Source organism: Miniopterus schreibersii (genome assembly GCF_964146895.1).
Source record: "Miniopterus schreibersii genome assembly, chromosome: 1".
Lineage (NCBI taxonomy): Eukaryota > Metazoa > Chordata > Mammalia > Chiroptera > Miniopteridae > Miniopterus > Miniopterus schreibersii.
In genome coordinates this window covers 192,975,835-193,032,354 of record NC_138101.1, presented here as the reverse complement: position 1 = coordinate 193,032,354, position 56,520 = coordinate 192,975,835, and the positions used below count along the sequence as shown (strand labels likewise).

Here is a 56,520-nt window from a genome sequence, read left to right as displayed (position 1 = left end):
ATGTCCCAGGCAGTCCTGACCCAGCCCTAGGCTCCAGGAGTGTGGCTGCCCCCTGAGCAGGGAGGGCAAAGTTTCCGGCTCCAGGCTGGGGGTGGGGGGAGCAGATGAGGACCTGGAAGAGGTGTCAGGCTCCAAGGTGGGGGTTCAGGAGGTGTGGGGGTGAAAAGAAGTGAGGGGCGGGGGGAGGTGATGGTGACAAATGTAAGGTTGAGGGATCTTTTGCCTAAGTAAACAAAATGCTGTTTGAAAAAGCATTTAAAAAGTATATATGTTTTGTTGGTTGTGGTGGTGAGTAAACCTTTAGTAAAGTCCCAGAGTTTCAGAAATATACACATCACATTTGTGCATTTTACTATTTCATAATTACCAGGGAGGTTGTTAGGGCCCTGGGGATGACTCCTTCTTCATCTGCCTGGTACTGGATTGGTCACTGGTGTCGCAGGAAGTGACTGGTCAGGAGGCTCTCAGAGCAGACCACGTGTGCGGCCTGAAGAAGCTGGGGTGAAGGAGGGTTGAAATCAATGCCTCTGGCACCTCACAAATGAAAGCAAACACTGGGAAGCCCAGAGGAAGGGTTCTGTGGTCCCCCTGCACTAACCCCGCCCGGGAGGTGGCATGCAGTGTCCCAGCCCAGCTCCCCCAGGCTCGTGCTTATTTGCGAGGCTGTTCTAGAAAGAAGCTGGGCCCTCGGGGACTCCTCCCCAGATCCAGACGTGGCCTCTAGTACATACTCCACACGCATGTGACTTGTGTGGTCACATGCGCACCGTGGTGACGTCCAGCAGCTTCTGGATCATCTCGGCGTGGGTGCCGTGGAAGGGCAGCCCGTCCACCTCCATGCCCACGTTGCCTGAGACGCCACTCCGGACTCTGCGCTGCACCAGGATGCTCAACATTTTTTCTTCCTGGAACAAAATGAAGCAGAGACAGAAGTAGCGAAGGGGGAGGGAAAAAGAAATACATATACACACATAAGTGGAGAAGAGCATTGGACTTGACATGGCCTCTTTTTCACAATGACATTTTGGTTAAAAATACTAACGCCACTGGAAGACTCACAGTGAAAAACAGTCGTGTTCGAACCCACTCCCCAGAAGCAGCCAGTGACCAGTTTGGGCTGTTTCTTCTGCTAGTTACCTTCATGTAACCAAATAATGTGCTTTTCATGGAAACCTACTTTCTCTTAGCAAACACTAAAGATTCACTCCTTCTGCAGGTGCAACATAGGCTGCTTCCTGCCAACCTCACCCCACCCAGCTCTGGATCACCTGCCATTGGTCTTTGTGCCAGGAAGGCCCCCATTCCTCCTGAGACCCCACTGTTAGCCTCCTGTGGGCACGTGCCAAGTCCTGCTGCTGTCACCTTCTAGATATTCCTTGCTGTGCATGTGGAAGCTTCTGGAAGAAGCTGGGCCCAGTAGGCAGAATGGTTGGGGATCAGACAGATCTGACTCGGGTCTTTCCTGGTAGGTGTTTTAACCTCTCTGTGCCTCAGTGTCCTCATCTGTATAATGGGGAGGTTGATGATGATGATAATAATGCCACCTTTAGAGGGTTGTTATGAGGATTAAGTGAGATATGCAAATAAAGCACCTAGTATGGTCCTTGGCACATAGTAGGTGCTCACGAAATGAGGCGGATTATTATTGGCAGGGCTGGGTCCCTAGCCTTTAGCCCAGAGCTGTCTTAAGTGATGTGATTCCCCTCCTTCTCTTTCCCTCCACTTGTCTAAGCCATGAATATGTCTGTCCCAGCTGAATAGCTCTGGCCTGGGGAAGGTGGCTCTTAGGTCAAGATGAGAGGAGGGAGGATTGTGCCTGCAGGGAGAAGTCAAACACATCCTCCTCTCCTCTTTACGAAATGAGGAGGGGACCAAGGACTTGGGAACAGGAAGACTGACTGATCTGAGAAGGGCTCCCACCTTCCCACTCAGGCATTGCTAATTCATTCTGTCACTCACTGAATTTTTATTGAGCACCTGCTATGTACCAGGCCCTGAATCGGTCATATAGTGGTGAATGACATGGTCCCTGCCCCCGGGGGGTCACAGTCTAGATGGGTGCCCAGGCAAGGCACAGTCCATGGGGATCACAGCACGGAGCAGGGCACCCAGCCCCGTTTACTGGAGCGACTCAAGGAAGACTTTCAGGAGGAGGGGCAGATAGAACCACAGGTGACAAAAGAGCAGAAATGAGCCAGACAAGGGGCTATGAGGAGCACTAGCTGAAAACGTTTCAAAACAATGGAGAAAGCGTTGGCAAATTTCACCGGGAACTGTCTCTGTTCTCAGCTGGCCTGACAGCCTGAACTTCCGCTCTGCCTGGGCCTGTAGAAGGGAGACTTGAGAGTATTTGTCCAACAGCCCCTCCCAGGGGCCACTCAACCCAGGGTGGCACTTCCCGCCCTTTGTTTGGGCTTTATTTTCCCATTTATCTTCTCCATTGGGTCATATCCTCTCTTTATGGGGGAATGCTTCTGGAACCATCTGGCCATTTCCTCTCAGCACACTGCCTGCTCCCACCATTCGTATCCTTGAATCCCAGGGAGGACCTTGTGGTCCTCAGGGTGCATGTGATCAGTCAACAGGAACTGGCTGGCACGTAGCCTGTAAGAGCCCCCCGGGATCAGCTGGACCAACAGTGGCTGCGTGCAAATTTCCCAGGAACCACGTCTTCCAGGAGGCCTCTCCGAGGAGAGGGTGGCGGGGAAGAGAAGCGACCAGGAGGGGCGCAGGCAGAGCCCTGGAGGCCGCTGCGCCGGTCCAGGCTGAGGCAGGGAGCAGGAGCGGAGGGACAGCACAGAAGTGAGGCAGAGTGGGCAGGGCGAGGCCTTGCTCATTGCGGATGGGGACAGAGGCCCAGGATGACTTCTGGGCCTAGAGGCTGAGTGAATGGCCGGTCACCATTGAGTCACAGTGGGAGCATGGTGGGCTGATAGTCTGGTTGGGTGATGTTGCCGTGCGAAGTGGGGTGGGAGAAAGGGGCCTCCTGGGAAGTTGGAACCTTTCTATATGTGATCTTAGTGATGGCTACACTGGCATATATCTATATATCTATATATCTATATATCTATATATCTATATATCTATATATCTATATATCTATATATCTATATATCTATATATCTATATATCTATATCTATATCTATCTATATCTATATAAAAATTCATTCACTGTACACTTAAGGTTTCAGCGGTTTATGTCATACCTCATAAAAAGTTATAAAAAAAGTGGAGTGAGATGAAAGTGCTGGAAGAGAATGGGAGCCCAGGATAAGGCCAGAGGCCATGTTCCCGTCTTTCAGTATTATTCACCCATCCATTATCCACTCATCCATCAGTCTATTCATGCACCCATCCATCCAGCTAGCCAGCCAGCCAGCAGTCCATTCATCCATTCATCCATCCGTCCGTTTGTCCATCCATCCATCCATCCATCCATCCATCCATCCATCCATCCATCCATCCTTCCTTCCTTCCATCCATCCATCCATCCTTCCATCCATCCATCTGTCCATCCGTCCATCTTTCCGCCCATCCATCTATCCATCCATCTATCCATCCATCCATCCACCCACCCATCCATCCACCCATCCTTAGTCCCTCCTGTAAGGTGCTCTCAGTTGGCTCTCGGAACCTGAGAAGGTCTGGGGGATGCTCTCCAGCCCTTTGTTCTGCCCTCAAGTAAAACCCCAGGGTGTGACCAAAGGCCAGAGTGAGCAGGGTGTGGCTCCTGGGCTCCTCAGCATGGTGCCCGCTCCTGCTACCATTCTGATCAGACTGCTAAGAACTGTCCCTAAATATGGGAGGCGCTACTTACAAGCAACTCACAGAGCAGAGATGAGGGATGTCCCTCTGCCCCTAACCAATCAAGCCTCACCACCATCTCAGCCACAGCTCTGCCAGTGTCTCCTAATGACTCAGGGACTCCACACAGTGACCCACTGAGCTCTAGTATGGCCATTCTAGTTATTCTCCTGAACACCACACCACCTCATGTCCCTGCACCTTCCTGCCGCCTGGAAGGCCCTTCCCTCCTTCCTTGCCTGGCTACATATATCCTGCTCACCCCCTAAGACTCAGCTGAGTGCCACATCCTCCAGGGAACCTTCCTTGAGCTCTCTGAATGAGCTAAGTGCCCATTCTCTGTGTCCCCACAGCAGCTTGCCATGCCCACTTCCATCCTGGTTCCTTTCATGTGCAAGATTTCTTCCCTGTGGATCCTGAGTTCCCTACCCAGGGGCCAGGTTAGACCCCTCACTGTCTCCCAGAGCAAGCTTGGGCCTGACCCAGAGGAAGGGTTCAACAAACATATGTTTGCACTTTTGCTTTAAAAATGTTCTTTTTTATTTATTTTATAAGGGTGGCGCATCATTAATATTTTGTGAAGGACTGGGTGGAAACCCAAAAGGATTTTCCATGCCTGGGTTGTGCTTGAGCTGTGTGTGTGTTTGGCTGGGTTCATTCTCTTATGTCTGTGTGAATCAGGAATCATGTGTAAGGCAGCTCCCTGAGTGGTTTTTTTTTTTCCAATTCAGATCCAGGAAGTGCAAAGACCACTTCCCCAGAAAATGTCACTTCAGCTGTGAGCCCTCCTCCATGGCAGCCTGGCATTGCCAGGAACTGGGAGACTTCTGAGTCATGTGGGGAGACGCCCAGAGTATAGAGTTGGAGACCCAGACTCAGATCTCAGCTCTGCCTCTTAGCTGGGTGGTGCCAGGCAAGTCGCCTCCCCTCTTGGGGCCTCAGCTCCCTCATTTGTAAAATAGAGACACCACCAATCCAAGGAGGTGTTGTAGAGAGACGGGGGTGGGGGATTTGTGCATAAGGGAGAAATAGAGGGAGAGACAGGCAGAAGGAAAAAGGGGTTAGAATGGGTACAAGGCAATGTGAACAAAAAAATAATAAGACAGAAAAGGGGCAGGAGGGGCTCTGGATCCTGCCCCATCTCAGCTGCTGCCTCTAGGCTGGGCGCTCAGGAACCTTCCTGCCTCCTGGATTGCCTTCCCCAGACCAACCCTCATCCAAGATGCTGGAAACCAACCCTCTTCTATTACAGGGTTTCAAAGTGTGGTCCCTGCAGCAGCTGCAGCAACGTTACCAGTAAACTTGTTAGAGACACAGATGCTCCAGCCCACCTCAGACCTGCTGAATCAGGAACCTTGGGCAGGGCCCCATACTCTGTGGTTTAAAATGCCAGTGAGGTGATTCTGATGCCTCTAAAGTTTGAGAACCGCTGCTCTAATAAAGCACCACTTTCATTCATTTACTTATCCATCCATCCATCCATCCATCCATCCATCCACCCATCCACCCATCCATCCACCCATCCATCCACCCATCCATCCACCCACCCATCCATCCACCCATCCATCCACCCACCCATCCACCCATCCATCCACCCACCCATCCATCCACCCACCCACCCAGACACCCAGCCACCCAGCCAGCGACCCAGCCACCCATTTATCTATCCAACAAGGATTTACCCAGTGCTGAGATTCTGTCTGCTGATTGTTGGGAAAGCAGACACAAGAGACCTGGTTCCTGACTTCCAGAAGGTTTGGTTTTTTTAACATGTAGTAATCTATGCCTTTTGGGGGACAAGACTGGGACTGATCCAACTAACATGATCTCCCTCTGCCCAGGGGCTCTTAATGACCCCACACTACTGGGAGAATCCGATGAAAGCACAGATCCTTGCTCAGAAAAACCCACGTATGGAACAATTTTGCAAAGTGTTTCAAAGAACTCATGAACCCTGCTTTGTGGACCCTGGGATGAGGAGCCCTCTTCTACCCCAGCGTGACCCCTGCCGACCACCTGCCGCCTCGAGAGCAGCCTCCCCACACCAGCGCTGAGCTGGTCATCTCCCAGCTTTCTGTTCCCACCACGCCTCCTTTCCAGAATGCCTGCCCTTCTACTGGGTTTATTCCTCCCAACCTCCAGCCCCCAGGATCCTCCTCCCACCCCAGTTCCCCTACCTTAGCACTCTGTGGGATGTCCCATCCCCCCTGAGGTCTCAGTGCTCTACCTGGATTGTAAACTCCTTGGAAAGGGCCAATGAAGAAACCGCAGCTGCAGGCCACCCATTTTATTGTGCTTTCCGTTATTGCACCTCACAAATACCGTGTCTTAAAAAATCTGAAGGCAAGACTCTCCACCAACTAAAAGATTACGACTCACTGTGTGCGACACTCGTGTTACTGTGGTGGTCTGGAACCGAACCCACAATAACTCCAAGGTCTGCCTGTACATTCAGTTCTTCCAACCATGCTGCTGGCCCCCATTTTACAGACAAAGGAAATGAGGCTCAGAGAGGTTAAACAACTTGCCTAAAGTCAAACTAGAAGGGAAATGGTCATTGATACCAGGTCTTCCATAATAATTTAGGATCATGAGAAGGTCAAAGGTCACCCAATCCAGTCCAGCTGGGACACCTGGCTGGCTCTGCCTCTCGCACTGAGGGACAGCAGTGGTGCTGGCCTGTGGCTTATGGCTCAGAGTACCAGGCCCACCCCTCACCCAGGGAAAACGTAGCTTCCATGGAGTGGCCCGTGGGGGCCTGTTACCTTGCTGATGGATGGGAGTGCCTCAGTCCAGTTCTGTTCCCCAGGTGCTCTGGAGGGCCCAGTTGCCTTCCTCAGGTAACGTCCATGGACCTCGCACGAGTTCAGGATGTACAGAGCACAGGCCAAGGCATAGCCTCCCCAGTTAGAGACACCTAGAACAAAAAAAGATTTCAACACAGAATTGGGAAGGTCACGTGGCCCATCACCCTGCCTCTCAGCTCAGAACTCGTCTCAAGAATGGTCCTAAGACCAGAGACACCAGTAGTACCTGGGACTTGTTGGAAACACAAATTCTTGGGCTTGTAGCCCAGTTCTGCTTAATCAGAAACTCAGCCTGGGAGTGGGGGGCACGCCAAGTTTCAATAAGCCCTCTGGGTGACTCTGATTCACCTTCAAGTTTGAGGAGCATTGCTCAGTCTAAACCATCCGGGTTACATACTGTTAAGGACCATCAGAGCAAAAGATGCAGCTACAGCCCAAGGCAGCCATTCCAGAGCCCTGGCCCTGGCACCTCAGGCTGCTGGGAAGCCTGTCCTCAGAGGGGAGGCCCCAACCCCCTCGGGCTGTGTCCATCAGCTCTTCCTGCGCCTGAGGACGGCTCCCCATCAGCCTCACCTCCTCCCGCTCTGGGGCGACCTCGCTGGCTCTCCCCTGACACCTGCTTGGGTTAGCTCTCCGCGCGGCCGAAGAAGGGGTGATGGGGGACCTGCGAGGCTCTAGGTGCTAGACGGTCAAAGCAGAAAGGAGAGCCCCCGCCCGGGAGAGCGAGGGGCTGTGCGCACAGCCCGGCATGGGGTGGCGCGAATAATGAAAGAGACGTTCACAAAGGGCTGTGGGAGCATCGAGGATTCCGGCCGCCCGGCCCAGGGCTTCACAGAGGTGTCCGCCAACCCTCACGGAGAGCCCCCAATACGGGTGGGGACAGCAAGACTTGGAAGGAAGAGCTGCCATCGGCCTGGCTGATTCCAGAGCCCTTCATCTTTCTCGGCTACACTGAGCTGGAGGGACAGACACAGTTCTCTGTCTTCAGGTCCTGGTGGCCCCCAACTCTAACTGGAGGGGCCCTGTTCATCTCCCTCAGCCCCAAACCCCCAGGTTTTCATTCCAAATAATATGCCCTCTTCCCCACTGTCATGTGGGGTCCCCTTCTCTCTTTAGGGGACCCAGCCTGCTGCTGAAGTCACCGCATCAGGCCAAGCCCATGGGGTTTGACCAGTTATACAAAGAACCTACATTCTGGGTAGCAGATAAACTTGAGGAAATCTGAAGACTTCCAAAGAAATTCTCCCGAGGCTCCCTTCCCTTCAGATCCAAGACCCCAAGATAAAGGAGACGGGCAGATAATCTTCCCCCTCTTCCTGGTGTCCCAGCTGCAAAGCAAATCCGGAGTGGAGACCAGAGACATAGGGCGTGGGCATCTTTTCAGATGCCTACCTGCTATCTCTGTATCTTCTTCGTGAGGTGTCTGTTTCAGGACTTTTGTTAATTTTTAAATTGGGCTGTTTGTTTTCTTATTGTGGAGTTTTAAGAGTTCTTTGTATTTTTTGGATAACAAGCTTCTGGCTGGACAGCCAGGCCCCACTGGCTGGCCCTCTAATCACTCACCGGCGATGACAGCAAAGTCAGCCTCCACGTCACAGGCGATGACATCCCCGTTTCGTATGTGGCTCTTCACGGCCTCCTTGACCTTGCCCATCCCAAGCTCATTGCCTCCATCACCGATACCTGGAGGGAAGACAAGCAGAGTCAGTATACAGACCAAATGGGGGGCTTGTGGGGTGGGGCAGGGCCACCCTTCCACACGTGCTCGCTGCCTCTGGGAAGGGAAAAGGGTTGGCTCTGGATATATTTTCAGACAACCAGGAGATGTTGTACTTCTCCTTTGCGTATTCTAGAAACTTCTCTAGTTAAAAATGAGTCAAAGTTTGGAACTGACCCGAGTGTGGCTATGTCCCCTACTGGGTCATGTTCTCTAGTCACGAATGGAGCACCCCCTTTGTTGAACAGGTATGGTGAGGGACTTCCTCTCTCTTCTTCAGGGGCTCTTGCTCAGGGAGGGGCCACAAGTCCCTGAGCCTCATCAGTGTGACCAGATGGCATTCCATTGGCAGAAGTGAACTAGTATAGATTTCTGAAGTTAATTCTGTGATTTGCTTTCAAGGCTTCTGTATAAAGAATGTGAAATGTATGTGTGTCAGTTCACTTTAATCTACACCAACCAGAGGGGCGCCTGGTTAACACCTGGAGCCACCTAAACAGGAATACAAGCCCAGGCGTGGTTGGCCAGCATTTGAAAGAGACCGCGGTCTAAAGGCCAATCTGTGCATTAGCACCTGAGGATTTGTTGATTAGCATAATAAGTGTTAGAATACATATGTTTGAATAGAGAGATGTTAGAAATTATGTAATCCATTGGTGGAAGTAATAGTGTTGAAAATAGGTGAATTGGCCAGAAAAGAATTAGCAGGCCCCTCCAGCCTTGCAGGAACAAGATGGAAACACCTAACCAGCCCTCAGCCTGTGTCCTTTGAGGTGCTGCTCTAGCAACACTGTGTGGTCTCCTGTGTCAGGTATTCCTGGGGGACTCTGTAGACTGGCGGTCAGCTGAGTCTGCCTGCAGAAGACGGCTGTGGTTGCCTCAAGATAACTGTTTGCCCAAGTGCTTGTCCAGGTGCCTCCGGAGCAGAGCTGGGCCTCCCGAGCCTACAGGCCGGATGTATAATCATGCGTCACTTAACAAGGACACATTCGGAGAAATGCGAACATCAGAGCGCAGCTGCCCAAACCCAGATGGGACACCTACCACACCCCTCGGCTGCGCGGTCCAGCCTGTTGCTGCTGGGCTACAAACCCGGGTAGCGTGCTGATGTCCTGAACAGCAGGCAACTGTAACACAGTGGTGTTTGTGTATGTAAACATAGAAAAGGTGCAGTAAAAATATAAAAGAGAAAAAATGGTGCGGCTGTGTGGGGCCTGACCATGAATGGAGCCTGCAGGAGTGGGGAGTGAGCGGCGAGTGGAGGCCTAGGCTATTACTGCAGGTTACTGTAGACCCTATAAACCCCGGACACTTAGGCTACACTAAGTTTATAAAAAAATAGTTTTCTCTGTTCAATAATAAATTTACCTTAGCTTATTGTAACTTTTTTTCATTACAAACTTTAAAAATTGTTTAACTTTTTGACTCTTCCGTAATAATACTTAGCTTAAAACACAAACACATTGTACAGCTATACAAAAATATCTTTTCTTTATATCCTTATTGTATAAGCTTTTTTCTAGTTTTAGTTTTTTAATTATTATTATTTTTTACTTTTTAAACTTTGTTAAAAACCAAGACACAAACACACACATCAGCCTCGGCCTACGCAGGTCAGGGCCTCGGTATCACCGTCTCCCACTCCACACCCCGGCCCCCTGGAGGGTCTTCGGGGGCACTAACACGCACGGGGCTGCCATCTCCTTTGATAACAAGGCCTCCTGCTGGAATAGCCTCCTGGTGCACCCTCCTCTTGAGGGTTCGCTGTTTTCTGACACATGTTCCTGGTGGTTCGCTTGGTGTGTTTCTTTTTTCCATCGTAGGCTGGCTTGCAAGCGGATAATGCAGCGTGAAGGGCCCGCTCTCCCAGTGAAAGCCTTTCAGTGCTGGGGTCCGTGTCTGCAAACGTTTTAGGAGCTCGCTGAGGTCTGCAAGAGCTTCTGCCAAGCCCTCCCTGTGCAGCTCCTTGGGGGTTCGTCTCCTTCCGCAGTTTCCTTTCCTCTTGCCTCTTCAGCGACGTGCTCCTGTTCCAGTCCCAACCCTCCGCACGGGTCAGCTCCTCGGGAGCCACCTCCAGGAGCTCCTCGGTGTCATTGTCACCCGCAGCCGGGTTAGAGTTGGTGGCCACCTCAGCCACAGCCTTGGTGATTCCTGCAACCTCCTCAGCCTTGGCAAAGCCTTTGACGTCACGGACAAACCCCCTGAGTGTCTTCTTCCAGGTGCCATTCATACGCTCCTCGGCGACGTCGGCCCAGCCCAAGCAGGGCCCCCGGTGCGGAGACAGCTGCTGTGATCGTCGTAGCATCGGATTCCTCTCAGTCTCCCTCAGCTGCAGCAACAGCCTGGGCAAAGGTCCTCCTCAGGCAGGAGGTCTTAAAAGCTGCTACAATTCCTCCGTCTGTTGTTTGGGACAAAGAGGTGGTGTTTGGAGGGAGAAACACCCCTTTGGTACTGGGATGAAGACCACCAATAAAAGGAGGATGTCTGGGAGCGCTGTCAACAATAAGGAAAATCTTGAAAGGTATGTTAATCTCCGAACATCTCTCTCCATTGTGCTGACATAGCAACTCAGGAGGGCATCCTGGAAGCGGCGCTGGGTTATCCATGCCTTCCTTTTGGTCTTGTAGTACACTGGCAATGTGTGCTTACTGATGTGCTTGAAGGCCCTGGGGTTCTCACTGTGCCAGATGAAAGGGGCTCAGTTTGCAGCCTGCAACACTGCCCCAAGCAAGACTGTTATCCTGTCCTTAGAAGCCTTGAAACCTGGCACCGATTGGCCTCCTCATGGATGGAAGTCCTTTTAGGCATCCATTTCTAGGATAGGGAGGTTTCATCTATATTGTTTTCTCTGGCAAGTAATTTTCCTCCATAGTCAGCTTATCTAGAGTTTCCAAAAATTCTCCAGGTGCCTTCACATCAGCACCAGCAGACTCACCACTCGCTTTCACATTTTGTAATAATAATTATTCTTTTTAAAAAATGTTTTTATTTATTTTAGAGAGAGAGGAAGGAAAAGAGAGAGAGAGAGAGAGACATCCATGTGAGAGAGAAACATCGATCAGTTGCCTCCTGTATGATTAGGGATCAAACCCGCGACCTGGGCATGTGCCCTGACTGGGAATCGAACCAGCGACCTTTGGGTGCATGGGACAATACCTCAGCCAACTGGCCCACGCCAGCCAGGGCTGAATAATGATTCCTGAGCTGTTTAAGTCACCTAGAGCTAGCAGTTAATTCATTGTAGCCAGGTCCAGCCTTTTCTTTCAACATTGCAAACAAACTTTTTGCTTTGGTCATGCTGCTGAGAGGGACACGCTTCTGTGTCTGGTCTTCAATCCAGGCCATTAGAAGTTTCTGCATGTCTGATATGGGCCCTTCTCAAATTTTCATTGGTCTCGTTGCTTTCAGTGAAGCAGACCCTTTACTAACTTCCATTACTTCGTTCGTGTTCCCCAAGATTGCGGCTGTGGTGGGATGGGACACGCCTGACGGGTGAGCAGCAACTGTCACTGATTCTCCACCGTCCTAGTCCTCAATCGCTTCTAATTTCATTTCCAGGTCAATCACTCCATGTGGCCTCTTACTGACAACGTTAACAGTGATTTTTGTACACTTAGGGGCCAAGATGAACAAAACGCAAGATTAAATCAAGCACAGAAGATAATGCAATTAGGAGACTCGGTAAACATGAGATGTATGAGGCTGCTGCCAGCTGAACGTCGCATACTGCTTCACAGCGATCTTTTTATATGTATGTTGAAAGAGTACACTCTAAAACGGGTGGGGAACGTCTGCCTGCGGGCCCTGTACAGCCTGCTAACTCATTTGGTCTGGCCCTGCCAAGGCAACCGTAGGCCGGACTCGAAATTCAACAAATCTAGGAGGTTTTTTTCATAGCTAATTTTTAAGTTGATGATTTTGTATGGCCCATGAATGATGTTATAAATAACCACATGGCCCTTGGCAGAAAAAAGGTTCCCCATCCCTGCCTTAAAAGTACAACAGAAATATAGCATAGTAAATGCATAAACCAATAACACAGTCATTTATTATCATTAACAACTATTACGTACTGTATGTAATTGTATGTGCTATACTTTCACGCTCCAGCGGTGCTGTAGGTGTGTTTACATCAGCATCTCTACAGACACACGAGGAACGCAATGCTCTGTGACATTAGGAGAGCTACGATGTCACCAGGCGACGGGAATCTTTCAGCTCCATTATCATCTTACCTGACCACCACTGTAGATGTGGTCCATGTGGACTGATACATCATACGCCTTGCATGATTGTCTGACAGTTTCTGCGTGTTTCTACAAAGGCTTGGGATAGGAGAGAACTTCCACCAGAGGTTAGCATTCATTGTGAGATGGTGGAGAGGGGAAGTAGAGGTGACTCACCTTGAGCACAGAGACCTGGACTTAGCGAAAAGAATCTGGACCATTGTGAATGACCAAATTCCTTTGGACCACACCCTGAGGGTTTTTCTCAGAACTGTTTCCCAGATCCGAGACAGCCCGTTGCATGAGGGAAAATGGTAACACCACCTAGCATCGGGATCTTGTCTATTTCTGTCTCTGCTCTCAAGCATTTTATGAATTCCATCCCGTTCACTCCTTGAGTCAGTCCTGTCTGTGGCCTTGTTTTCCTGACCGAGCTCGTCGAGTCTCTGAGGGGGGCAGGACGCGGGTAGTGAGTGAAAGGTGGGTGTCTTGGTTCTCATTTGAGTGCTAAGTGCACGACAAGGCAGCTGCCTGGGGAAACTGAGGAACAGGGTGTTGACGTAGCAGAGGAGAGAAAGGACAATCAGGGAGTGACCCTGCTGGGCAGGGTGCCTTCAGAAACCACAGGAGGGGCTTAAGCCCCTGAGGCCAAGAGAAGCATCCAGAGGTCCACAAAGGGGGCAGTTTGAAGGTGCAACAGTCAATTCCCCCTGCTTATTCTGGGGTCTCAGGGGGCACCACTGGGGGGCCAGAACAGATTGGGGGTCTCCTTTCAGTGGGGAACAGCAGCTCCCTTGGACCCTGGCTGCTCCTCTGGACTCAGAGACCCTTTGCTTCTCCACCCTGGGAGTCCTCCCCCGAGGCCCTAGGTCGCCGGCCTGCCCTGCCCCGAGAGACAGGAAGCACAGAGCCAACCACACTGCATCTACCACACCCGAGGCCTCTTCTGGGAAAGACCAGGGCGGGTTTGCAGAAATTTTCTGCTCAGCCGGGAAGACTTTCATTGTCTCATTAAAACCTTAAAAGCCTAAGGTGACTAATGAGTCTGGGAAACACTCCAGTGCTTGAGAGAAGAGATAAACACAGAATGGTTAATGCCTGCAGGGCCTGCTACCTACCCTCCCGCGGGGGAGGAAGGCTGGTTCTCCTCGCCAGTTACAGCAAGCCTTCCAGAGATTCACGAGTCTCTGAAAAGCTTACTGGGTAGGGTCTTGGGAGTCTGGGCTCTGCCCCTAATTCTCCTAGCAGCACCAATTAGCTGGGCAACCTCAAGAAGCCCCCCTAGCCTTATTTTTGGACACTATACCTGCCTTCCCTACCTTACAGGGTTTTAAAGAGGCTTAAACAATACAATAAATGTGAAACCTCTTTGAAAACGATAAAGTTCTATAATTTACACATAGTTATCATAATAACTATGATATTATTAGCAGTCAAGATGTTGCACTAACCACATAGTTAACATATATTTTAAAATTAATATGCTTCCTAAGATGACACATAGTGTACATGGTACATGCATCCTACGCGACCACAATAATAGGCCATGCCTCGATTTTATTATTATTATTACTCTATTATTAGCTTTAATATTTTAGAGTTGGGGAAATAGACTATGCTAGGTTAAATGTCATTTCCCTTCGTTGCTTGGGGGAACGTTGGATTTCTAAATGACGATGTCAATATTGTCTATAGGGACACTTATAAACAAAGACCACCTCTAGAGTGGTGGTCCCCATACAACCCTTTCCTGTCCTGCGTTCAGTAGTCAATAAGGCATTTAGTGCTAACACGTTCTTGCTGAATTCTCGGTGCCTCTGGCTTACCAGTTGATGAGATTCCAGGAATTTTCTGTGCCGCAAGGAAAAGATCGTCTATGGGGTCAACCAAATGCTTGATGTTCATTTTCCTCGCATTGTAGTAATTGCCGTCGGCAGCCCTCCCTGCGCGCTCTATCGCCACCAGGTGGTCGAATCTGCCAGGAAGCAAGAGCAGAGGGTCTCAGGGAGCGTGGGGCTGCCTTGTAGCTCCTAACGTCACGTGTTTGTGTGGAGGACACGTCATTCTTTCCTTGTTTCCTTCATTCCTACAGAACTTGGCCTAACATCTACTATGTGCCAGGGGCTGTGCTGGAGGCTGGTCTATCTGATTGATCATTGTAAGAAATGACATCAGAATCTTTAGCAATTTATCAGGGTCGGAGGCGGTGAGAGTGGAAAGGCCGCGGATGATGCTGGAGCCTGGCCCAGATCTCCATTAACCAGCAGGGGAGCCGGCACCCAGTGGGTTTGAGTGGTGGCTGCTATTGGCCCACCGCTGCCCCCTCCCAGGCTCCTGTTCAGTCTACAGACACACATAGACTAAAAAGGAATTGAAATATTAGACCAATGAATCTACCACAAGAGAAACTTCTTTAGACAGAAAGAGACAGAGAGACAGGGGTAACAGGTGACATGGTGGTGGGAGTGCAGGCCGTGGGATCAGATCACGCTGGTCCTCTTGCCACTGGCCCTGGGTACGATGTTCAACTTCTAACCTCATTTTCTGCTCTTTGACGTGACCTAACAACAGTCCACCGCGTGGAAAGTGTGAAGTGAGAAAACGCACATGAGGCGCTTAGCATGCCGCACCACACCTACTCAGCGCTCAGGAAGTGAGCGTCGTGGTGTGGTTGTGGTTGTGTTTGCTGCTATTATCAGGAGGGACATATTTTTGGTAATCCAAGTCAACAACATGAAAGTTGTACTTTAAACCTCTCTGTGCCCGGCCGGGCGTGGCTCAGCGGTTGAGCGTTGACCTAGGATCCAGGCGACTGGGGTTCAATTCCTGGTCAGGGCACATGCCCGGGTTGTGGGCTCGATCAATGACTCTCTTGTCGTTGATGTTTCTCTCTCTCTCTCTCTCTCTCTCCTTTCCTCTCTCTGAAATCAATAAAGATATATTTAAAAAAATAAACCTCTCTAAATCCCCTCCCGCTCCATGATGAAGTTCTTCAATATCTTAACTCTGCCCTGGAAAAGTGTGGGGGTTACCCAAAAATTTTAAATAGAATTACCATAGAGTCCAGCAACTCCACATCCAGTATACACCCAAAAGAACTGGAAGCTGGGTGTCGGAGAGGTGTTTACACACCGCATTCCTAGCAGCATGGTTCACAGTAGATGAAAGGCAGAAGCAACCCGAGTGTCCATCAACACACAAGCAAGCAAAATGTGGTACATACGTGCAATGGAATATTACTCAGCCTTGAAGAGGATGGGGATTCTGACGCATGTTACAACATGGATGAATCTTGAGGACATTGTGCTAAGTGAAATAAGCCAGTCACAAAAGGACAACCACCATGTAATTCCACTTATGTGAGGTCCGTAGAGCAGTCAGATTTATAGAGACATGACGTGGAATGGTGGATATCAGGGGCTGGGGGTTGGGAAGATAGTGGTTAATGGAGATAGAGTTTCAGCTGGAAAAATGAAAACATTCTAGAGATGGATGGTGGTGATGGCCGCACAGTGTGTATGTCCTTAATGCCACAGAACTGTACCCTTAAAATGGCAAAAATGGTGAATTTTGTGTTACATGTATTTTACTATAATAAAAAAAATCTTAACTCTGAATGCTTTCTCTGTACATGTTTTTAAAAACAAGTCTTCCGGCCGGTCCACGTCCTTTGGTTGTGCTAGAAGATGGTGGCATCGCACGTGCTGGATGAGCGGCCACTGAGAAGGTGCTGGAGCCTAACCCTGGGGCGACGCGCCCAGTGTGGGACAGTGGTGATGGAAATCATTCAGCACAGAGCTCCTGGTGAGACCAGTGCAGACTCCATTCTGGAAGGAGAGCACTGTGTCTGGACCTTCCCCCAGGGAACTCAGTGATACACCTGGTGAAGGTAGATTGATTTTTTTTTTTTAAGCCAGAAGCGTCCATTTAGCTGCCATGGGAAGGAATTCACTCCTGGGAATCTGCTCCCTGGGAAGGTTAGTGCATCTCCTCTAAAAAGAGCAGAATCCCCTCTCCCTGTGATCAGATCTGGCTCATCTCCCTTCATTCAGCAACAAGGGCAATGTCTGTGTCACCGGGCGTCAGGGCCCTGCCCAGGAGGGTTTTCTAGTTCCCCCTGAGGAGCCAGAGCTTTGTGTGTGTGCCAACCATTCAGGGAATATAAACATTTCAGACAGGCACCACACACATTCTTGCAGCTTTAAGTGGCATATCGGATCTGCAATCGAACTTTTCCGTGCTGACTCAGGTCCTCCCTGTGACCGCCTGATTTTTCTGTGAGCTGCATCATTGCTATCCCCTGCAGGCCTGTTGCAGCAGTGTTCTTCCATTCTAAGTGGACACTCGTTAATGGGTTGTAAGGCAGGTTTTTTAGGTAAGGTCAGCATTTTCTGAAAAGTAGATGAAAACAGAGTAGAATAGAACAGAATAGAATATGTCAGAGTACATCGCATGTAGCGAGAGTAAATACTGTTTTTTGAAACTTCTCTTTCAATGATGTGTGTGTGTGCTTTGCAATGCAAAATATATTACTGTGGATTGTTGTCAAAAAAGTTTGCAAAACACAGTACTAAAATTTATAAGGTTTGAAATACATCATATATACAAAAAAGAAGTGTTTTTCAAAACACACATTAAAAAATACACACATGCGCACATAACAAACAGTAAAAAATACACACACACACACCAAGTTTCACAAGCGAGTCCTCGCTATTACCATACAAGACATACAGTGACATTTCTGTTTCATTTGGCAAAGGTGCTGGTCTTTCCCCCCCCTGCCCCCGCCCCCGCCCCCAATGAAATGACTTCGCTACTCTCCAATGGAGCATTAGCCAGTTTGAGAAACGGCTTTTTGTTTTTTTATCATCTTCTTCCCCCTCTATCAAGAAGACACGCCATCTCTCAGGGACCTGCTACTTCGAGAGGCCCTCTGAGAAGCCCCCAGGGCACCCGAACCCCGGCACTGCTTGCTCGCCCGGCCCGTGGAGCCCGTGGCTCACGGCTCCGTTCTCTCCCGAGGGCTGGTGTGGGCAGGAACATAGTTGTCCAAGTTAACACCACGTGGGCTTTCCCACCATCACCCACTTTACACTGGGAGGGGACATACATACCTAGGAGATTTGGGGTCCCTCTCATTGCAGAGAAATGCCTGGGCAGCTCCTGCTGGCCCCCCTTGGTAAGTCAGTATCGGGATCGGGGTCTTCAGGACACCTTGAAAAGAGAGGCAAAGAGTGGCCACGGCAGCCCGGTGTGGATTCTGGGAATTCATGTTGGCTTTTCGAACCCTTCTTTGGAAATGATCATCTCCATTATCGAACCACATTTACCCGTAGAAAACTCTGTTAGTTAAGCCGAGGCCTCAACCCAGGGGATACTTAAGTTTATTTGCTTTAGTCCTGAGTAAGCCCTAGAGTGGAGGGCGAGGTGAAACAGGGCTGGTGTCACCAATATTGTGGGCTAGCAAATATGCTCCACACAGATGTCACAACACCATGTCGGTGACAGTGAGCCAGCCCTTTGCTAAGCATGTGACATGCATGCTCTAATTTAATTTTCACAGTTCTGTGTGATAAGAACCATTGTGATCCCCATTTTACAGAGGAGGAAAACTGAGGCTCAGACATACTAAATCACTTGGGCAAAACCAAGTATGTAGGTCGGTGTCACAGCACCAGTTCCCACCCAAACAGGCAGCCTAACAGAGCAGGGAACATAACCCAACCCCAATGGGCTCACATGGTGGGCACAGCCTCAGGAAAGGAAGGTCGGGGCAGGATGAGACCTCGCACCTGAGCTACAAAGAGCCCCCTTATCAACATGGTCGATTTATACTGAAAACGAGGAAGTGACTCAGCCTTTCTTCTTTAAACATTTCCTAGGCTTCCATTATAAAAAGAACTGGAATCGTTTTCACTGAAAGGTCACATCACTTTTATTTTCCCGGTGCACGTGTAACGAAAGTTCTGTAAAATCCGACAGCAAATTGCACCCTCTAAGCCACTGTGTGGACGAGCCCAGGTCTGAGCTCAAGGTCTTCAGCCCCTGAGCCCAGCGGCCAGGTGAGCAGGAGGGCAGGGCGGCTTCTGGGAAAGTGGGGGGAGAAAATACTCACCAAACCAGTTCCTAGTTGTCCCAGTCAGCCGGCCCTTCTCCTTGATGACAACACAGTCCCTTGGTTTCCCTCCTTCCTCGGTGCTCCTTCTCCCTGCTAACTCCCCTCCTTCCCTTCGACCTCTCAATGTGGGGCGCCCCAGGGCGCCACCCGGGGTCCTTTCCTCTGTCTCCTCTTATTTCCTCAGTGATCTCATCCAGTGTCTTGAGTTTAAAGCCATCAATATGCTAACCACTGTCCAATTTCTCTTTCCAGCCCAGACTGCTCCCTGAACTTGACTCTAACTGCCTGCTTGACTTCTCCGCGTGCGTGTCTGGGTCTGGTAGGTGTCTCACACTTTGTCACCCAGGCTCCAACCATCACCACCCATCTCTAGAACTTTTACACCTTCCCAACTTGAAACTCTGTACCCCTTAAATACTAACCCCACGGCCCCTCCCCACAGCCCCTGGCAACCACTATTCTACTTTTTTGTCCCTATTATTTTAATTACTCTGGGGACCTCAAGTAAATGGAATCACACAGTGTTTGTCCTTTTGTGTCTGGCTTATCTCACTTAGCACGATGTCTTCAAGGTTCATCATGTTGGAGCAGGTGCCAGGATTTCCTTCCTTTCAAAGACCGAATGATATTCCACGGCGTGGATCTACCACATGCCGTTCACCCATTCATTCCCTGACGGACACCAGGGTGCTTGTACCTCTTGCCTATTGTGAATACTGCTGCTATATGGGTGTGCAAATATCTGTCTGAGGCTCTGTTTTCAATTTTTGGGGGGAGAGGGGTATATACCCAGAAGTGAAATTGCTGAATCATATAGATATTTTCTATTTTTAATTTTTTTTAGGGAATCACCGTATGACTTTCCGCAGGGGCTGCACCATTTTACATTGTCACCAACAGTGCACGGGGGTCGGCCTGCTCCACCCACTGTCTCCCTCATCCCAGTTCACAGCAGCTCCACCCCGTCCGACACCCTGCCAAACTCCTCAGAGCAACCTGATTCTTCCACTCACACCGAAGCCAATCCGCCGGGGAATCAAGACTCTACCTTCAAAACACAAACTGTTCTGGCTACTGCTCACAACCTCCACCTGCACCATTCATCTGTCTGGAATCCCCAGAAATCAGAGCCTGAGACAAAGACTTGGGTGCAGGCAGTTTACTTGGGAGACGATCCCAAGAGGCGGGTGGGAGGGAACAGGAAAGGAGGGGAAGGAGAAGCCAACCGGAGGGTATGTGCATCCTCAAGGTCACTGCTCTAGGCAATGGGGTCCTTGGTTCCATCGGGACCTGTGTGTCTCCAAAAGACAGGAGGCAGGGCACTAGCTCCCATCCCTTACTGGTTGAGCCCCCCCAAAAGTCATTAGCCCCCACACTTCCGGACTGATGATTTGTCACAGTTTTGGAGAAACCCTGCAGAACATTTGGCTGTGGTGGGGCTGGTCAGGTCAGTGTGACTCAGAACTTCCATTCTAGCTACAGTTGAAACCACAAGGGGGCCAGAGGGACTTGCCACAGGGCACCACCCACTCCAAGCCGCCCTTGCCTCCCACCTGCAATAACCTGGTCAGTTCCCTGTTTCTACCCTTGTCCCTATAGTCACCCAGGTGGTCCTTTAAAACCTAAGCCAGAACATGGCCCTTCACTGCTCAATGTCCTCAAGGGTTCCCGTCCCACACAGAATAAAAGGCGACGTGCTCACAGTTCCCCAAGGCCCTTCCCAGTCTGTGCCCTATGACTTCTCTGTCCGCCTACCCAGCTTCTCCTCTCTTCATCCCCTCCAGGCCAGTCACTGACCACTGTCCTCTCTTAAACTCCACCTAATGGCCTCTGTCCTGGCCAAGGTCACAGCCTGGGACATTTTTCCTCTAGCCAGCCCCAGCCTCACTCCATCAGCTTCAAGTCTTGGCTCCAACGGCACCTTCTCCATGAAGCCTTGTCTGACCATCCCGTTTAAAACAGCAGCCTACCACCTGGGCCATGTACACGTCCCTCTTTTCCTATGTTGTTTACTGTCTGTCACAGTCCAGTAGAATATATGCACCAGGAGGGTGGGATTGTTATCAGTTTTGTTCACCGATGAATCTCAAGAGCCCAGAATAGTGCCTGGCACATAGTAGGTGCTCAATATATATTTGTTGCGTGATATGGATTCTGTATGGTCAGACACAACCTTTTTGAAACTTCTCAAGTAAGGAGGGCTTTAGGGCATGCCTTCCTGGGGTTGGAACTCTTTTTAGAAGCTAAAAGGAAGAAATATCTCCTGAAGAATGCATGTTGACGGGCACAGAGAGACAGGCAGTGGGAAGCGGGTGAGATTCACCAGGCTGCCAGCTTAGGCCTGAGCAGCGCCTGTGGAACAGAGGAGAGGTGAGGCGCCCAAGACCGACCTTGGCATCCTAGCCTCGCCCACCATCGCTCACAGCTCTAATGCCCACCCGGGAGCTCTGGGAACCTGAGCAGCACGGGCGTCCCTTCCCGTCTGTGCCAGATGAGACGCTGCTGTCTGAGCCTCTTGACCACTCTGTTCTCGCCTATCCCGCCCCCAAAGCCAGGAGTCCAGGGATGTCCTGGATTGCCAAGAGCCCTCCGAAGGTCACCCCCACCTTTCATAGGGAGGGCATCAGGTACACGGACTCTGAGATCTGATAGGCCTGGGTTCAAATTCCAGATCACCATTCCCACCTCAGTAAATTACCTGGGCCTCTCAGAGCCTCAGACTCTTCCTCTATAAAAGGGGGATAATGTTGCTTATACCAAAGAGTTGTTCTGAGCAAAAGGACTTGAAATGCCCATGTCAAGTGCATGGCAGACGGTCCACCAACACGGACTCCTTCCATCTAGCTGCTCACCTTGCTCAACAGCTTCTTCAACAAGCTTCTTGAACAAACTCAAGGCTCTCTGGTCAACGATCAGGGAGACGCCTTTCTCCAAGGCCTGCAGGAAGGCGGCCAGAGCAACGGCTCCTGGTGGGCCGTCTGTCTCTTCCGGAGGCTCGTGGTTGAAATGCGTGGGGAACCCAGTGGTGATGAGCACTGAGTAGGCGTGGGACAGCGACAGAGAGGCCCTCAGCAGCTCATCTTTGCGGAGCAGGTGCCCGATCCCCCTGTTGCCTAAAATTACAAATAAAATAAAATAAAATCATAAAGTAACATAATTGTGTTTCAAGTAGAAACTTATGTAAACAGTAGTTTTGTTTTTCTGTCTGTTTCAGAGGTGGATTTGAGGGACGTGCCAGAGGCTGCTAACTTCCCCAGAATGTATCCTTCCCTCTCCCCTGCCCCCACTAGAGAAGGGTAGCCGGGTAAATGGCTGAGCAGCCTCCCTTTCGGTTAGCGGTGGCCACAGACTAGGTTCTCTCTAGATAGCAATCCTAGGCTGGTTGAAAGGGAGTAAGAGTAGGAGTGATGTGCGCCACCTCCTGGCCACATACCTCCCATGCACTCTTCCAAGCTCTTCCCTTTTTGGGGGCTGGGATGTTGACAACTGGCGCCCCCTGGAGGTCTCATGATGGGTCCCTGAGTGACTGGGTGGAGCAGATCCCCCTTCCTGCTGAACTAGGACAGTCACCCTGGAAGCCCTAACCTGGACTGTTGCGTGAGAGGCATGTATTTCTATTTTATTTGAGCAAAGCATCTTGGGGTTTGTAATGCAAATCCCAATACAAGGAACAAAGGAGGAGGAAGGGACACAGTACTGTCTTAGTTGGGGATTCCCTAAAATGAAGACCCTAAGACAAGGGCTTGGGTGCAGGTATTTCTGTAGAAAGTGAGCCCAGGAAACAAGTGAGAAGGTGGAAGAGGTGACGTAACACGGGAAAGGGAGAGGAGCCACTGAAAAACGTATGAGTGAGCAGATTAACCCTGAAGTCATCTAGGGCTCAGTCCTGCTTTTGGTCCTGTAAGAAATGGTGTGGGGCACATCTGAGGACTGTCCTTCCAGAGGACAGGGGGACTGGGCATTTCTGCACTGGCTCCTGTCCCCTGTTGGGTGAAGGTTGCCCATCGGGACATTGACCCCTCGGCAGTCCTGGGCTGTGCCTGCTCTGGTGGAGGAGCAGAGAGACCCCAGCCTAAGGTGGGAGTTATTGTTCTGGGAACTGCCCACTGCAGCTGTGGTCTGGGCAGGGCCCCAGCAGCATCTGCTGTAGCTGCCGCAGTGGCTGCCAAGCCAGTCCCAGCCAGGCAGCACAGCCTTCCGACCCTCGTCACATGCCATTGTGCCTTTGTCTATACTCGGGTCGCCTCAGCGCAGAGCTGTGCCATGTGAAGCAGGATGTGACTCAGAACTTCCACCCCAGCTGTGGCTGAAATGAAAGGTGGGCCTAAGGGACGTGAGAGGATGTCAGCTTGCATTTGAGGTGCCTAGAGACTGAAGGAACACGGGGTTTGGATTCCTGTTACGGAGGAAAAGTTCCAGATTTAGAATCTGGAAACTGACATTCAAGTCCAAGTGTTGGCACATTGTAGCTGTGTGACCTCGGCCTTGTCCTGGATTGGTCTGAACCTCAGTGTTCCTCCACGGAGCATGGGGGTGGGCCGGGTGGGGGAAGGTTGAGGGGAAATGGCCCCCCACACTGGTGGTGGGAGTGGGAACTAGAATACTTGTCTGGGGGTGATTGGGACCTTACATCTGTCCACTTGAGCCAGCAATCACTTCTGGGAACGTAACCTAATAAAGTGCTCATGGAACAAACATAGTCATAAGGATGTTCACTGCAGCATTGTTTATGGTGTCAATTAGGAAAGTAATAACATTGGTGGAACGTTTGTAAAGTGGTATTCTAATGCAAACATTAAAAAGATTGTTGTAGAAGGCGAATGACATGGAAAATGTCCACAGTGTACTAAAAAGTTAAAAAAGCAGGTCCTAAAATAGTATCACGGCTTGATTCACATATATATAGACATTGTTTTTGTTTGTTTCAGTCTTATTGGCTTAAGACTGAAGAAAAAGACATTAAGGGCCAACATGAAGCTGTTAACAATGGTTAACTGGGATGGGACCCGGGCATTTTTATTGCCTCTCTACTTTCATATATTTATACAATGAACATGAGTTGCTGCTGATAAGAGGGGAGGAAAATAACATCTTGAAAGAAAACAATAGGACTATAACCTGTTTCATAGGATGCGGTGAGCCCCGAGAGAGAGGAGAGAGGACTCTGTCAACTTTAAAATGGTCTGTACACTTGTGATGATTTTATTATTAGTGTGACCATCAATATCATGTCACCTTGACTTCAGAATCTCCAGGCACCTCAAATGCGAGCCAACGTCCTCTCAGAAATGACTGAGTGGCTCTATTATTACGCCCAGTGAGCAGTGCTCAGTCCATTGCCATTCATCTCATATCTGTTTATTTAATGTAGTAGGAATGAAGAGCAGCTGGTGTTCTGAAGGATGAAAGATGGTCCTTAACAGATGATACTGGCAAATCCAGACAGTCATAAATCTGCCCTTCTCTGAGCCTCAGGCTTCAAGCCCTGACACCCACTCTGCACAGTCACCAAAGCGGGTGCTGTGGACAACCTCCCAGGTCATTTTTATTAAGCCATGGGTGCACTGCGCCTGCAGTAAATTTACTTTGCAGTTACTTTTTTTATCTGAGTTAATGGCAGAGTCATTCATTCATCTTCCCTCATGATCCGTATGCTCAGTCAGAGAGCTGTCAATGTGAGTAAGAATGTTTGTGGGAAAGTATTACGGAAATTTTTTTTAAATATCCCTCAAGGAAATCAACTATGTAAGAGTCTAGGCATGCACAGCCATGGACATTCACCTCGGTTCATTCGTATGTCCTAAAAGGTGCATGGGGGGGGCTGTGTCCCACAATTACTCTGTGTCTGTATGTTAAGAGGATCACATTCCCTGCAGAATAAATGAATGAATGAATGAATGAAAGATCTGAGACAAACAAATAGGCAAAAAGCTATGCCCTACGGTTTCACAGGACCTTTTGTTACTGTAATTGGGGGGCAACCTTTGCTCCTGGGTCCAGGGGAAAGATCAGGCATTTTTCAGGCTGGTCTGCACTGTCGGATCCTGGGCCACAGTTAGCCAACATGAAAGGGCACCCAGACTGTCTGACCAATGGCCCTGCTCAGGCACTGTTCTCTACCCCAGTGTCACCATGATCACCTGTGTCTGGGTCTCAGGAGTCTGGCCTGGAGGGTTGACCTCCCCAGGTTGGTCTCACTCCTCTGCTCTCCACAGGGGCCCCACCACCATCGATCCAGGTATCTGCTTGGGGAACAGGCGTCACGTGGGCCAGCAGGGAGGCCACATATGCCGTCTTCAGACAGTCAAAGCGCAAATAACAACCAGGTCTAGAAACACAGCCCATGAGAAGGGGCAGGAGGGGGAACTGGGTGTGAGTCAGGAGAGGTTGGAGCCTTGGGAGTCAGTGGGTGTGGGTTCAAGTTCTGCCCAACCATCTACTTCCATCTACTAATGTATGTGGATTTGGGCAAGTTTCTTAACCTTATATGCCTCAGTTTCCTCATCTGTTAAAGGAAGTTAATTAATAATAGCTGCCTCGTGGGGTTATTGGGAGAATTTAATAAGATGAAACATGTAAATGCTTTTAGCATATGCCTGGCCCAGACAGAGTAAAACTCAGTAAATAAGAGCTATTATTCTCATTACCCGTCAGAGCTCTGAGTGGGAGGTATAATTGTTATTACCCCTGTTATACAGATGAGGAAACTGAGGTGGAGAGTGGCTGTGAAGTCTACACTTTACTTCTCCTTGAGCCTTTATCAGAAAAAAAATAAAACAGCCCCGCCGGGCGTGGCTCAGCAGTTGAGCGTGGGCCTAGGATCCAGGTGATCGGGGTTCGATTCCCGGTCAGGGCACATGCCCAGGTTGCGGGCTTGACCAGTGACTCTCATCATTGATGTTTCTGTCTCTCTCTCCCTCTCCTTTCCTCTCTCTGAAATCGATAAAGATACATTATTTTTTTAAAAAAAGGAAGAAAACAGAAAAACCCCAAACTACCATGCACAATGGCACCCTCTGCTGGCCACTGGGATTAGAAATTCGGCTTTTAAATGAAGATCCAGGGAAAGCTGAAAGCCCCTCAACCAGCTTTCAGGAAACCTCCTCTTAATTGGAACCGGTAGGCCCCTCGTGGGCCCCATCAGCCCTGTCCTTGTCTAGAAAGCCAGAGGCTCACGAACAACAGAAGGGCTGTCTTTTCTCTGAGACACAATTGCAATATACATGTTGGCTGCAAATGGCTGTGAGGCAAAATGCAGGGTCCTGCCCACCAGGGTCCCCCAAGGGGTAGCAACTCAGCCCCTGCCCCTGCCCCTGTGGCCTGATACAAAAAAAATCTGTTCTACGCCCAACCCCAGGGCAATGGCACCAAAGGGGAAGATTAGGCCACTGTTAAGTACATGGTGCTGTTTAAACAGTGGCACTTCCCTTTTTCTTACCTCGCCAACCCCAGTTTAGTTCTGGCAACGTGCCCAGCTAATAAGCTCGCCTCCCAAACTCCCTCACATGTTTAATGTTGAACATTTTTGGGGGGGGGAAAGAAGAAAAAAATCACCCATAATTCCACTACGCAGAGATCATCACCATCGGTATTTTGCCGCATTTACTTCCACGATTTTTGGGATTCATATACAGCATAACCATTTTTTTAAAATCTTACTGTAGATGAAATTTTATGCTGCCTTTCCCACTGAGCATCCCATCGGTGATGAATCTCTCCAGGCCCTGACGGCGTAGATGCTGTTTCTTACCTGGGTCCACGGCAATTATAGCCTCTAGCTCTCTGATCTTCTGCACGGCTGAAGCTGACGTGATGCTGTAGTGCAGGGGGTCTTGGGAAATGGGATGGACCTCTGGGGTTCCCTCAGGGGTGAGGCGAGGGGCTGGAGCCTCCAAATCCTTCAGGTCAGTCAAAACCATGCAACCCGGGGCGCTGGTGAAAGCCAGGGGGGTCTCTGAAACACACAGCAAGAGGGATGAGCCCGCAGGTTGACGAACGGACTTCATCAAGCCCAGTCCACTCTGGCCCAGCCCGCCGTCGGGGGGCACGGTGGAGCCACGCACCCCCTCAGCCATCAGCACTCCTTACACCCTCTGTTAGCACCATATGCTGACTTACGGCTGAATCGAGTTCCACTTAACCAGGTGCCTCCAATTTTGGGGAGAGTGAAGACGAGGCGAGCGTGGGAGGAGTGAGGGGCAGCCAGGGCTACAGCTGGGCCCCGGGGTCCCGTCGCCTTAACCCATGGACATCAGAAAGCACTCACTGAGCTCCTGTGAGCATGAAGCCGTATTGCTTCCGCTGTAGCAAATGTTAGGTTTGCTAACAGCTCTCCCTGCGCGTAGCTTGTTTTTCTCCCAGCACTTACATTTTGCTTTGGTTTGTGCTCACGTCTCTGCCCTGCCGGATGACGGCCATGGGAGGCCCTCTAGCAGGGTTGTTAAGAACATGACTTTGGCATGGCAAACACACTGGAGTCTCAGATGCAACTTTATTCTCTCGGAACCTGCATCCGCAGCTATAAAATAATGTCAGTGCCTCATGCGCTTGCCAGAGCGAAATTGGAAAATGTGCATGAAAGCGTTTAGCAACGAGCCTGGCCCAGCACGAGCCCCCGATAAATGACGGTTTGCTTCTTGAACCAGGCGCTGCATCCTGCTCATTCCGCGTCCTTGCGCCTGGCCCGGTGGGTGCTTAGTGCTTACGATACTTAGCTTGCATCCTGCTTTCTGCAGGGTCTTCCTATCCTGGGGCACCCTAACCCTGCTCAGCTGTGCGCTCCCGGAGACGAGGGACCGTTACTACTCATCCCAGGAGCCCATGTCATGCCTCACATGTAAAAGGTGCTCAGCCAATGGAAATGTGAACTGAGTAAATAAGGTCTTGGATTTCGCAGAAAACATTACAATGACTCAGATCTAACAGAGAGCCACAGTCTGCCGACACTCCAAGAGGAAAGCCGACTGACAGGTGCATAAGTCATCCTAACTGAGCTTTTAAACACGATGCTTAAGGAGATGAACTAGAGGTTTGGTGAACGGCATCACTGTTTTCTGGGTTTTGGACAGCTCCTACAAGGGGCCACTCGAAGGCCAGGTACACTCAGAGCAGTCAGCTTGGAGTGTGACACGGGGCTGCCCCATCAGCCGTGAGGGTACCGCAATTCATCTACGGCTAATAGAAGTTTAACTATTAAAGTGTGAGCATGATTTTTGTAAATTAGAAAGTTTCAAGGTTATGTCTGACCAATAATGTTCTTTGTTCTCATTTATAATCAAATACACGATCACAAGTCAGAGCCAAAGGGCTGGAGTGTGCAGGGATGCCCAGGGCAGCGAGGCCCCTGCTGCGGGGCAGCCCCCACGGCCACGGCGGGAGAGGGGCGAGGCCACCGTGCTGGAGGGTATTCACCGAGTAAGTGCGGGGGGTGCACACGTGAGCACGCACACTTGGAAATGACCACAAGCTCCCTGAGAACTGCATCTTGTCTGATGCAGCATTTTATTCCTAAGATCTGGGCCCATGCTTGGCACATAGCAGGTGCCCAATACATTTATGTTAAATAAACAGAATCCCATGGCCTTGGGGTTTACACCTCGTCGGCATATTAGAGATACCTTTTCCTAGCATGAGGCCATTCCAGTAGCAAAAGTCCCATGAATGCTTTCAAATAAATTGAAAGTGACACATAATTTTATGATTCATAGTGCAAGTGTGGCAGACACTAGAATCTTCCAGTGTCTACAACAATGGGCAGCAACAGTTATTATTATTTTCTAATAATTTTTTTTTAATGTTTCTCTCACATCCCACCCTCACTGTGAGCTCGTTAGGGCCCTCATGTGTCTCTTCACTGTAATCTCACTCTGGGCCTCTGAGAAACTGAATTGACAATGCTGCTTGCAAGTACCATGTGGAATGATGTGTTTAGCTGTGTTGCCTGTTTTCACCTTTGCATCAACCCTCAAAATGTCTCTAAAAGTCACTCTAAATGTTGGCCCTTAGAATGGGTATGAGGCTTCTGTGGAGAGAAATATATTTAATCAAGATGTATTTGAGCTGAAGGACAGGCTGCTCTGGTGGGACCCACCCCTGGGATTAAAAAAAAAAAAAAAAAAGCCAGAGATCACTTCGCTGTGGGCTGTAGGTCTGTGTTACATGACTTTATTCCTTAAGTGACTGCACCGGAAGCCTATTCTTTTAAGACCCACCAGGTTCCACCCTAGGTAGGAGGAATTGCCCTTTGAAGCCCAGATGTACGTACTGTAGCCGCTGACAGCTTCGAGACTGGTCAGCTGAGAAGGCCAGAACACTGGGACGTCCCCCGGCTGACACGGCACAGGATCCCCGTAGTCCGGTTTGGAGAGATCTTTGATCCCCAGCAGTTCTGCAGAGGGAACAGGAAAATTAATTGCACCGGGTCCGGCTCCATTGGAGTTGAGCACGCTGAGAAGTGTATGGTTCCCTCTCCAAGAGGGACTCTAGTCACGGGACTGCTGTAGACAGCACTGGAGAAGGGTGGGGAGGAGAAATGGAATCGGGACCTAACAACTCAGGATGCTCGCTGACTTCTAGTCCACTTGGATACCGACTCTCCAAGCCCTGGTGTGACTGCGGAGGAGTCTTGGGTACATCAGCCCAACATCTCCATTGTACAGATTGCTAACATTTACAGTGTTTCTGATTTTATCTTGGTACAGACTGAGTCACATAATGCAGACCTAAATCCTGCTGCTTGACCACCAACAGTGTCCCTACCCCTGGCCGGCCACAGAGTGTTCACAAGGACAGCAAAGATGGGTGTGACTCATGAGAAAAATCAGCGGACACTTTGCTTTGTGAGATCACTGTTCTGGGAGAAAGGTGGCAAGTGCTGATTGCATTTTTGCAGGATGGCTGTGCCTGACTTTGTCTGTTGCACAGCTGAGCAAGTTCGATGACACTAATGCTCACTCACACCCAAGGCCCCATCCCAAGCTCCCACCAGGCCCTCTGAGAGCCTCCGACAGGCCTGGGCAGCTTCCACTCTTGGATCTTCTCGCTCACTCTCAGATTTTTTTTTTTCCTCACTCTCAGATTGAGTTCAAATGCTGGGTATCAATGGATTTCAGTTCAGGTTAATATTTGGAACAAAGCCATGTCCTACCCAAATATGCTGCTGAACAACCGCCTAGATTAGAGGCTGCTCTGAGTGAGCTCAAATCTCAAGACAAACAGCTCTGCTGCCAGGCTCCACCACCTGCTTCCTCCACCCCAGGTTCACCTGAGGTTCACAGGAACTCTTCTGCCAAGGGCAACACCTTTAACCTGAGGGGAATCTATAAGCCAGCACAGTTAATCCAGCTGAGGGAGGGCAAGCTACGGGAGCTCAGGAACATAGCAAGTTCCCGCCTTCTCGGGGCCGAAGTCCAAGAGCAGCTCTCAGAATCACGCACGAGCGTGGGCACTGACCTGGGTCGCCGATGTGAATGGGTCGTCCTTGCTCACCCATCACGGAGCAGCTGGCCTGCACCAGCCTTTCCAGCTTGTCCTTGGGGACGGGCCTCATGGTGACCACCAGAGGGCAGCCAAAGCCAGCGATGGTGGCGCAAGGCACTGTTGTCTGCCAAGAAATCAAGTTAAAATAAAAGGTTAAAAAACAGAATTAGCACAGATTGGAGCCCTGAGTACCAAGAGCTCAAGGCAGTAAAGGAAGGAGGTAGGAGCTCTTGTAAAAATATAGCCTCTACTCTCACGGACCCCTTCGGTAGTCTTAATGTTTTCAACCACGTGAAAGCAAACGCACAGGATTATAAGGGAAACCAATTATACGGCAAACGCTGTTATCAAATTATGGAAAAATGTGATACAGCAATATGTATGTTTCTTCATTAACAGATTAAAGAACAAGACAGAGCTACCACTATAATTCTGAAGTCGTGATCGACATACGGGGTATTTCTGAGATATCCGGGGGAACTGGAATGTGACTTGAAAATGTCTGTGGTTCCTCTGGGCAGCCACAGAGTCGCTGGGTCGGCTGATACGGCTGCAGTCTGTGGCCCAAATTCGTAATCAAAGGACATGCTCAGTGCCAGTTTGAGGCTCTGAAAATAAAATTATGATTTTTCTTTCCATCCTGTCTCGTGGACCTTCTGAATTTTCTCCATGGGCCTCAAGTGGCCAGTGGACCACAGGTGAAACCTCTGGGGGAATCGGGGCAGAGGAACCAAAGGGCGCAGGAGGCACTGGGGTCTCCTGGGCTTCCTGAGCCCACACAGGGGAGGGGCCTGTGCCCGGGCCCCTGTGGGCCCTGCCTCACTCTCCTTTGGCAGTAGAAGTGGCCCAGGATGACCCCTGTGACTCACTGGGGGTGTGTTTTTCCCCCTGAATGGTTTCTGGCCCCTGCACTGGGGCTTATGAAGGATTTAGGACATGGCCAGGATGATAATCTGCTGGGGCGGGCTTGGCAGTGCCTGAAGGGCTTGCTATTAGCACCCTGGCGGCAGCCAGATGAAACCTTGGTGCACCTGCCAGTTCGGGGTCTGAATAACAGCACCTGGAAGAGGGCGCATGCCAGGGGCACTCTCAGGAGGCAGGCAGTGATCCCCGAGGCTCGGCGCCTCCTTCTCAGGGTGTGCTTCATCCCCTCGAGGCGGCCAACTGATTCCCAGGTGGCTGCCTGGCCCTTTCTCTCAGAAGCCAAGGAGCAGAGGCATCGTTTGGTATTAAACTTAAAGCTATTTGGTAACCACGGGGGGGGGGGGGCGCAGTGAGGTGTTGTAAAGAAGCTGAGCTCAGCTCAATCCCCCTCTTGGAGACACCTGCACCTTTCCCGCCCCCAGGCTCCATACCTTTACCCTCTCTCCCCTCGGCTTTAAGGGCCCTTGTTTTGCCTCTGTAACTTGTTTCCTGAGTCCATTTCTACTAAGGCTCCCTTCTACCTCTGTGACTTTCTAAATAAACTTTCCCTTCTAGTTTGAGTCTTGGCGCTGAATTCTTTCTTAGTGAGAACTCAAGTACGCAGGTTGCTTAACCAAGGTTTGGTCTGACTCCACCGGCTAACACCTGGTGCGTTCTCGCTGCCAACACAATGACTCAGCTCTGCTACTGTAGCGAGAAGCAGCCACAGACAGTGTATAAATAAAAGAAAGAAGAAAGAAGAAAAGCCACGGCTCTGCCGAACGCAGTGATGCGCGCCTCTGCAAAGCACAGATTGATTGCCGAACCTCCACTATTGACATTTTACAGATGGAGCCAGGAGGCCTGGGTTCCAGTCTGGCTTTGGGACCTGGGAAAGTCCTTTTTGCTCTCTAGGCCTCAGGTTCCTCATCTGAAATGAAAGGCCACACATGATGGGCCACAAAGTCCTCTCAGCTCTGACCTGCTACAACGGGGGGTGGAGGGGGGTTCTGGGGCCAGACCCTGCCCTGGGCCCTGCCAGTAGCTGAGGCTCTGCCCCCACCCTTCCCTACTTTCAAGAAAACCACACGGGTACCTATTCCACATGTGAAAAGCAGTTCACATTGTGGGCAGCCTTGTTTCTTGTCAGAGGCAGCTTGGGCCTCCCTGGCAGGAGCCCAAACCAGCAAGCTTTCATAAAGTCCTGCAGCCCAGGATGAAATCTCCAGTCTGCGTCCCCCATAAAGAGACCTGAAGCGGGCCATGGACACTAACTGACCGTCCATCCAGCGAGATAACTTCTTGGACCTCACACCGATGTCCCAGGAGGGGTTGGTGGAACGAGCGAGCCCAGTTCTTTCCCCATGACAAGCAGTGGCTGGAATGTAACCTCAGAGACACAGCAGGGAGGCAGCCCAAACAGTGTGCACGTCCCAGGAGAGGTGACCACCCTGTGAATGTGACCACCAGCAGCCACCTCTGGCCAAGAACATGACGCCGCTTTCCTGACAGAGACATACCCAGCAGCTAATGTCCTGGCAGAGGCTCTGCCACAAATCCCTGGGCATTTACCCAGCCAGGCACATTCTCACTAATGCCAGGAAGTCTGAGCCAGGGAGGGTTTTCAAAAATCTCACTGAGATGCCCTAAGTTGAAGAAGCCAGACAAATTCCAAACAGGTTTGGTTTCCACGGCCCCAGTGATCTGTCTGAAAGGGTTCAATTCACACTCCCGAGGCCATGCTGGGTGCTCACAGCAGTCCCAGGAGTGGGCGGGAGAGAGGCTGGTGATCCCATTTTCCAGACAAGGAAACACCCGCACAGAGGTTAACTGCTTGTCCTGAGAGGCACAGCAGGAAAAGTGGCTGAGCCAGGCCAGAGCTTAGCCCTTCGGCCTCCTGAGCCGATGTTCTCCCAACACAGGGAAATACAGGGTGATCCACATTTTCAAGTCTTTCTGCCCCTGGGGATTGTGTCCCTACCTTGTACGCACCCACGTGGCTGTGGCCCACTAGGTCTCTTCTGGGGAGCCCCACTTTCTCCAAGGCCCCTTCCAGGGAGGAGCTGCAGCCCAGGAAGAAGGTCACCATGTCCTTCAGCTGCTCCGAGTACTCTTCCAAGGAGGTCAGGCTCCCCGTGCAGGCACCAAACTCGTACTTACGGAACTGGGGGCAGTCCACCCTGGGGAGAGTTCACAGGCCCCCCCATTCAATATGACCCTTGACCATGCATTTTTAAAAATGACCAGGGAGAGAAGAGGAAGTCTGGGGCTGAAATTTTGGGCACTGACGTGGATGGATGGCAGTGCCAGTGGGATTTCTCCAGGGCTGGACTTTCTTGGTGATCCTAAAGATTTTACCTGGCGCAGGGGCAGGGGAAAGAGGTAGGAGTGGGAATGGGGGGAGGGCAGATCCTTTCTGAGCAATAGTCAGGAGTGAGGCTCCGTGCCAGGCACTGTGGGGTCCTAAGGCTGGACAGAGGTCCCCGATGACAGAGACGCCTGGCTGCAGCACCTGGCCGCTGCCAAGCCTTAACCCCGCTAACCCCTGTGTTTTACCTGGTGTCTGAGACAGCGCCCAGGGCAGGCAACGTCCACTTGCCCGGCTCGCTTCGGCCCAGCAAGGGCAGGGGGCCACTGTTGGCCTGACAGAGCTTTTCGAAGGCCGGGGCGAGGGATCTGGGCAGGACCACCACACTGGCTGGTCGGAGCCCTGGATTTGGTGAGAGAAAGAACACACGCACGGTCGGTTACTTCTTGGGAAAGCTTTCTTAGTTTAACTTTTCATTGCAGTATAACACACACACACACACACACACACAGAAAAATGCACATGAGCGTGCAGCTTGGTGGCCTCAGGAAATGACCACACCCATGTAACCAGCATCATGGTCAAGAAACCAAACATGATGAGCTCACCTGTCAGCCTCATATGCCCCCCTGCAAGGGGAGCCACTGCCCTAGCTTCCAACACTGCGCATTTCTGTTGCCTGCTTTTCATGTAACGTTCTTCATAGAATGGAATTGTACAGTGTGGGTCCTTGGAGTCTAGTGCATTCATTCAACAATATGGGGGAACCACCCATATGCTGCGTTTAACAATACGTGGTTCACTCTCATTGCTGTATGGTGTGTTCATTACCGCTGGGTGTCTACCCCAAACTGTTGCAGACGGGCATCTGAGTGGCTTCCAGTGTGGCATCATTACAAATGGTGCTGCCGCAGGCATTTTAGTACATGCATTTTGGGGTACGCATGTGCGCACTCCTGCTTGGCATACACCCAGGGTTATAGGGTACGTACATGCTCAGCTTTGGTCCACACTGCTAAGCAGCTTCCAGAGTGGTCGTGCCAGTTTACACTCCCACCCACCAATGGCGGGTGAGTTCTTGGTTGCCCCATAATCTCCCCCATACTCGGTATTGCTGACCTGTCTCATTCCAGCCACCCCCGCAGGTGTGTGGGGGCATCGCACTGAGGTTTTCACTTGCATCACCCAGGGGACTAACATGAGTGAGTGCCTTTTCAGATGTCACACGGGCCACTGGGTATCCTTTTTGGGACAGAGACCGTTCACTTGTTCTGTCCGGGCAGATTCTTGACTGAGCATCTGTCTCACAGAATCCTTGACTCTCCCTCCAAAGAGCCGTGTGAGAGGAGCTATAGAGGGAGACCCCCACTTGCCTGCACGACCCCCTCTGGTGGCAACCAGCCCTCCTGTAGAATGAGAAGGCCTTTGGCTTTGGAGGCGAACGTAGCTGGGTTTGCACCCCGAGCCTGCCCCTGACCAGCAGTGTGGCCGCGGGCTCAGTTTTCCTACGGGTGACGTGGCAGTAATCTACTGACCTCAGTGAGGACTCTCCTGGGTACAAATTACCTGGCACGCAGGTGATCAGGAAGCAGGGGTGGAGGTGCATTCACTCAGTGGAATCTGGTACAGACATTTAAAGTTATGGTGCAGAAGAAATATTTAATGATATTGAGATGTTTGGGCTGTATCATCAAAGGAACAATACTAGGTAACAAAACAGTAGCACCTCTATATAAAATCGATGCGAGCTCTGGCCAGGTGGCTTGGTTGGTTGGAGCATTGTCCTGTACACACCAAAATGCTGCAGATTCGATTCCTGGTCAGGGCACGAACCTAGGTTGTGGGTTCAGTCCCTGGTCAGGACACATACAAGAGGCAACCAATTAATGTGTCTCTCTCACATCTATGTTTCTCTCTCTCTCTTTTTCTCTCTCTCCTTTCTTCTCTCTCTAAAATCAATAAAAACAAAAGATTAAAAGATTAAAAAAACAAAAAATAAATTGATGAGAGAGAGAAAGAACTAAAAAAAATACATCCACATGCTAATCGTGGTTATCTCTAGATAAGGCTGTGGGTGACTTTAATCTTCTTTGGGCTTTTCTCAATATTCTAAAATTTATGCAGTAAATAGGAACCATTCTATAACTGGAAAAACAAAATTTTTAAAAGTTATATTTAAAAAAGGATTATTTCCTTTAAAAAGACCATCCCAGAAAAAAACCATAATTGTGCTCTTTTGGAGAAATAACCTTGGGCACAATTCTCCTGACTGCCAGATTTGCTCCGTCATCATGTGGACATTTCTTTTCGGCAATAATACTGTCAGCTAGTATTTTTGGAGTGTTTAGTATGTGCCAAGCTCTGTGCCAAGCAATTTATCTATGTAATCATCTGTGTTTACATATGAGGAGAGTAAAGCTCAGAGAGATGAAGTGAATTCCCCAGGGTTACACCGCTGGTGCGTGGCACAGCCAGGATGCAAACCCGAGACAGGTGGCCCGTGAGTCCCTCTCGTGTCCCCACTGGGCTGAGGGCACCGGCCTGCACTAGGATGGATCCACCACCTCCCTCCTCCGAGCTGGTGAGGTGAAGCAGATGCCAGCGTCTGCAGGGAGGAGCCTGGGGCTGGCTCCTGCTCTAATTGCCTGGAACTCATGATCTCAAGTCCTCGATGCCTGCCAATGCTACAACAGACTTCCAAAATGAGGACAAATCAGACTCTGCCAGCTGCCGAGAGCCCGAGGAAGCTGACCGCATGTCTCCAGCAAGCCCAGCACGCCTCCAGGAAGAATCTGGGGTGAGGGGGGAAGGAATTCGGCCAGCCCGGAGGTCTTGCATTCCCTAGCCATCCCTTCTTACCTCCAAAGCTGCTGTGAGAGCAAACTGGAGCTTTACTACCACAAATCAGGGAGGTATGATGCTCACAAAGCTTCTCTTCTTTAATTAAATGGACTTCAGAACCACTGTGCTTTGATTTTGTTCATCTCCACTTCTGGTCATAGAGAGTCCCTGAGTTGTCCCCATTGGTAACAGGATGTGGAACAGAGGGCTGCATGTGTCTTTTTGGAGGGGGGGCCTATGAAGAGGGCTCTTTATGGTCTGATGGGATTCGTGCATCCCCTGGGTTATGAAATTTTGCTGGGACTCGGGTCAGTGACAACTTTGACATGTTTTCTCTTGCAGGATCTTTTAGAACCTTGGGTGTCACTCCTGGGAGACAGAGGGGAGATGGGTGCCACCCAGAGAAGATCAGACCAAGGTAGGGAAACGTGGTCTGAATCAGACCAGGTTAAAATGCTGTGTAACCTGGGGGCATGTTTCCTGGAGGGACCCTCCCTTCATCCAAGGTCATGGGAGGTTCTCCCTACGGAGCTGTGGCAACCTGAGCACTGCCATGAGCTGTAGGCTCACCTGTGCCAACAGGTTTTCACACCTGCGTCTGGCCCAAGTGCCACTTCCTTCTGGGAAGCTAAGGAGTGACCAGAACTAATAGCACTCTGCTCTTAATTCCTGTCTCTCGTACAGACTCGGGACATCTCCAGGATTCCTGTGCCCTACACAGTTGATATCTCCAAAACTTCATGACCAGGGACTTGCCTTCTCTTTTTTAAAATCATCTAGTACCACTCACCCCCAACTGTGCTGGACATGTTTCTGATGTTGAGTTTCTTTTGTAGAATCAAACTCCTTATGGCAGAGAGAGGGCAGGACTTCAGGTGGAGTGTGACGGTCATCGCATCATCCTTTGATGGGCCACAGAGAACCTGGATGAGGGGACAGGAGGGAACAAATGAGAAAGCACAATTCCCCTGAAAGCTGCAGATTCCCCATCAGATACCCCATCCCATCCAGTCCAGGGCTGTCCCTGGCCCTGCCCCAGGATGGGTGTTGGTGGGAGCAAGTTCTCCCCCCTCTCTCACCCCTTCATGTCTCAGTCTCTAGGAATTCCTAACACTTCAAGACCTTTGCTCATGCCCTTCCCCTGGCCTGGGATGTTCTCCCTCCCTGCCAGAAGGCCGTTCCATCCCTCAGAACCGGCTCAGAACCTTCCACCTCTAGGATGAAGCCAATAGGTGCTCACCCACTCATGCTGGGGCTCCTAGGCCCACAGAACATCCTTTCAGCCACTAATTTTGGCCTGGACTGCAACTGGACTGATGTTCTACTTGACTCTAGACATCCTTTCTCTCCCCCAGGGAGATCTCAAGTGCCAAGGCCTCTTCCACAGGCCCAAGAGCACCTACCACAGCCCAAGCACACAGAACACACTAAAAATGCTTATGACCCAATGATCCAATGAATGAATGCCAGTTACCAATGAAACAGCAGGCAGAATTTTTCTGTCTACACCTGACCTTTGTTGGTTAGACTCAGGTGCTTAGAAGGTGGAGATTTTAGGATTTCTTCTTTATACCCCTTCACTGCCACTACTCCGGGCGCAGTGCCTAACACAGATTTTTGGTGAATAAAGAAATACAGGGTGAGCAAAAGTAGGCTTACAATGGTGAGTATGCAAAACAGAGTTTATTCTTGTATTATTATTTACTGACCATTGTATTATTTATTTGTATTACAATTGAAAACCTACTTTTGCCTACCCATGTATTGTAGATTTTTGAAAATATAGAGATGATCTCAAGGCTCCAGGAAATTACATTTAGAAAAAAATTCTGTAAGTTGACATCTTATGCTCTAGAAAAGGAGGTTTCAAGTGTTAGCAAACTCTAGGTCACACTGTGTTGACCTCAGGCACAGCCCATGTCTTCTCCATCGAAACACACTCAGTGCCTTGCGTAGTGCTTGGCAGGAAAGTGGGAGTTCAGTAAGCATTTGTTGGATGACTGGCTGACTGTAGAATGGGTGAAAGCACAATTCAAAGGCAGTGCCCATAGGGAAGGCTCTGGACAAGCCTGATTTTCCATGACTCTTTCTATCTAAAACAGGAGGACCCAATGGGATTCTAAACCACTAATGTATGTTTTCAACTCTAATCTCAGAGATAGAAAACTATATAAACCTCATGGCCAATTCAGTAAAGAATTTGAGATTGTATAGAATCTCTAGCAAAACAAAAACTTAAAGATATTGCCCTGGAAGGGATAGAGATGTATTTAAAACTGACAGTGAATGCTTTAGTAGCTGCAGGAGCCAAGTGCTGTGGGCACACCAGGAGACAGCAGTGGGTCCCGCCTGGCTGGGCAGGGGCGCAGGGAGGGTCAGGTGAGGTTGGGTCCACCCCCCAGTGGAAGATGCTAAGGCTTAGAGCAGCTGCTTTGGCAGCTCAAGCCTGAGCTTGCCGGCTGGACCGACAGAGCCCGCCTGGGCCTGGCACACTAGCTTCTGGGCCAAGCAGCTGAGGCACCGGCTAAGGTCCTGGATGTCTGCCGTTCCCCATGGTCGCCGCGAGGGCTTAGCACCTTAGCCAGGCACTCAGCAAAGGTCAAAGACAGAACTATTCCCTAAGCATGTAGGGGACAGTGACCAGACCGCTCTGATAATTGTCTTCACTTCATATCTGGAGGAAAGAATGAAGTTTACCCCAAACCCCATCAAATGAGAGACTCTACAGGTACCTGTTAGCTCTCACCCCCCATTATTACTAGATAGAGTGTCAAGTACAAGCTGGCGGCTGTTTTGCAAATAAATTGTAGCCAGAAACCAAACTCTGAAGAAGACTGCCTTTCCTTTGTTTTATTTATTTATTGTTTGATATAAATTCAAGCAGATCTAGGTCAGTCCTGTAATAAGTTACTTTCCTGGCCTGGAGATAACTGAGTGTAGCTGGAACTCCTGCCCTGTGCAATGCATGCTGGGAGTGTGCCAGGCACCTGAATGTCATCACATGCATGCTGGGAGGGAAAGGAGGCTGAGAACCCTTACCTCGTGGAGTTGTCCCCTTGAAGGTAGGGGTTGAACAGAGCATGAAGTACATTCTCATTGGCTCCTGGCAAAGAAGTGCCCTTAATATACCAACCAGAGAATATCCACTTATATGCTAAATGATAGCAACCCTCACCATATGTGGAAACCCACTGGGTGCCAGGATCTTTAAGCCTCTTTGGTTTACAACCATTGGTTCCTCACCACCACCCTAAAAAGAAGATGCTGTTAATCCCATTATATCCAAGGAAGCTGGGGCTCAGGGAGGTCAGGAAAGTTACCTAAAGGCCCATAACTAGTCCGTGGTAGAGCCCAAATCCAAAAGCAAGTCTAAATTCATGCCTGCTTGACCAATATCTACCTATTATGTCTATGTATCCATCCATCCACTCATCCATTCATCCATCCATCCATCCATCCATCCACCCATCCACCCATCCACCCATCCATCCTGTGGTGTTGATAGGAATGATATCCTCAGTAGGAGCAATGTGGACCATCCCCCTTTCTCCCACAAGACGATTCTGAGGCCAGAGTCTCTTGAGCCCATAAGTTTCTTTGGGGACTGAACCTTGAACTTCTAGGCTTTCCACCAGGGTTTCCAGTGAACTCACTGGTGAGTAGTCCTGGTGGCCTTGGTGTCTCATTGCCCAGTGTCTTAATGGTCTTACTCTAGAAATGAGATAGGATGGGGCGATCTCCTCAATGAGCCTTGGTTGAACTTCAAGAAGCCACCTTTCTTCTGTGAGCTCTTTCTTTTCTCCTTAGAAAACAACAAACTATCAAACCCACAAATATCATTCCCTAGCATTGACTATACCAGAGAAGGGGCCCACAAAGATTAGTTTCTCAGCAGGATCTGACACATCCCAAACCCCAGTGTAAAAATATCACCTCTATGCCTGTCACGGATGACTGAAATTCCACCGTTAGAAAGTCATTCCTCTGCTTTACCCAAGCAATCCAATTCAATTCATTCCTGGAGGTATGTATCTTCCAGATGTGCTCAAACAGTGGGCTGAATGATGCGAGCTCATGGTGGCACCGTTTGTAATAGAGGCGATATAGAAACAACCTCCAGTGGCGGGAGGTGCAGCGTAAACAAGAAAACAAACAAAAGATGGCTCCCAAAGCAGCCAAAGGGGGAGATGGAAGGTAAGCAAACCTCATCATTGTCATGGAAATGCTAGCGAACTCATAAAAATAGTCCCTAGACGCAAAAGTCCTCTGTAAAATACTGTTTTGACTAGAGTCAAACCTGAACCTCTTTTGCTATTTCAGACCCCAAGGACCAGTGTTACTTTGAGCCTTACTCTAAAACAGGGGTGGGGAACCTTTTTTCTGCCAAGGGCTATTTGGATATTTATAACATCATTTGCAGGCCATACAAAATTATCAACTTAAAAATTAGCTATGATAAAAGCTCCTAGATCTATTAAATTTCAAGTCCCGCCTATGGTTGCCTTGGCAGGACTAGAGCAAGTGATTTCGTGGGCCGTATACAGCCCGCAGGCCGGACAGTCCCCATCCCTGTCCTACAGCATCTGTCATCTTCAAAAGTGTCAAAGAAAGAAGGAGAAACTGTTCTTCCAGACTGAAGGAGATGAAACAGACACAACGAAATGCAAGAGTGTTTCTGAACTGGGTCCTTTTGGGATAAAAAACACTATTGTGGCCCAGCCAGTGTGGCTCAGTGGTTGAGCCTCGACCTGAGAACCAGAAGATCGTGGTTCAATACCTGGTTGGGGCACATGCCCGGGTTTCAGGCTTGATCCCCAGTGGGGGGCATGAAGGAGGCAGCAGATCAGTGACTCTCATCATTGATGTTTCTATCTCTCCTCCCTTCTTCTCTGAACTCAATAAAAACATATTTAAAAACAACAATAAACTACTGTGATAACTGGTGAAACCTGAATGGAGCCTGAGGATCCAATGGTAGTAATGAATCTGAGCTAGCTTCCTAGACTGGATTGTTGTGCTGAGGTAAGGCAGGAAAAACGCAGGAAAGTGTCAGAAAATGATGGGGCACCAACAGAACTCTTCTGAGAGTTCAAGAAAAAAAAGTGGTAACTTTTCTGTCACTTTGTGATTGTTTCAAAATTTTTAAATTATAAGGAATAAATTATAGAAAAAGTAAATAGTAGAAAAAGAAAATGTGGTGTATGCATATAGAAGAATATTATTTAGCCTTTGAAAGGAAGGAAACCCTGGCACCTGCTCCAACATGATGAACCTTGAAGACATCATGCTAAGTGAAATAAGCCGGTCATAAAAGGACAAACACTGCATGACTCCACCTATATGAAATACCCGGAATAGTCAAATTTATAGAGACAGAAAGTGGAATAGTGGTTGCCCAAGGCTAGGGACACAGGAGTGTGGCGAGTTGATGTTTAATGGTGACAGAGTTTAAGTTTGGGATGATGGAAAGTTTCTGAAGACGGATGGTAAGGTGGTCACACAACAATGTGCGTGAACTCACTGCTGCTGCACTGTGAGCTGCAAACTGTGTAAGAGTGAATTTTATGTTATATATATTTTACCACAATAAAAAAATAAAAGTTACATGAAAATATCAAACTGAGAATGTTATGGTACATTCACATTAAACGCTTAGTTTCAAAATGTTGGTGTGGAAAGTGACTAGGGTTGGTGTGTGTCTTCAACTAAACATCAAATGTTCTCGAACTCTGGCTCTTGTTCCAGCTCCACGGAGAAGAGCTCATCTTGGTACAGTAGGGTTTTTGTGTGTGTGCTTCCCGTGGCCAAACATTCATTTTATCACTCTGTGAATTTTGGGAAAAACTCTTTCTGCCAAACACAGCTGCGAATGTCGATTCTCAGAAAGACTACTGGAGGGCTTCGTTTTTCACGGCGAATCTGCTTTTGGTTGCTTAGTCAAATACAGCAATGCAGCCAAGTGGCAAAAATCCAAGGTCGGACACTGTTACAGGCTGGAAAGGCCAGCTCTTCTGTTTTATCATTGGCTCGGCCTGCACATTTGCTTATTTAATGCAGAGGCTCTGCAATGGATGCCCTGCCAGACCAAATCCCTGTAACCATGAAACAGTACACGTGGACCCAGATGTAGGGGAAGGGAATGATGCTACAAACAGTAAACGCCAAGCCACACAGTTCCATGGGTGAGTCCTGAGGATAAACCAGGCAGTTGCTTAAATGTCTAGCTACCCTTCCACTGCACAGCCCAACCAAGGGCATGACCCACAAGCCTACTTTGAGATCACTGTGAGTATCGCTCCCTGGTTGAAGGAACTGGACGCTCCATGGACTTCTACTGCTGGAAAAGGGCTCACCTAGGGGCGTTGACCTGACACACCTTCTGCACACACAGAAGATACATGAACTAGACAGCAAACTGCTTCGACACTTTGGGCTTTGGCCTCTTAGTGTCAAATGTCAGACATTCCAGGAAAGACATTTCTTCAGTGCCTTCCAGTTTAATGATTTTCATAATCTGTAACTACTTAGGCAATAATTTATGAGTTGATGATGGTAGTAACTATTAAGTTTTAAAAAATGCCTTTGTTAGGGGTATGTGTGTGTGTTTCTTTAACTGAAAATAAAATTAACTCTCAGTAGTCAGTTCTTAGACTTTTTGGTCTCAGAACCATACATTAGTCCAAAAGTATGCTTGCCCTGCCCTGAAGGAAGTATCCCACCTGACTGCATAAATGCTCAGAAACAAATATGCTTAATAGAGCCCCATTATGGACAGAGTAGATATTAGGGGACAGATACACTAATATATGCTCTTTAAACTTAATTCTCCCATGCTAGGCCTATTATAAGACAGGTTTAAAGCATGTATGTATATGCGGGTTACATTTCAGAAGACAAATAATTGGTCTAAATCCAAATAAAAATGAACTAAGCTCAACCAGGTTCATTTATATGCATCTATGAACAGTTAAGCAGGGGTGGTTATGTAAATACTATGGGATGGCTGGAGCAGTTGTTTCAAAGGGCCTTTCAGTTCATTAAAACTTCATTGAAATAGCTGAGGCTGGGCCAGAATCTGCACTGCCCGAGGCTTCACAGACCAAAATCCGCAATCTTGCACGTGATTATGCTCTCCCCTGCTCTGCTTCCTAGCTGAGATCCTCTGAGATTTCACTTTACGAGTGTTCCTGACCAGAAAATGTTCCGGACTCGGCCTCTGCTCCATGGCTCTTTATTACCCATTGCATAAACCCAGTGACAGTTCCACATCCAGGCAGGATGGGGACAGCATGCTCCCTACGGTGGGTGATTGCTGTACTGGGCAGAGGCCAAGCTTCCTAAGCGACTTCCCAGGGAGGCCTGGGGGGACTCAAAGAAAAGGTCCCCAGGGTGTCCTTGTGGGGAAGGTGTGTCATCAGAGGCCTCAGACAATCACAGTGAGAAAGTCAGAAGCCACAAGGGGCCATCCTACAGTGGCCCTCTCCCCTGGTCTAGACGTTGGGCCCTTTGGGGGTCCTGCCCTACACAGCAGCCAGGACACAGCAGAACCCCGCTCTCCCCAGTGCCTGTGCATTTCCATGGAAACAACTCGACAGCCCCGCTCCGGGTGCTGTACTGGGTCTATTTCTATGGCACCTATCACCATGGCACCTACTTACTCTGAAAAGCACAGGCTAAAAACAGAACATAGAGAAAAGGGGGCCATCCACTTCCTGGCCTTCACCTCTCCGCACCTGCTGTTCTACCTCTGACGGCTCCCGAGGACCTTATCCGCTCCCAGTTTCTGTTTTATTTGCTGTAAGTGCCCTTAAAAAATGAAAGGCTTACTATCAGCATCAGCATCATAGGGGGCGACGTGGCCCAATGCTCCAGGAGGCAGCCCACACAGGAAGTGGCTCCTCCCAAGGCTTGTTCAGGGCCTCTTAGATGGTGTTTGGGGAAGGGGGGAAAATGGGGAGGAGGGGAGAGGAACACCAGTGTGCACAGATGACCCAAGAAAGGACCTGTGTTTATTCTAGCAATGGGATCACGAGTTCTCCTGGGAGCATAGGGGACAATCTCTCCAGGGCTGGATCCACAGGCCAAAGAGCCCCCTGAGGGTTTTCCTTAAGTGATAGAGACCACCCTTCCAGGTTCTGCGGTCAGACAGGACTTGAGTTTGAATCCGGACTCAGCCACTGGCCAGCTGGGTGAGATCCGTGGTCACCCTCTCCGAGGTTAGATGTTCTCATCTGTAAAATGGGGCCAAGCCACATGCTGTGACCTCAGCTTCATGGTTGCTCCTTGGTCTCCCATCTATAACATGGGGAGACTAATCGTGCTTGTCTTGAAGGAGCTTTGTGGTGGTTTGAGGAGACCGTGTATGTAAGGAGCAGGGCAGAGCACTCAAGCTGCTGAGAGGAGGGTGTGAGGAGAAGGTGTCCAGCGTTGACGCCAGAACAGGGATGCCCACCAGCCCTGTTTCCCCCGGACCCTCTGTCCTGCCCTCTGTCCCAGTGGGGCAGGTGCACGAGCAGCCCCCTGCCTCCAGATTTCTACATTCATCAAGACCTTGGCCACAACAAACGTAACCGAGGACAAGCTCCTGCTCTGAAGCAGATGTCACCAAGCATAGGATCATCAACCAGAGGACTCACTGTGACATACTGGACGATGAAATTCTCACAGACTAGAGAAAATTGCAACATGGCTGCCTGCCTGTGGATTCTGGAGTCAAGCAGGCCTGAAGGCTCCAGTTTCCCTTCTCCCACCTAGGAGCTGAGTGACCCTGGACAAGTCACCTAACTCCCCTCTCCTCCATTTGCGGACCATGGTGATACCACCCGTCTCAGAGGGAGCTTGGGAGCATTAAAGGAGAGAGTGCAGGGGGAGCCTCTGGCCCAGAGTCAGCACATGGTGGGCACTCAGTAACTACGGACCCCCTTCTCTCTTCACCACCCTGAACGCTTTAAGGCAGAGTAAATATTTAATGACCAAAGGATTAGCCTTCATAATAGAAGGAAACAGGCCCGTTTCCTGAATCTGCTGGGGTGCTGGTAAATGCTCCAGTGAAACCCCAGGCTCACTCCAGGCCCCAGGCTGGCACGGCCCCCGCCAGCGCCCCCACTGCCCTCTCAGAGCCATTTCTCACAATGCCCTCTCAGGAATGCTCTGCTGGGCCAAACGAGACCATGGGCTCACTCCCAGACAGCTTGCTCGTTCCTTTTCATTGTATAGAAGCAATTTCCCCGTTGCAAGCATGGTGCCGCCTCCCTGCCAAATCACACTCCCCAAGAGCGCCCAGTTTCCATTTGGGGACCCGTGTGCTTCCCAGGAACTGGACTCTGCCCCAAGGTTCTGGTTGAGGAACCTGGGACCTAAGCTTAGCCAGTTCGGTAATTCCATGCTCCACGTGGGGGGACTGGGCCATGGAGCCAGGTTAGTTCAACCAGAATGAGTCCCAGGCCTCTCCCTGAGAATGGGGGACCGAGGTCTGCAGGGCTACAGATGTGAGGCCTGGACTGCTCCAGCCATTCGACCATCACAAGCACACTGACACCTGAAGGGCACCAACCAACAGCACCGCAGCTGTGACAGCGTGGTGAACACCGAGGTGGAAGGCACCTCGGGCACCCTACACGTGTCTTAGTTCCATGAGTCAATGAACCCCACTTGGAGTTCCTGTAACATTAGGGTAAAAGAAAAGCACCTGGAACACTCCTCCCTCTCTGTAGTCTCAGGGCCCTCACCACAGAGCTTAATGCCAAAGTTCGGTCTTGAAGCGAGTCCACCTAATTCCACTTTTCCCTTTACCCTCTGCCACTAGGTATTACTAAGGGCTGACCACGTGTGCACTCCTAACAAGATAACCCTTTGGACTGGCAGTGTCTCTATTTTTCCAGTGAGGACGCTGAGGCCCAAAAAGATGCGAAGTCATTTTCTCCAAAGCTGCACATTTCTTAGTTGGTAAGATCAGGACTGGAAATAAGGAGCCTGGTGATATGCAGGCTATGAATAAGTCTCTAAATATTAAATTCTTTCAATTCCCCAGTTGGATTATAAATTTCTTCAGTCCAAGGCTATTTTTTCTTCCTATTTTGACCATCCATTGTAGTTACTTAAGAAGTATTTATTACCAAATGGTCAGCGGAATCTCCTGCAGCCAGGAACACCCCAGCCCCGGGGCCCAACAATGCCCGGAGGTCTGCTGAGTACTTTAAAAAGTACCAGGCACTGGGCTAAGTAAGTGCTTGACATATATAATCTCACTTTTAAAAATGGTTCATTGTATTTAAGTTATTCTTGGACCCAAGGGCAAGTGGCCTTTCGCCAAGGCCCGTGAGTGGAGCTGTTTGGACTAGAAGTGGAAGATCTGTTCTGAGGAGCAAACACGGAGGCAGTGGCCCCTTCCAGTGGCAAGTGGCACATGTCTACGTGGAAAGGGCAATGTCTCTGGGCTTGACTCCAGGCTGTGGGTGGCCTTATTATCCGGGTGGTCTTGCACAAGTTATTTGTGTATGCCTCTGTTTTCTCATTTATCAAATGAAGACAGAACCCCAACAGCTCTCTGGGAGGTAAAATCATATCAAACACCCAGCACAATGCAGGGCACAATTCTGTTTTTCTCCCACTATATTTCTTCTTTGCTGGGCACCACCTAGTAGTTGGCCCCCTCGGCCATGTGTCCATGGGCCCCTGGTCCATGGATTATGGCCAACCCTACCCAGGAGCCAAAGAGAGATACAAAAGCTCAAGAAATCATTGGCCACCAGGTGGGGGAAAGTTTCTACCCGATTCTTTGCCAAACATAGATTAGCTGCTGGAAAGCAGAGTGAGCCAAGGAGTGGTTGTAGCCCAGGCTGCTTTGTTTCATTACAAATTCATTGTTTAGATTATAGCTAAGACTTTCTGCTTTTGTCTCTGCCTATCGAGCTGTAAACAGTTCCAGATCTGACAGCCTAGCACCAGGTCTGACTTACTAAGAAAGGAAAGGGGATCTGCCGGGTGGCTCAGGACGCAGTTTCAGTTAAGATGTGGTTGTTCCTCCAAACATCCAGGCCTCCCTGAGAGTTAGTGCTATCACATGCCCAGTGCACACCTGCTCAGGGCTCTTTGTTGGGACAGGGGAGAGTTACACCTCCTCAGGTAAATCGGACTGAGCTGCACTTTTCTGGAGCTTAGGTGGGGCTGGGGCAGGGAAGCCTGAGGGACAAGGAGAGGTAAGATGCCTTCACATTTTATCGCCAATCCTAATCTCCTCTTTCCTCAAAGAAAGCAGGTGAGTCCAGCATTTTTTCCCCACCCAGAATGAGGCCGCTGGTGTAGCATAGTTATATCCTTCTGCCGGGAACAGTTCAGCTTCTATTTATGGGAGGCCGTGTTCTCAAAGTGCAGATCGCCAGAGCACCTGCATCAGAATCCTTGTTAAAAATGCAGATTTCTGGTTCCACACAGTTCCCACTGAACTAGACCCAACACAAGATTGAGAAGCTCGGGTTGCAGTTAAGAACATGGGTTTCAGAGTCGGATAAATATGGACGAACTCCAAGTTCCAGCTCCACTACCTACTCCCTGTGGACCTTGGGCAAGGTACTCAACCTCTGTGGGTCTCAGTTTCATCACTAGTACAAAGGGAATGCTGAACAGTCAAGGAATGTGGAGCTCATGTGGTTGTTACAAGGATGAAGTGAAATAATCCATATATAGCAATGCTTGGCCCATGGTAAGTGTTCAGTACACAATAGCTCTCCTTTTTGTATAATACCTGTACTCAAACAGTCCTAGGACCCTACAAGAAATAATAAACTTGGCCGTCACAACTGGTGTTAAGATCCCTGCTACAGTACTTTCCTCTACACAGGTTTTGACAAATCGACAAGACCAGCCACGAGAGCTGAAGGAGTCAGGAACCCCATGGACTCCACCAGGACTCAGCGTCTGTTGCTCAGCCAGGAGGGGGCAGCAAGAGAGAGCAAAGGCTCAGCCTGCGGCTCTTTAATCACAATGCCCAGGCGTCGGGGGCACTTGCACTAAATCTGGTGGGCACAGGAGTGGCAGCACAGATCACCAGTGGGTGGCGGCTGTCTATCTGACCTTCAGTCTGACTCATAGCTTATGTACTTTAGGAAATCACACAAGCATCACTATATTGTAGGAAATAACCAAACTCCATAGAGATGTTGATATTGGAAGAAGAGATTAAGCAAGGGGGTGGCAAGTTTTTTGTACAGCCTTTGAGCTGAGAATGGTTTTTACATTTTAGAAGGGTGTTAAGAGGGAGTGAGTGGAAAAGGAAGTCTCTGTGAAGGATATGGGGGAAAAATGTCCAGCAAAGTAGAGTGGAAACCTAGAGCAGAGAGCCACAGGGGGGAGAAGCTCAAGGTGTGGGGGTGACAATGGTACTGACACTCAAGAAAGATGGCATCAGGTCAGGGAAAGCACCAGCTGCACCTGGAGTATGGCTCTCTTCCATGGCTTCTGTCTGGGCATTCGATCACCGGCACAGACACCAGACTGCAGTGGGGGATGGAGGGCTGAAGGGGCAGGAAGGCAGTGTAAACAGCCTGTGGGCATAGTTCTTCCAAGAAGTTTGGCTGTGAAGAGAGAGGAAGGGAAACTGAAGAGACAAGTTAGACAGAAACAGCGGAACAAGAACAGGGCATTTTTGCAGCCTGGAGAGATTGTACATGTTTAGGTACTGATGAGAAATGTTGGTAGAGGAGGGGCTGAAAGTGTGAGTGAGAGAAAAACGAGGAATGGAGGAAGGTTCTGGGGGAGATGGGAGGGCATCTGGAGCACAAGGGGGAGGTCAGCTGTGGGAGGAGCACCCCTCTTCCCCGGCATGGGAGGGATGGAGAAGAGCAGGAGGTACACTGGGTGGTTGCCAGGGAGGATCTTAAGAGTTTCCTGGGGCCTCAATTTTGTTCAATTTTATCAATGGATTCTCTATCAGTGACAATGAGAGACAATGAAACAGAGGTTAAAACAAGGGTTGAAAAAAGAGGGACAGTCTGGAGGAGATGCTGATGGCAAGGGGACAGGGAAGTATCTAGGGACATCTGCAAGGGTTTCTAGGCAGCTGTGGGGACCCAGAACTGTAATGGTCCAGATAGACACAGTGGACCAATTCCTCCAGCAGCAGCCAGCACCCTGGGAAGGAGCAGGGCAGAAAGGCTCCAGAAGTAGGGTTCAGCTGGGTAGGTCCACACAGAAGGATGAGTGGATAAGAGTGGTTAGAAATGCAGGATAAGTGCCCCGGAGTTAACAGTAGTCACTGTTCAGATGTTCAGCAGAGGGGTCGAGGTCACTTCTATGTATAGACTAGATTCCCTCTTGAACAAAGAAAGCAACTGGAGGCAGATGAGGTAATAATGGAAAGAGCAGGATTTTTAGAATCAGACAGATGTGGGCTCAAAATCATCCTTACCGCTTCCCAAAATAACATTTTGTCTCTAAAATGTGAAAAATGTATGCTTTGCAGAACTTGCAAGAATTCAATGAAATGATTAATGTAAAGTACTCCTGCTAGGTTGAAAACACCATTGGGTGCCTGTCTTGTTATTTAGTGCTCTGACTTCTGCTTCTAGTAGGTGCCTGGCACATAGCAGGCCCTCAACAGGTACAAATGTTCTTCTTCATCTGGTGAGGTTGGTAGTATGGGTTCCCTTCCTGTATTCATCAAAGCTCAAGAATAAGCTCTCTGGGGACAATCGGTATCCCCTTCCTTGACCTGTTCAATCTCAATTATTGCAATAATGAAATGGAACATTGATCTATATTTCCTTTCATTGAGCCAGGCTGTTATTTAACTTAGTGATTTCAGGAATGCATACATCATGAAGGTTGAGCTCTCAGACCACAGAGATTCAGGACCATGTAGCTGCCCATCCATTCACCAAACTAATGGCTTCATAGATAATTCCTGATGAGGTGGAAAGATGGTTCCCTCTTCAGCACATGCAAGGATGGACTTCAGGGGAATGGAAGGAACATAGGTACCCTTCCTTAATCAGCCACCCAGACCCAAGACTCTCTGGAGGCAAGGGAGTATGGAGTTTATGTTACATGTTGAGGAAGTTGTCAAAAAAGGGAAAACCCCCACAAAAACAGAGCCCAATGCCATAAAAAAGGGGAAAAAAAACACAAAAACAGAGCCCAATGCCACACTTGCTGGGAGGTTTGAGCAGAAAAGGAACAGGTTTCCCAACCCAATAAATAGTCTAACCAGTCTGCAGAAGATAATCACACTGTCACCAGAGGTATTCATCTGAAACATGGAGCCAAGAGCTGTCCTGGGTTTTGCAAAAGAAGAAATCCAAGAGTAAATCAGGCATCCAGTAGACAGGCAATAGAGTACAGGTGGGCTGAGAAACTGGCAGGCTGAGAAGGCATTAATGTCAAATTCAGGTCCAAAGCACACATGTGTGGTAACATGGCACAAAGACCATAAACTGTTCCCAATTTCCACTTTCCCTTTCTTCCTTTTAGCAAGAAAACTCCTCAGTTTTAGTTTGGAATGTTTAGTTGGCCCAGCAAGACACTACATTTCCCAGACTCGCCTGCAGCTAAATGTGCCCAAGTTCTGGCCAATGAGCTATGAGTGAAAGGACATGAACAATTTCTAGATCATATCATTTAGGCAGGGCTGTTTTCCCTCCACCTCTGCTCCTCCTCTTCCTCCAGACAGAACAGGAGGTGGACGTGAGGTTGAGCCAGCTTTGACTATGCAGAAGAGGACACCTTAGGGGATGGGGAGCAACACATTGGAAGGAATCTGGGTTCCTGAATGACCCTGTGGAGCAGAGTTGTTTACCTGTCCTGACCATCTATGTCTTAGCTATTAGGTGAAAGAGAAATACACTTCTATCCTTTTCTGAGGAAACGTATTTTAGGGTCTTTTTGTTAAAACTTAGCCCATACCTTACCTAATATAGAGTGTTTCCCAAAGGTACAGAGAATAATCATTTTTTTACAGATTGTGATATTTTGTACAGATAGTGAACAGTGTGCCAGAGATTGTTCTAGACACTTTACATGTATTATCTCATTTAATTCACACAACACTCACTAGATGAGGGCTGTTATCTCCATTTTACAGAAAAGGAAACTTGGGAAGATTCAATACTTTTCCTAAAGACTCACAGCTATTGAGTGGCCTAACCAGCAGGCAGACAAGTATTCTGGAGGAGATCCTACCCTTAGTCACTATGTTTATCAAAGCATAACTTTTTACAACTCCATGCAGTCAAAAGGACACAACTTAGTTTTCCAGAGAGCTGTGCCTGAATATTAACTTGTCTTCAAAATTACTGCAGGACCAAGGCAAGTCATTTAGCTTCTCTACTAATTGGTTTTCCCCAAAAGAGCATAGGAAGGGGACTGACATGACTGACCTCATGGAACTGCTGGAATGATAAAATGAACTCATGTATATTTAAGAAATGCTTTGAAAGCTATGTGTGGCATAAATTAAATATTGCCTTAAGGAAGGCTGGGAAATCCTTAAACCAAAATAACAAAATGCATTCAATTTTTAAAAAATGCAAATACCTTCTAGCAATTTGGCAGGTCGCCTGGAAAGGCTGCCGAAATCTGTTAAGGAGATGGGTACGTTTGGTTTTGTGCGTCTGTCATCCTCAACTGAAAAATTAATTGAGATTAATTGAAAGAGAGCATACCTGTGTTTGTGGTGTGCATGTACATACACACACACACACAGGCTCTCAATAGAAGAGAATCATTATCATCAAGAGCAGGAGTAGCAGCAGTCTTCAAGGCCTCTGGGAACCAGGCAGGTGCAGAGGTTGGGGAGTAGGATGGGGAATGCAAAATGCCTACAGTGTGAGTGGGGCCTCTGGGGAACAGGAGCTCCAGCTTCAGCTGCCCTGCTGCCATGTGAGCCTGGTGTTGCCGACCTTTCAGAGTCACATGTAAAATGATCCCCATTTCCCAAGGATGCTCAAATTTACAAATAAAACACGTCAAGGGCCACCAGTTGATCTCCTGGATCTGGCCCTGCAGCCAGAAGTCACATTTGACTCTTGAAGGTCCTTCATCATGATTATGTACAAGCCACAGTTGAACTTTCAGCACACCCCACCCTGCCCTGCCCTGCCTCACCCCATGCCACCTTCCTCTTCCTTCTTCCTAGCCTTAACTCTACCCCTCCAGGGAAGCAAGCTTTCTCTTTGCTTTCTACTCTCAGACCTCTCTTCCCCTTCCTTTTAGCTTGCACCCAGCTATCTTGAAGACACAAAAGAGCTTCCCTCCTCTGCGTGCCAATCAATGCCAATGTTCTTCTTTCTGCCAACATTATCTCAACCTGCTACCTGCCCCCACCACATGATAATTTTCTCATGAAGTAAGGGGGGTTGCAGTTAGTTCTCAATTGTCTGTAATGAAGGGGGGGCAGGGAGGCACAGATAAAGCTAGAAAGGAGACACCCAAAAGTCCTGTGCTTTTGCCTTTAGTGTTTGGTGGTGGACAAGTCAGAAGCACACTACTGCGGTCACTTGTGCCATGTTGGTCCTGGCTCCCCAGTGGAGGCTGACACAAGCAGACAATGGTCTGGACAAAGCCTTGAAGAAAATTTACAGAGCTCCGCCTCCAGGAGGAGGTGATGACCTGTCGCTGCCTTACCTCCACCTCTTCTCAAAGGTCTCTGCTTGCGTGTTTTGGGTGCCCAGGGCACTTTGAAGGGCCAGTTGTCCTTGTGTCTGTGGCAGCTTGGAGTCCCTTCACCCCCACTGCCAACCCCCAAGTTGGTCATTAGCCTCATCACCTCATCTCAAGCTCCTGTCCCAAAGGCTGACAGGTACCTCTGACAGGTTTCAGTTTCCCTTTCTTTGCCTTCACTTGACCTCGGGGTTCTCAGGGCAATGACACGGACCCCAAAGCCCACGCAGGAGGGAGGCCCACGCTACCCACCCCCGAGGTGTTGTCAGTCATCAAGTGCTACCTGTCAAGAGCTGAGCCCCGACTTTTCAGAGAGAGAAACAGAGAGTCCCGTCCCTCCGGTGCGCGTGGGGGCGCCTTCTGCCCTGCTCATTGGCTGCGCGCGGCCAGCCCCCGGGGGGGCGGGCTCTCTGCAGACCTCGGCTCCGCGGGGGCAGGGGCGTGGGGACGTCGCGGGTGGGCGCTGGGGGGCAGGTCTGCGCTGTGCTCGGTGCCCTCCTGACTTACTGTTCGGTTGGGGCGTCTGGCCTAGGGCTACACACAGTTCCTCTCTTTGTTTCCACGGCTTTGCAGAATGTACTTTCCGCAAAAAGGCACAAAGGTCCGCTTTCTTCCGCTCGCCTGCGCCCCCGAGGGTGCTCTCCGGGGTTCGTGCCTGCCAGCCCAGGCCACCCTAGGACACGCCCAGCGCGGACTGTCGCAGCCTCACCGCAGCCTGTGTTCACGTGGCCTGAACGGCGGCCGTGGCCTCCCCGGCGGGCAGCCAGCCCCGGTTCTTAGAGCCGCAGCGCCTCTAGCGGCCGGGCGGACCCTGCAGCTCGCGGTCGTCCTCCCCGCAGGAGTTGGCCCGCGCTCCCTGGATACAGAGACGCGTAGTCCCGGGGCTTGGCTGACACCACCCCCGGGACTTTGAGAAATTCTGATGCCATGGTTGCAGCCTGGGCACCAAGTTCTCTCTAGGTCTCAGTTTCCTTGCCACTCATCTCGGTCGGTTGTGACGATGAACTGAGATAATGGGTGTGAAGCGCTAGAGCAGCCCCGGGCACTCAGGAAGTGCCCTATAGATGCGGCTTTTCTGATTTTTGGGGGGATGTCTCCTTTGAGGGGAAAACAGGATCTGCCTTCTTCTGCTCTGTCTCCTGCTTCAAAACCTTCAGGATTTCTCTTTTGCCCTAAGATTAAGCCCTGACATCATCCACAGTCACTCACCAAAGGTCCCTGCCCTAGCCTGTGGCTTTACCTTCCCTGACTCCTGAATCTGCACACCCCACCTCAAAGCGCAAGTCACACACCTGAGCCCCCTGCAGGCCCTCCCTGTCAGCTCCAGCCCGTTGCATGTCCCTACCTCGTCCTAGCTCACTCTTTCTGCCCTCTGCCTCCATCTGGCTAACTTCTTCCCCTCCCATATGACTTGGCACAGGTGTGACTTCCTTTCCTGGCTCCCAAGAACAGGTACGGTGCCCCCTGCGTGTTCCCACAGGACGCTGTGCTACTCCCCCTAAGGCCCTTACCAAGCCTAGGCATTGTCTATGTAGATTTACTTCTCTCTGCCTCTAGGGGCTAGAAGCTCAGGGTGGGCAGGGCCTGTTTTGCTTACCTTCGCTGGTTCAGTAATATTGGAATGAATGAGCGAGTGATCAAATAAATGGGTTTAGAACAAACAAAACAGAAACAAACTCAGATGCAGAAAACAGACTGATGGTTGCCACAGGTGAGGAAGGCTGGAGGTACTGGGTGAAAAAGGCAAAGAGATTCAGAAGTACAAATTGGTAGTTAGAGAGGAGTCTCAGGGATGTTAAAGTGCAGCATACAGAAAATAGTCAATAATATTGTAATAACTATGTATGGTGCCAGGAGGGTACTTGAAATATCAGGGGGAACACTTTGTAAAGTATAACATCCAACCATTATGCTGTACACCTGAAACTAATACAAAATAACGCTGAATGTCAACTGTAATTGAAAAATAAAAATTAAAGAAGTGAGTGAGTTTAATTGAATGAAGGAATGAAAGTTCTCTTTTATTATAGAATCAGAAACTTCATGTTGTGCAATCCCACCCACCAAGGGTGCTGTGTCTAACCAGGGGAACCCTCAGGCATAGCTCTGCAAAGGCCCATAGTGACCACAGCTACCCATCCCTCGCCCTCTCCAGCCCCACCTTGCTTACGGAGCCCTGGTGTTGAGGTTGCTCTGTGTGATGTCCTATTTCCAGAGACTAAAATAAAGCGAAGGGTACTTGTTAAACTGGTTCTGGGTCACAGAGGAGCCAGATCCCATCTGTTATGTTAAATTTTATTAGAGAAGTACTACAGAGGCGAACAACCCAAGTGTACATCAACAGATGAATGAATAAACAGATAAAAAAGGGTGAAATTCTGATACAGGCTGGGAAAGGATGAACATTGAAGACAGTATGCTAAGTGAAATAAGCAAGACACAAAAGACAAATATCATCTGATTCCACTTACATAAGACACCTGCAACAGACAAGCTCTGTAAATGGATAGTGGTGAAGGCTGTATAACATTATGAATGTATTTAATGCCATTCATATAATGAATGAATTGTATGCTTAAAATGATTAATTTTCATGTTATGCATATTTTACCATGAAAAACCCCTACTTTATTAGAAACCTAAACTGTGGCAATGCCCTAACCTGCACCCTCAGGGAATGACTGTTTATAAAAAAGTAGAGCTTTAGGGCCTCAAACATACCTGGCTTTTCCTTTCCAGTTTCCTTGAGGCCTAAAACTGAAACACAGAGCCCCAGAAGGTTAAATTGTGTGGATGACCAGAAGTACCAGGAATGCCAAACACTTACAGTTGGTTTCTTCAGTGGGTGAGATCCAGACAAAACTGCTAAAGGAGAAATATTACAATATTCAGAGAGCATCACAACATGTTTGGGGAAAGAATCAAGTGCTTGTGTCCAAAGAATTTAGAAGTATAATCAAGCTATTGTTTGCAAATGCTTAGCTAAAATGAGGTCTCCTCAAAAATAAAAACTCAGGGAACAAAAATTAAACCCAGGGAACTATCGTATACCAGGTAATTGTAACTATTTACAAGTTAAGAAAGGAAAGGCAATTGAAGGGACCCAGTGGGCGACAGAAATAAAAATTCAGGATGCTTTTCCCAAAGAGGTGCCTTAACCAGAATTAGGTAGGAAATTTCCAGATTTGGTCTCCTCTGACCAAAATGGTGGGGCTGAGAGATTAGTCCTCAAAAGATGATTTGGCCTCTAGTTGAAATCAGGTTTCTGCAAACTGCTGAAGAGAGATCAAAGCCTGTTTCTTGTCTCAGCTCCTCTGTGCTGGAGTATCCAGGCCCTGCCCAAAACCTCAAGGAGAAACCCTTAGCCATTGGCCATTAGCCATCAGCCCTTCAGCATCTTTTTGCTCATTATGAGGTCAGGCGGACAAAGTTTATGTTAGGGCAGGAAAAATGCAAGTTCCTGTATGCTGGGTCCACAAAGGTAGCTGGGAAAGACTTGGGTTATGGTTTCCAGCTGTCTCCTGTTCAGGTTGGGTCTCCCCCTTCGAAGGGTCTATACTACCTTCTCTTTCTGCCAAGTGCTTTTGCACCTCTGATCTCCTATATGCTTGACCTCTCTAAGGGAAAGGAGGGAGAGGGATTGTTGAATATTACAATCTGA

General features: G+C 49.4%; 1 protein-coding gene across 5 annotated transcripts; it reads right to left on the bottom strand.

The window, feature by feature from the left end:
* Nucleotides 1-278: 278 nt before the first annotated feature.
* Nucleotides 279-53,610, bottom strand: DGLUCY (D-glutamate cyclase). 5 transcript variants are annotated; one of them, XM_081137410.1, is made up of 14 exons: nucleotides 53,367-53,610; nucleotides 36,997-37,129; nucleotides 33,614-33,767; nucleotides 33,039-33,237; nucleotides 30,128-30,278; nucleotides 28,941-29,063; nucleotides 26,427-26,630; nucleotides 21,529-21,789; nucleotides 17,673-17,772; nucleotides 14,382-14,530; nucleotides 8,176-8,295; nucleotides 6,571-6,722; nucleotides 732-905; nucleotides 279-496 (listed from the first exon to the last, which is right to left on the bottom strand). In XM_081137410.1, the coding sequence occupies exons 2-13, from the start codon at nucleotides 37,097-37,099 to the stop codon at nucleotides 756-758; spliced, it is 1,866 nt and encodes a 621-aa protein (XP_080993536.1). In that variant the 5' UTR covers nucleotides 37,100-37,129; nucleotides 53,367-53,610; the 3' UTR covers nucleotides 279-496; nucleotides 732-755. The 5 variants fall into 5 exon arrangements, with proteins under 5 accessions (XP_080993536.1, XP_080993537.1, XP_080993535.1 ...); XM_081137411.1 differs by having other exon boundaries at nucleotides 53,143-53,591; XM_081137409.1 differs by having other exon boundaries at nucleotides 33,614-33,773; nucleotides 53,367-53,441.
* Between the last annotated feature and the right edge of the window lie 2,910 nt (nucleotides 53,611-56,520).

Bases quoted from the DNA above. Each gene is read 5' to 3' on its own strand.
- DGLUCY (XM_081137408.1), bottom strand. From the start codon at position 37,099: ATGACCGTCACACTCCACCTGAAGTCCTGCCCTCTCTCTGCCATAAGG. The intron at 30,279-33,038 runs GTAGGGACACAA...ATTTCTTGGCAG, and splicing joins GCCACGTGGGTGCGTACAAG to ACAACAGTGCCTTGCGCCAC. The intron at 14,531-17,672 runs GTATGTATGTCC...GCTTCCTGGCAG, and splicing joins AGGGACCCCAAATCTCCTAG to ATTCGACCACCTGGTGGCGA.